The sequence below is a fragment of the Thamnophis elegans genome, chromosome 5 (assembly GCF_009769535.1).
Source record: "Thamnophis elegans isolate rThaEle1 chromosome 5, rThaEle1.pri, whole genome shotgun sequence".
Classification (NCBI taxonomy): domain Eukaryota; kingdom Metazoa; phylum Chordata; class Lepidosauria; order Squamata; family Colubridae; genus Thamnophis; species Thamnophis elegans.
In genome coordinates this window covers 63,750,989-63,823,077 of record NC_045545.1, presented here as the reverse complement: position 1 = coordinate 63,823,077, position 72,089 = coordinate 63,750,989, and the positions used below count along the sequence as shown (strand labels likewise).

The 72,089-nt window shown below is 38.6% G+C and overlaps 1 protein-coding gene across 1 annotated transcript; it reads right to left on the bottom strand.

Annotated features, from left to right (window-relative positions):
* Window positions 1-14,580: 14,580 nt before the first annotated feature.
* Window positions 14,581-70,256, bottom strand: LOC116508587 (receptor-type tyrosine-protein phosphatase V-like). The gene is made up of 37 exons (XM_032217197.1): window positions 69,884-70,256; window positions 65,745-65,808; window positions 62,046-62,312; window positions 60,461-60,727; window positions 59,224-59,493; window positions 57,025-57,297; window positions 55,972-56,238; window positions 54,248-54,517; window positions 52,974-53,243; window positions 48,712-48,981; window positions 47,542-47,811; window positions 47,016-47,288; window positions 45,500-45,772; window positions 43,590-43,862; window positions 41,716-41,988; window positions 40,856-41,137; window positions 40,626-40,760; window positions 40,319-40,529; window positions 39,950-40,017; window positions 38,615-38,741; window positions 38,186-38,233; window positions 37,483-37,576; window positions 36,198-36,288; window positions 34,557-34,633; window positions 29,068-29,202; window positions 28,202-28,324; window positions 27,704-27,864; window positions 27,160-27,295; window positions 26,162-26,235; window positions 25,539-25,626; window positions 24,319-24,412; window positions 23,172-23,248; window positions 21,266-21,400; window positions 19,564-19,686; window positions 18,541-18,698; window positions 17,620-17,758; window positions 14,581-16,412 (listed from the first exon to the last, which is right to left on the bottom strand). Exons 1-37 carry the CDS (start codon window positions 70,058-70,060, stop codon window positions 16,353-16,355), a joined length of 6,393 nt encoding a protein of 2,130 aa, XP_032073088.1. The 5' UTR covers window positions 70,061-70,256; the 3' UTR covers window positions 14,581-16,352.
* Window positions 70,257-72,089: the final 1,833 nt, after the last annotated feature.

The window sequence follows — 72,089 nt, the reverse complement described above, 5'->3', positions numbered from 1 at the left end:
TAACATCTGATCCACTGCATATCTACTACCACGAGCTCCTACTAGTTGATTCCTGAAGGATGCAGATTATGAAGATTATACCATCAAGTCAGTTAGCAACCACATAGACTGTTTTTTTTTCCAGAATAAATGAATTTGACTAGAAATTATTTTGGTATCGGACCTGGGTACTTGAGAGACCGCTTTCTGCCAATTACCTCCCTACGACCAATTAGATCCCACAGATTAGGCCTCCTCCGGATTCCATCAACTAGTCAGTGTTGACTGTCGACCCCCCGGGGGAGGGCCTTCTCTGTGGCTGCTCCAGCCCTCTGGAACGATCTCCCCGTGGAGATTCGGACCCTCACCACCCTTCAGGCTTTCTGCAAAGCCGTTAAAACCTGGCTGTTCCGGCAGGCCTGGGGCTGATGAGTTCCCAGCCCCACTCGAATTGTTGCAGCTGTTGATGAGTTTTTAAATTGTTTTCTGTATTTGTTTTGTCTTTTTTGTTTTTTGTATTCCCCCTTTTCCCTATTTGGTTTGTTAGCCACCCTGAGTCCCCTCGGGGAATAGGGCGGCATACAAGTTTAATAAAATAAAATCAAAATCAAATCAAATATCTGAACTTTTGGACAAATTATCCAAAGCAGATTCCAACAGAATCAAACTTATTTATTTAGCCAGCTATTATTTAAATACAATTCTCACAGAATAGACATAGAATCAGTTAAATTGGTTTTATCTTTATGAGCTTAAAGATAATGGCAGCAGACAAAACAGAAGAAAGAAAGCCTAGGGCCATGATGGTGAACCTATGGCATGCGTCCTACAGGTGGCACACAGAGCAGTTGCCCCAGTTGAACTCCATCATGCATGTGCGTGTGCTTCCTGCAGCCAGGTGATTTTTGGGACTCTGCAGTGTATGTTGTTTGATAAAAATGCAGTTAAAACATATACAAGCCATTGAGAATATAACTATAAACATCCAACAGGAACAGGATGTGCTTCCCAGGAGCAGATAGAGGTAAATCCTAGAGAGGCAGGAAATGCATCACTGAACACTGGAGATGAATGTTAGAGAGGAATAAAGCTGCATACAAGGCAGACATAACACTTGTAACAGGGTACGCATGCACGGAGGAGTGCAGGGAGCGCAGGTGGTGCTCCCCGCTCCCCTCTTTTGGGTCCCAAGAGGCCTGCTAGGCCCAAAATAGGGCAGGGGGGTTGCACATGCATACACGGGGGATGGGGGAGCACACGGGGGTCATGTGTGCATGCACAGGAGTCAGAGCGAGCGTGGGGGGTCACATGCGCATGCACGGGGGGTCAGGGCACAGGGGGGTATCACACAAAAACATTGTATTATAGATTTGGGCATGCGCATGCATTTTTGGCTTTCGGACAAAAAGTTTAGCCATCATTGGCCTAGGATGTCATTTATTTGTTGGATTTACTTATTCATTTATTCTACTTGTAGTGGGTCAAATCCTATAGATCTTAGACCCTGATTTTTAACCTGACAATCAAAGTAAAATGTATCCAGTAAAATAAAAATAGCATTAATAAAATTAAAATCCTGATAAAACAAAATTATGATAAAATCAATTGCTGTAACACAAGCTGAGTGAAAAACTTATTTCTACCAATTAGAAACTGAGAGTTAGTACATTAATGCATCTGAAGAGAAAATAACAAGGTTACCATTTGACAGTAGTAGTTTTTAGCTGTTTTTTTAGCTGTTTTTAGCTCTTTAACCTTCGGGCCCGATGCATCACGTGCTGGTCAACCCCATGCCTGGTTTAGCGAAAGGGGAAAAAGTCCCGATACATCATGTAATGCCATAGTGATGACACAAGTTTAACACCCCTGCTCTAGAACAATCTCCCTCAGCCTTGCAACCTTCAGGTAGCCTGGAGATGCCATGTTGGAGAAAGCTGCATTAGTAGAATCCCTCTGTTCATTTGAGTTAGGTCTGGCTCCTGGTTGAGCTGTGTTGCCATAGTCAAGCATATTTAGTAGCCTTTATAAAATTTCTGCTACTAGGATTTTCATGACTATATCAAGATACCATAGCTCATTGTTCCTTGAGATGTGTAAAGGCTGATATGCATATAGTGTGATTGGCGATATATGGGGAACCATAATAAAAAAAATGTGGAAGATCTATCTATAACTGGATTCAACCCTTGTGCTAAGGCATAATGTGGCCTTTGGGAGGAACCATTGCATTAATGAATACTTTATAGGTTAACATGAATTTGAACCCTGACAATTGTGATTGATAGAATAAACCATTATTAAGTAGGTCTTGAGTTGCAATATATCAGTCTATATGTTTCTTGGTATTTTCTGGACTGCACAGTCCAAGGAATTTGTTTCAGATGGTGGTAGACATTGTCCATAATACATTATATCAGTTTGACACCACAACAATTATCCTAACTTCCCACAAATTTTATAACTGAAGAAAAAAGGATAAAGTATAGAAAATGTGCCCTACATTGTTGGACAATCATTAAAAATTATATTTTTTTCAACTTTGGAAGACTGGCTAATCATAGTCTGTAGAAGAATTAGCCATTCATACAATGTACCTAGGCTACCTTTGTTTCCAGCCAATATGTTTCTCATAATAGCTTTCAAAAAGAATATATCAAATCACAATAGGCAATAAAGCATGCACAGACATGGATGAATGCTAAAACAAACAGAACTAGGAAGTAGCATTTCAAATCTCCTTTAAGTTTGCCATAGATATAATTATTGAAAGCAAGTAATATTCCTTACTTTACATTACAAAATATGGAATGGGCTAAATCCTTTCTTAATTTAATGGGATGGAAAAAGAAAATCAAAGTACCATGAAAACTTTAGAAATGCACTGATTAACTTTGCATGGGCTCAAAGTAGGAAAATTTGCAACCGGCTTAAATAAAGGAAATCAGATGGAGAAGTTAAAAAAGCTATTTGGGAAGGAAGCATTCATTGGGCAATTAAGATTACAGTGAATATGGCTGAAAGTGGACTATTGGAATACAAATGGTGACTATATCAGGCTTGACAGAAAAATATTTAAAAACTATACATTGAAAACTGTCCCATTCTTTATAAAAATGAAGACTATAGGATTTCATGTGCCTGCTGTGAAAATGGCAAGAAATGCTGTATATCACAGGTATCAAACTCACAGCATCACATTGCCATCAAGTGACATTTCGAGCCGAGGTGGCGCAGTGGTTAAATGCAGCACTGCAGGCTACTGCTAGATCAGCAGTTCAGCGGTTCAAATCTCACCGGCTCAGGGTTGACTCAGCCTTCCATCCTTCCGAGGTGGGTAAAATGAGGACCCAGATTGTTGGGGGCAATATGCTGACTCTCTGTAAACCACTTAGAGAGGGCTGAAAGCCCTATGAAGCGGTATATAAGTCTACTGCTATTGCTATTTTCCCCATTTGTAGAACTGGGGTGGGCGTGGCATGCACGTGACCCATCCAGCCCTCCAGTTTGACCTCCCCCCCCCCCGCGTCTATATTCTTGGGCTAAGCAGTTTAATCATTACATTTTGAATAATGCTTTCCAAGTGGCCTTTAATGGCAACTACATATAGAATGTTGTAGGACACAGGTGTCAAATTCATGGCGTCACATTGCCATCACATGACGTATCACAACGTTTTGCCCCTTCATGGAGCTGGGATGGGCATGGCCTGTGTGTGACACATCCGGCCAGTGGGCTTCTACCATGTTTCCCCGAAAATAAGACAGGGTGTTATTTTCTTTTGACCCCTGAAATAAGCGCTTGACATTATTTTCGGGGAGGTCTTATTATTTTTGAGTTGCAGGAGGCGGCGAGTATGGTCACCTCATGGCTGCTGCTGTGTTGCAATAGTTTGGGGGAAGGTTTATTTTTTTGGGAGGGCTTATTTTAGCGCATGCGCTCAAAAGCCCAATTGGGCTTATTATCCAGGAGGTCTTATTTTGGGGGAAACAGAGTAGTTTGACACCTCTGTGGTAGAGTGTCACCTCAGTGCTTATACCTGTGCACTGCTCAAAGGGCTATAACTTGCTTATAAAATTCAGTTGGTGTTTTGAACCACAAAAGTACATTGATCAAGCTGCATCTAATAGCACCCCTAGACTGTGAACCCAATTCACAAGAGAGGGCACATGTGGGCAACTTGCAACTCTCGAACTGACGGCAGAGAAATTTTAATGCTGCATACAATAAAAAGCTCTCAGTCCTTCTTCCAGTTTAAGAAAGGAAGAGGGTGTCAGAAAGACAAGAGAAAGGGGAATAGACATCTCCCACCCACTTGGGCTCCATCTGGTGCTTACTTCAGACCTGCAGCATTCAGTTCTCAACCGATTCTCTCCTCAGTGGGGAGGGAAAATCCCCTCCCATCTTCCTCGTCTCAACTCACTAACTATGTATTCATGGTGAGATACTCGCTATAGCCTGCTGCAGTTAATTGACTATGTTCTGACCTTTTATTGATTTCAAAGGATTAAACTCTTTGCTGCTGAAACATTTAATCTTCTTCCTGGGCCCTCCATGACCTTTTCTCCCGAGACTTCAGTTAACTAGCCAGTACACAGTGAGGTTTTTATAAGCATAACTTCTTGTTTTCCCTTGTCCAACTTAGAGCACTTGGGACCATTGGGTCTTCCCTTCACACCATTGATTTGATTCCATGCTGGAATAAAGAAAGGTTGTCAGCCTCCTATTAGGAGTATAGTCAAATAAGTCAAGATGTTCCATCTTTTTTTCATGCACAACTCTCTCAGGTGAAAATAAATGCCTTGATAGATTGTACAAATACTTGCCAATATGTTTGATTCGTGACCCCACTCAGGATTTTGAGTATTGGTAATGTTCTTTTTGAGACCTGCTATCCTCAGCTACCTTCTTTCATTATGCTGAAGTCATGAACAATTTGGATGTTCCTCCTAAGCATAAGCTATGCTGTCTCCTTCTCCTCCTCTAGATATTTCTGACTCCTCCTTTTCTTCTGTGGGCACTTGTCATAAATACTTTGGCATTCTTGTGGCTTGGCTGGATGCTGTGAGTTATCTATGTTTCAGACACCACAAGGAGAAAGCACTACTGTCTTTTCCTTCTTGTTTTATGAATCCTGCCCTCAGGTTCCATGGCAAATCTTAGATAGGCAGGAGAGAGAAGTGGGGGGAGAGGGAGAGAGGGAGGAAGGGAGGATGGGAACCAAAGGTTTTGATCTTTGTGTGATTGCACTGTTGGTGGCTTGGAGGAAACCACCAGGGAGTCATTTGCAAGACCAAAGGGGGATGGAAAACATCCCTGACCCATTGCTCCCAGTGGGGCCATCCAGGGTTTGAAATGCCACAGGCAATCTGTTTCTTGGAGATGTTCCAAGATATAAACACAAGCCCATGTCAATGTGAGAAGACAACAGGCACATACACAGTCCAAGATGGTTTGAAAGCTCATGGGTGAGTGGTGGCCTAGACCACACATTTTCCTCTCCCACCGTCAGTTGTATTAAAGTTAAAGAAATGTTTCATAAATGCCTCTTCATAAAGTAGAAGAAGTGCAACAAACTCAGTATATGTATTTTTCTATGGAAAAAGGCTAAAAGAGAGATAACGGGGAACAGGAGAGGAGGGAATGAATCTTTAGTTATAGCTGCTGATAAGTAGAGCAGATAAAAAAAGCTGTGCAAGAAATCATGTATCTCAACAAATCTAGAATGCTAGGCAGCAGAATATGCTTATTCCAGATTTATTGAATAAATCACAGTTGGCTGGATTCATGAATATATATTCAAAATTTACTAACCACAATGGCTGGGTTGACAGGACATATGAATAAAAATCACATTATGGTTTAACATACTATGTGAATCCTTCCATACTTTTTCTGATAATGATATCCATGTAAAGATTTGTGTCTTACTTATTTAGAGAAACAGGGAGTTTTAATGACTGGAGTGGAATTTGGTACTAGGCTTCCAAATCTTTAATCAGTTCCCTCTGATTCTCATATCTAGTCATTATAAGTAAAGGTAAAGGTAAAGATTCTCCTCACACTTATGTGCTCATCATTCCTGACTCTAGGGGGCGGTGTTCATTTCCGTTTCAAAGTCAAAGAGCCAGAGCTGTCTGAAGACGTTTCTGTGGTCATGTGGCTGGCATAAGTAAGTGCCAAAGGCACAGGGAACACTGTTACCTTCCCACCAAGGGTGGCTCCTATTTTTCTACTTGCATTTTTACATGCTTTTGAACTGCTAGGTTGACAGAAGCTGGGACAAGTAACAGGAGCTCACTCCATTACGCAGCGTTAGGGATTTGAACTGCCAAACTGCCAAACTTTCTGATTGACAAACTCAGCATCTTAGCCACTGAGCTACCTCATCATTTGATGAGTCATTACTGCTCATCAAATAACATGTATATAAATTGTGTGTGTGTTTACTTCACATGCTGCTCAGTAGAAATTGACTTGATGGTAACAGAAGCCCTAGTGAACCTGTCTTCCCTCATAGAAGATGATGCAGTGAGGTAATTAGTCAATATATGTTTAATTACCATATTTTTCAGAGTATAAGATGCACCCTTTTCCCTCAAAAAAGAGGCTGAAAAACTGGGTGTATCTTGTACACTGAATACAGCATTTTTTGCCTCCCGAAACTCTGCCCCTTCACAAAAATGGCCATGCAGACATATAGAAGGCTTTCAGAGAGCTCCTGGAGGCTGGGGAGGGCAGAAATGAGCGAAAAACAGAGCATTTTTTGCTCAATTTTGCCCCCCCCCCCCCATACCCCAGGAGTACTCTATAAGCCTCCTAAAGGCTATGCGTGCAATTTTTTTTGACAAAAAATGGGCCTGTTTTTGTGAAAAACGGGCCTTTTGGGCTCATTTTTTGGGGGAGGAGCACTCTCCAGGAGCACTCCGCAAGCCCTTTAAAGGTTATTCATGCCTTTTTTGGGGGGGGAAACGAGCCCATTTTTGTGAAAAACAGGCCATTTTTGAAAGGTTTGCAGAGTGCAAAAACTTTTTTAAAAAATTTACCTCTTCAAAACCTTGGTGTGTTTTATACTCTGAAAAATACGGTAACCAACAGCTTAATGTGTAAGCTTTGTAAGATGATAGTATTATGTCTGTACAATGAAGCCATTTCATTTGCTGATTTCTTCAAAATGCTTTCAAAGGTACATTTTTACCTCATAAATGATGGTATTCCCCCCCCCTGACATTTTGAACCGATGGGCATTTTGAGAACATTGAGACGTAGTCTTCAACTTACAACAGTTCATTTGAAATTTGAAGTTACAATAGCACTGCAAAAAGTGACTTAGGACCCTTTTTTCACACTTACGGAGGTTGCAGCATTCCCGGGATCATGTGATGAAAATTCAGGTGCTTGGCAACTGACTCATATTTATAATGGCTTTAATGTTCTGGGGCCTTTTGTGACCTTGTGACAATCAAAGTCAACGGGGAAGCCAGATTCACTTAACAATCATGTTACTAGTTTAGCAACTGCAGCGACTCATTTAACAACTGGGGCAAGGAAGGTCGTAAAATGGAGTAAAACTCACTTGACAAACGTTTCTCCTGGCAACCGAAATTTTGGCTCAGTTGTGGTCATAAGTCAAGGACTACCTGTATTGAGGATGTTTTCATATAGGTTGCAAATAGTTAAAAGACTACCAGACACTCTTCTGCTTCTGCACCTTGCAGGCTGTTTTCTACCAGGCCTTTCTTATAACCTACTTTGAGGGAGGAAAGCAATTCCACATCATTTTTATGTTCTGAGAATGTTTACGGGAGTCCATGGGAACCTAAAGGTACTATCAGAAATGAAGATATTTACTCAAGAGAGTTTTTACTATTTATGAGATTACATATCCAGTATAAACTGCAGCCTCTGGACCTTCATGGCAATCTATTATCCTTCTCTCATTCTCTTTAGCAATAGCAATAGCAGTTAGACTTATATACCGCTTCATAGGGCTTTCAGCCCTCTCTAAGCGGTTTACAGAGTCAGCATATCGTCTCCACAGTCCGGGTCCTCATTTCACCCACCTCAGAAGGATGGAGGGCTGAGTCAACCCTGAGCCGGTGAGATTTGAACAGCCGAACTCAGAACTGCAGTCAGCTGAAATAGCCTGCAGTGCTGCATTTAACCACTGCACCACCTGACTCTTTCATTTATATGCTGCCAGAATCCAAGGACTCCTGGCAGTTTGCAACCATAAAAACATAAAGCAGTAGAAATGAGAGCAAAATAAAAATATAATATAAAATCAATTCAATTTATTACAAGGTTTGACCCCATTTAGCTTTCCAAGGTCAGCCTACTTCAATTATGCTAGATTAGAAGAAGAAATAATGTCCCAGAAGAAGCAACATTCCAGAAGACAATGATAACCCACTTCCATGCTATTGCCGAAGGGGGGAAAACCCAACCCTACATGGACATGAAATCACCTAGAGTCACGACTTTGGGACAGATAACAAGAATTGCCAAGTTATTTCCAGGCATAATAGCAGCTTTCAGTGCTTTATTGGAGACCTAGTCGCATAAAGCCCATGCATTATTACTGTATAACTGCTTTCAGTACTAATTTGTGTATTCTTAAGAGGAAATTCTAACTATTAATTTAGGCATTAGCTGGTCCTGTGATCTAACTCTAGATTACACTCAATAACCCATTGCTCCTGTACTTTGTTTGTTTTCAAATGTGGCAGCAATCTATAATTAGTCTGGCTTTGTCCTCTTCTCTATCTTTTTCGGCCAACTGAAAATGGCGACCTTATGATACAATCATAAATCATCCTATTTATGCATGTGCATGTGTGTGCAACTATATGCATGGTGCAAATATATAAAAACATATTAGAATGAGAGACTGCATGGTTTTAAAGTTTGTAGGTAAGAAAAAAAAAAGTATGTGATGGGGCCATGCATTTTGCTAAATTAATACTTCGCTATGCTAAAGTTGCACAATATGCTAACCCCTAAACCATAGTTTAAAACCACTTTTGCCATGTTAACTCAGGATAGTAAGATATCATGAGACTGGTTTTGGCTTAGCACCTTCCATAAGCAAGTAAAGATACCTTTGTCCATTTCTTTGCCCAATTCCAACTCTTCATTTTCAGATTAAAATTCATTTCTTTACTCTAGCGTTTCTGAATTTCTCTCATTTCAGTTGATGGATATTTTAAATGTATACACTGCTATATGAATATTAAATTTTAAATTATTTTAAATAAAAATACATTTCGAAAGGTACTAAGGCTAGTAGCAAGATCTTGTGCCATTGGGTAGTTTAGATTCAATGGGATGTACTGGTACAAGTGTTGAATTAAAATTGGGATGACCCAAATCCACTGGCAGACATGTATGTATGTATGTATGTATGTATGTATATTAGTGTGTGTATGTATGTGTATGTATGTATATGTATGTATGTATGTATATGTATATGTATATGTGTGTGTATGTATGTATGTATGTATGTATGTATGTATGTATGTAGGTACTAAGGCTAGTAGCAAGATCTTGTGCCATTGGGTAGTTTAGATTCAATGGGATGTACTGGTACAAGTGTTGAATTAAAATTGGGATGACCCAAATCCACTGGCAGACATGTATGTATGTATGTATGTATGTATGTATGTATGTATATTAGTGTGTGTATGTATGTGTGTGTGTATGTATGTATATGTATGTATGTATGTATGTATATTAGTGTGTGTATGTATGTGTGTGTGTATGTATGTATATGTATGTATGTATGTATATGTATATGTGTATGTATGTATGTATGTATGTATGTATGTGTATGTGTATATATATATATATATATATATATATATATATATATATATATGAATTCCCTATTTCATTAATTGTTCTCAATGGAATAGCTTGTTTTCTGTGGTTGTGGGTGCTTCATCACTGGAGGTTTTCAAAAATAGACTGGACAATCATTTGACTGGGTTAAGTTTAGAAGACCTTCAAGTCCCTTTCAGTCCTGTGATTCTATAATTTGCCTTGATTTCCTCAAGAACACCATAGGTTAAAATTATATAAATTTGTTGTACCATATGAGATGGATGTGGTGGCTCAATGACTAAGACGCTGAGCTTGTCGATCAGAAAGGTCGGTAGTTCGGTGGTTCGAATCCCTAGTGCCACATAACAGAGTGAGCTCCCGTTACTTATCCCAGCTTCTGCCAACCTAGCAGTTCAAAAGTATATAAAAATGCAAGCAGAAAAAGGGGAACCACCTTTGGTGGGAAGGTAACAGCATTCCGTGCACCTTCAGTGTTTAGTCATGCTGGCCACATGACCACAGAAATGCTTTGGACAGCGCTGGCTCTTCAACTTTGAAAAAGAGATGAGCACCGCCCCCCTGAGTCGGGAACGACTAGCACATATGTGCGAGGGGAACATTTATCTTTACCTTATGATTTTTTTTAAAAAAAAATTGTTGCTGTCATGGAAGGGGTATGGACGGGGTCTGGTTGTGGATTTTTTAAGGTGTAACCACCTCTGTGTGAGTTGGGCAGCCATATAAATTTGTCTCATCAATAAATATAGCTAGCAAATAATACATTTTCTTTACTCTAGTGTAAGAACGATGGATTTGGGAAGGGTCACAAAATGTCTATATCCGATCTGACAACTTCCCTTTATAATGAAAAGCAATGGGGGAAACATGAGGCAGTGTATTCACTAGATTGGCAATAGTGGTTGGCAAATTTATTACAAATCATTTACCTGCGTGTCTGTGGCTTGCCTTAAGAAACACGCAGGTCAGGGCTTCCTTATTTTTTTTAGCTCCATCGCTATGCCAGACTCAAACTCAAACTCCTGGCAAAAAGCACAACAGCCAAGCCATTGAAAAGGCTAGCAACATTCCCAGTTGCCATGCAAAGCCAGGACGGGAGCTGCAAATATAGGCTGAAGAGAGAGGGAAAGGCTGAACATTGCCCAACTCCTTTAAGAGCAATTCTATCTCCCATTTCCTGGCAACCCCCCACCCCCCACCCCAGCTCAGGTTGCTTGTGCCTTTCCCATTGTAGACTTCAATTGCTTCTTGTCTTTTCTTCCCTTCTCTTTAATTGTGATGCTCCTGGGAGCCAGACACTATCTGGGGCCTTTGTTTCTTGCTTAGAGCAAACTCCCTAGCTTTGATCTCCATTTCAGGGCCTCCTTTTCTTAAGGCCATTCTCCAGGAATGAAACCCAGCAAAGCCAGAAATCTAAGACTCACTCCGAGCAGCGAGTCTTCCGCCCACCTGCTCTGTCTGCAAACCTTCCCCAGAAGCTAAGGTGTGTATCTGGTGGTGGTAGCAGGGAAGCATGGCGCATATTCTTGATAGATGTGCCCCCATGGTACATTCTTGATCATAGATTGCAAGGTGTCTTCTCCAAAACGAGTTTTGTGGCCTGAAGGTGTCACTAAGACAAATTGCGCTTTTCATTAGGAACTTTCCAAGGAGTTGGTTGACTGAGTTCTCACGCTGCATAAAAGCCTTAATATAGTTTGCTTGTTTGGATTTAATTGTGATAATTGGGCTTAATTGTGATTTAATTAACATAAACAAATTGTAAATCTTAAAAAAATCATGGCATAGCTCAATATATACACCCCACTATTTTCTCATAGTCAAATGGAGCACTAAGATTTGAGATATGGGAAGTTGGACAATAAAAGAATTGCTGTATATAAAATAATGTTTAAAAATAAAGAAAGTAAACCACGTACATGCTAGATCATTAATTTTTTCCCATCAGCTGGCTCATCTGTCTTGCATTTCAATTGTTCAGGTTTTTCAATATTTTCATTCCGATGACTACATTGTACCACATTTTGAAAATATGCTAGCCATACAATATATTAAAAATGTGGGGCGTAATCAGGTAGCAGACTGATTTAGAAGATGCATAAGAAATTTACCATTTAAAGAAATTTACAGAAAATTTTCTATTTTCAGTTTCATTTCCAAAATCAATTTACATGACTAGATTAGGATGTTTAGAATGTCTCAGAATTTTATCAGAGAGTCAATCTTTAAATCTTTTACGTTTTATACTTTTTCTACTTCCCATCTGATTCTACCATTTGCCTACTCTTAAACCTCTTATGCTTTTGAGAATGCTAATGTGACCTTGCTCCAAATCTCTCTCAAAATTTTTTCCAGGCAGTCAACAGCAATTTCCTCTCTAGTCAAAATACCACCTTGTATTCTTCTGTAATGTGTTCCCTCAATATTTGCCGATTATGATCCTATCAGGAGGAGAAAAAAAATACTTTTTTTTTTTACTCAGGCTTAACTTCCATGCTGTTTTCTTAACAACAGTAAGTAGTTGCTGTTCCTTTTATCCAAGATATTTTCTTAATTTCACATTAACTGAAGTGATATACAGATATAACTCAGTTTACCTTTTGAGCGCAGCAGGATTAGTTACATGTTTCCACTTCTTGAGACAATAAATTATAATCTAATTTATCTTGAATGTTCATTCTGGAGGTTTATCTATGCAGTTGTTAACAATCAACATTGACTTGATGGCACATGATCAGTCAATCAGTTAATCAATATCTCAAATGCAATAGATTTGGAAAGACTACTTACAATAGTTGACTTATAACAGTAACGAAACCTGCCTATTATAGTTGCAAGTTATGACATAAAAAACAAAGTTAGAAGGCACCTTGGAGGTCTTCTAGTCCAACCCTTGCTCAGGCAGAAAACCCTGTACCATTTCAGACAAAGAGTTGTCCAATCTCTTCTTAAAAACTTCCAGTATTGGAGTGTTCACAAGTTCTGGAGGCAAGTTGTTCCACTGATTATTTGCTCTGTCAGGAAAATTCTTAGTTCTAGGTTGGTTCTCTCCTTGATGAGTTTACCATCCATTGCTTCTCGTCCTGCATTCAGGTGCTTTGGAGAATAGGTTCTCTCCTCTTCTTTGTGGCAACCCCTTATATAGCATGTCATCCCTAGTCATCCTTTTCATTAAACTAGACCAGTGATGGTTAACCTTTTCTGGTTGGAGTGCCCAAAGTGTGTGAGTGTGCGCACAAGCATGTGCCAGAACCCCCAAAATGCAATGCACCCCCCTTGTGCATGTGTGCTGCCCATTTATGCATACATGACCCCCTGAACACCCCACCCCCATGCATACATGCCCCCACACGCGCACTGCCCCTCCACTTGCCCGCATGACACCCCCTGAATTCGCCCCACCCCCATGCATGTATGGCAGAGACCCAAAGACCAGCTGGCCAGCGGGTGGCATGTGCACATGCACGAGAGAGCTGACAGCTCATGTGCCATCAGAGAGGGTGCTGCGTGCCACCTCTGGCACATGTGCCATAGGTTCGCCATCATGGAACTAGACATATCCAATTCAACAACTGTTCAAGTTTTAGCCTCCAATTCCCTAATCTTCCTTGTTGCTCTTCTCTGCACTCTTTCTAAAGGACGGGTGTTTAACTCGCTGTGTCACCTTGCCATCACGTGATGTTTCGCAATGTTTTTTCCTTTTGTGGAGCTGGGGTGGGCATGACCTGCACGACACATCTGGCCTATGGGATGCCAGTTTGACACCTCTGTTCTAGAGTCTCAACATCTTTTTTTAATATTGGTGCAAACAAAATGGATGCAATGTTTCAAGTGTAGTCTTACCAAAGCATTGTAAGGTGGTACTAATACTTCAAGTGCTTTTTTGGCAGCTGCAGCACACTGGTGGCTCATTTTTAAGTGCTTATCCACCAGAACTCAGAGACCCCTCTCACAGGTACTACTATTGAGCCAGGTACCACCTATTCTATACATGTGCATTATTTTTTCTTGCCTAAATACAGGTCACCATGTCTAGCCAATTTTACCATCTCTTTTTGCAGTGGTTGTTAAGCAAACCAATTGTTTACTATAGGCAGTTTTGCTAAAAACCAGAAGTGAATGTTGTTTTGGGGGAGAAAACTGCCATAAAATGCTGTCATGTGACCATAGAGATGGGGGTTTGTTGTCAAAACTTTGGAACTGGGTTCATTGGAAGATCCACGATTTCAAATGGTCACTGAGTCATAAGTCAAAAACTAAGTACATTTGATCTAAGCTGAATTACATATAGCTGAAAGAATACTGCTGTTCAAAGCTACCTCCTCCTCCTCCCTCTCTCCTATTGTTTTACTATGTCTATTTTTAAGATTGTAAACTTCAGGCATCCTTTTCCAAATTGACAGTCCCAGAAGATCTGAAATGAGTACTCAAAATCCACAGCTTGAACTGGAAAAAGTTGCTGTAGAAAGTATGGTCCACCAAAGCTATGATCTACAAATACACTGTCAATTTAGCTGCTGAACCATTCAAGGCACATACATAGTGATTACTGGTTTGTGCTAGCCTACATTTCTTAGATTTATGAATTCATTGTTTCTAAAGCTCACTGACTATCTTTTCTTTGCCCTTTGGAACAAGACTACTAATTAAATTAAACTTGACCATGACTTTGTCTTTTAGTGAAACATCATGCACATGGCAAAGTATAATTTCTTTTTCTTAGCATAAATGTCAGTGAAAAAAGACAAAACTGAATGCAAAATATTTCATTTTTCATAGAATAATTTATTATTATAAAACAATTTTCCCCAGGAAATTGGGGTAACTCATACCTATCTGTAAAAAATGCACTTCTCCCAATGGATAGTCAATCCCATTTCAAAATTAAAGTTACAACTTTAAGAAATGAAATTAGGGGCAAGTCAAAGAAAAGCAAAACTGGATTTCATGAAACTCAAAATAAATTTCTCAAGCAATGCTTTAGGATAAGAAAAGCCTGTCATGGAATCCTGTGAATATTCATTTTAATAATTAAATTAAGTTTAGTACAATGAGTTACTTTCATGTAAATAATAGGATCACAGATCAGAACTTATGAGAGGAAAAACCCAACTTTCAAGCTGTGTCTCCAAAACTTACTACTGCAGTTGTTTTCACCTTTTCTTTGCTACACACTTCGAAGTGGAACCAAGTGAGATTCAGGAATCCAGAGTTAAGAGTGGAACTCAAGAGAAACAGAGGAAGCTATAAATTTGCAATATGAGTTGTTTTTTCTAGCTGGTTCTGTGTATGGATTAAGGGGTTTAGGAAAACTTGCTTTATCTGCAACAATAGCTAGGCATAAGTTTTGGGAAAATTCAAAATAAGGCAAGATGGTGTTTGTGTAGTTGGTATCATCTTTTCCAGACCATTCTGTAATTTTAACCTTTCAAGGAACCTATTCTGCATTAAATAAAAACTTATGCAACTGAAACAAATCTCTTTCATACCAAATTAGGAAAGTTATTCATATTCTCTATAAGATAACCTTTTTGAGAACGTCTTTACCAAAATTCATCTGGTAAACTTTTAATCCATTTTTATTTACCTCCAGTGTTACATTACACAACACATATCTTTAGAATACTTTTACCTCTTTCTCTTTGTAAGAGAAGCAGACTTAGGCTGTTTTTTAAAAAATATGAATAATTTTATATATGCAAAACAATCTTTCTGCATAATTCGGTTGTGGAATATGGAAAAAAGATAAATCACTGATTTGGGATTATCCTACTGTTAATAAGCCAGTTAACAATAAGGTATTTTACTAGCCTATTTGTATTGGAAAATGTCAAAATAAGGGGGGGGGGGAAGCTGGTATCCAGACAATGGCATTCCATATGATGGACTTAACTGCTGTAACTGGGTATGTTGGGGATCCAACATGCAACATCAGAAATGAGAGAGAGAGGGGGGGAGGGAGGGAGGGAGGGAGGGAGGGAGGGAGGGAGGGAGAGAGAGAGAGAATATGAATGAATATCACTGGATCTTTACTCCATTACCCATTCTTGCAACTTCTCCAGCTTTGTTTTTGTCACAAAGCTGTTATCTGAAATGTACTTATTGTAAATTTGTACAATGACATCATGAGACATCTTGAACCTATCAACTCTATCCATATCCAAAAACATGTTTCATTGTATTTTTAAGAACTGAACAAAACTTGGGAAGGCTCAGGAGGTGATTTTTCTATTCCCCCCCCCAACTCAGCAAACGGTGTATCCAGAATGAAGAATGAGTTGTTATGGCATGCACAACCCTGCCTTGAGGAACAGAAGTCTGCTGTCAGCAGAAATTATCTTTCTCCAACTGGAAGAGTGGAACATCACAGCCAGCATTTTTACAGACTCATTATTTCACCTTCTGCACAGATCAAGGTCAGAGCCCTGGGGTAGCTGCTCATCACAGCACAGGGAAGCACCAATTCAGTCTATGTCCATAATTCTGCTGCACACTGAAGTTCTATCCATCATCTAACCAGGAGCAGAAACCAGAGCCTAAACTTGTTTCTGGGTGATGACATCATGAATGCATTCATATAGATAAATATATTTATCCTAGAGGAATGAGGGGGTGGGGAGAGAGAAAGAGACACATAATACATGAGATAATGCAGATAAGCAAGATTTTTTTTAAAAAAAAATGTATTGATACTAGGGTGGGAGGGAGGGAGAAGCATATTCCTGAAGGCCATCACACCACACTAGGAAATACAGGTTCAGGCTAGAAGTGGTAATGTAGCATGAAGAGCTTCATATATTATCAGCATCTGCTACTGTTTTATGGTTGCAGGGGGAAAAAACCAAACCAACCACAGACTGACCACTTTGCTACATATGTGAACGTTTCCAAGGCTAAACTAATGGTCATTTCTACCCTTATCTCCTCCTTGTTGTATTCTACAAGGCAGAGCCAGGGAGTTCTTTGATTAAATAAACTTGCATAAGTGTCACAGAGCTAAGTATAAAATCTATGCAGTACGTATTTTACATCCATATTTTAAGTTTCAGTCTGGGAACAGGTTGCATGCAACACCCTCTGGTGGCACAATATTGTCTTTCAACTCCCTGAAAGATTTACTCTTGTAGAAGCTCAAGGTAGTGCATAAATATAATGAAGTGGCATTTGAAAATACATGACTGAAAGTGTATACAACATATCATTCAATACAATAAATAGGCATTTGTCTTGTCTGCACAATAAAAAGCCTGTGTTTTATTCACAGTAAGGTCCATATATTTTCCTAGTTCTGACTGCAACATTTTGATTTGAGAAGCTGCAATTCTTCTCCAGATTGCGTATTTCTTTCTGCATTGCATGTGGAAGGGATATGAACCACCAATGGCTGTAGTGTAGCCCAATATACCTGGAAGGCATCAATTGGATAAGGCTAACCTAAAACAATGACTTGTTCTTGCCATGGTGGTGAACAAGCCAAAAATGCATCTCAAATGTTCCTGATAAGAATGTTCTGGAGCACATCTGATACATTTTGGTTTCTTTTAGCTTTATTTAAAAACAAGCATATTTGGTCATCAGAAAAGATATCCGCACAGTTAAGGGGACAATGGCCTGTGCAGGGATAGGCTTTAAGGGCATAGCAATCATGATGAGTCTAGAGCAGTGTGTCTCAACCTTGGCGACTTTAAGTCCTGTGGACTTCAACTCCCAGAATCCCCCAGCCAGCACAGTCGCCAAGGTTGAGAAACACTGGTCTAGAGGTTGGAATCTTCTTTTGCTGATCCAGCTGTCTGTTTTACTTACCAATGATGGTGTCATGAGACAACAGCTCCTCACCAGCCGCAAAACAACACCGTACACATCCACATTTTTCTCTCCTTTCATCTGCTGCAGCAGAGTATCTAAGGCAATGAGTATGCCCATCTGGCCTATACCTCCCGAACTGGGAAAGAAGTAAGAATTAGTAGGGGTTGACATATAACTATTATATAAGGTAAAGGTTCCCCCAGCACATATGTGCTAGTCGTTCCCGACTCTAGGGAGCAGTACTCATCTCCGTTTCAAAGCCAAAGAGCCTGCGCTGTCCAAAGACGTCTCCGTGGTCATGTGGCCAGCATGACTAAATACCGACGGCGCATGGAACGCTGTTACCTTCCCACCAAAGGTGGTTCCTATTTTTTTACTTGCATTTTTTACATGCTTTCGAACTGCTAGGTTGGCAGAAGCTGGGACAGGTAATGGGATTTTATTGGCACTAGGGATTTGACTCACTGAAATGCCGACCTTTCTGATAGACAAGCTCAGCGTCTTAGCCATTGAGCCACCACATCCCTAATTGTTGTATACTGACGTCCAATCTAGACAACAGGGAGTATTTAGTATTTACTGAGTATTTAGTATTTAAATGAGTATTTAGTATTTAGTATTTAAGAGCCAAGGTGGCGCAGTGGTTAAATGCAGCACTGCAGGCTACTGCTAGATCAGCAGTTCAGCGGTTCAAATCTCACCGGCTCAAGGTTGACTCAGCCTTCCATCCTTCCGAGGTGGGTAAAATGAGGACCCAGATTGTTGGGGGCAATATGCTGACTCTGTAAACCGCTTAGAGAGGGCTGAAAGCCCTAGGAAGCGGTATATAAGTCTACTGCTATTGCTATTGCTATTACCAATCCAAGACTGACACCCAAGAAAGATACCCTTGACCCAGGATGGGATTTGGGCTCTTACCTGCAATGCAGAACTAAAGGGCTGGTCCTCTTCCGGTATGGCACTAGCTGTCTGACAACTGTGAGAAAACCCACCAGAACCTCAGGATCTGGCAACTCTTCTCCTTCCCCCAAAGGAAATCGGAACTGTTGCAACACTCTTTCCTTTGCCTTTTTCTCCTGACAAAGCAATGAGGCATCAGTGTAAGCACAGTACACGAATTAAAAATTCAGTGTAACTCAGAAGCTTAGCTACAATTGAGGAGGAGTAAGCTATAAGCACACCGCGAGTTCAAAAGCAAAGAAATCAAGACAGTGCGTGTTCATCCTCTACCATAAGGAGAATCAGGAACAGCAAACAGGAGTTTAACTAACTCTACAGGATTCCATTTACTTTCACTTCACATGGAAACAACGGGGCTTCTACTTCCTTATCTCCAACCAGCATTAAACATAACCAGAACTTATAGTTCTGTCTAGTGTGTGTGTGTGTACACATACATACATACATACACACACACACATATATTTGTGTATGTGTGCGTGCGTATGCATATATATTCACAAGATAAATAAATAAAAGTCACATACAATAAAACAAAATTTCAAGAATATGAGCATGTAAAACCAATAAAAAGAATCCCAAATCAAGAAAGGATCTTGGCGAAGTGGTGTTCTTCACTTAAAACATGGTAATTAGTTTCTAAGCATGGAACAGATACATTTAATTTATCCAAGAAAGCAACAACAACACTTGAGTTCCTCCAAAGAAAATAAAACATCTCCCACATTATCTTCCTAGTTTTGCATCGACTGGCAATTCCAGATACATTAAAGTACTATCTGAAGAATAAAAAAGGTCCATCTACCACCATGAGCCACAAACTGAAAAAGAGGGAAGTTAACATCTTCAGCCTCTGAAATTTACTTAGTTCACAAGCATCTCTAGTCAAGCTCATTTAAACATCCACGTGCTGTGCCAGCAAGCTATCTCTGTGCATTAGTGTTCATGTTTCCATGACAGTCCACTGACCAACTCACGTACATATTTTAGTCTGAGCTGAACACAAGGCCATCCTGAAATGATCTTTTCAGGCCCTTGCTGTATGGTGAGCATCTCTGTGCAGACAGGTTCACCCTCCGATGGCCAGCATGATTTATCTGGAGCCTATGGGGAAAAAGGAGCACGACAGTAACAAATCTGTGTTTCCAGTAGGACCAATAGCATAGTTATTACTGGTTATTCAAAATCTCTGAGTCAAGAAAAGATACATACAATCAAATTCCTATTCCCCTCATAAAATTCATAACACTAGAATACACAGCCAAATGATTGTCATTTGTTGTTACTGAAGTAATGCTTCTCACATGAATATTTTGGCAGAGCTCATTCAAAACCCATCCTCATTTCTTTAAAACAAGCAGGTGTCCTTTTGTTATCACTGTGATGCTAATAAACAAGGCAGTCTTCACCCTACTAGAGATTCTACAGACGGACTCCTAAACATGGTAGCAGGGATAGTTATTTAATGGCATAATTTGCCTGTTGCCAATTTGAGGCAGCTAATATTTTAAAAAAAAGGAAAAAAAAACCTTGTCTTTGTCCTTAAAGAAAAATAAACAAACCCTCTCATAAAATAAATACAACATCAGCATAATACAAAAAAGAGGAAATATTCAAAGTCATGGACTTGCCCAGTTCAAGTCTTGAATCACAGTTTGGAACAGTCAGGCCTTAAGTGCTCTCCTGGAACCCACAAGGGATGGAACAGACTAGATCTCTGTAGAGAAGGGATTCCAGTGTGGGAGTACAATGGAAAATGCCTATTTCTGAGGTAATATCTGATGGTATAGAAAGGACTTATAGAAGGAGTTGGCACTATTCAATTGGCTCATAAAAGGTAAAGGTAAAGGTTCCCTTGCACATGCATGCTAGTTATTCCCGACTCTAGGGGGCGGTGTTCATCTCCATTTCAAAGCCGAAGAGCCAGCGCTGTCCGAAGATGTCTCTGTGGTCATGTGGCTGGCATGACTAAATGCCAAAGATGCACGGAGCGCTGTTACCTTCTCACTGAAGGTGATTCCTATTTTTCTACTTGCATTTTTACGTGCTTTTGTACTGCTAGGTTGGCAGAAGCTGGGACAGGTAATGGCAGCTCACTCTGTTACATGGCGCTAGAGATTCGAACTGCCGACCTTTCTGATCGACAAGCTCAGCATCTTAGCCACTGAGCCACAGGTCCCCAATTGGCTCATATGGGCAGATAAATAATCGAAATGCTTCCACAAATAACCAAAATCATATATGGCCTTGAAGGTGACAACTGAATTGCATCCAAAGTTGTCTGACAGCCACTGCAGTTCCCAGAGCAGTGAGATATACAATCATAATCCAGGCCGCTGCATTCTGAAACAGCTGTAGCAGCTTCCAAGTGCTTTTAAACGGCAGCTTTTGTGTTATTTAGGCAGGAGGTGACTAAGTCATGAGTGACTGTGAGCAGGAATTTTTCTCATGAGTCATAACTAAGAAGGATGGTATGTCACAAGCCTTTGGCCCTCTTCATGAGGTAACATCACACTTCCCACTTTCATGGAAGGATGACTCTTATGTAGTTATCTTAGTAGCATTTCCATCAATCTTAAGTATAAACCCCTCATATTATTCTGCATTGCTGAATCATTTAATACCATTATCCCAGAATAGCCCCTCTTTAGTATTCTGTGAACTTATGTGTTGACTATCTTACCGGACTATTCATCTGCCTGGGTAGCAAAGTGATGATAGTGTGGACACCACGTTCCCAGATTAATCCCCAGAACTCCTCCAGGGCCAGTTTGTCAGGTCCGTCTATAGCAATATAGTCCTTGGCTGAATTGCAGCCCTATCATATTAAAAAGACATAAACTAATTAACAACACAAGAGTTTTGTTTATATAAATTGCTTGTAAAAAACAAGTGCAAAAATTATGGAAGCAAATGACACTAGGCAGGTTTGGTCTAATATTGGGATAACAAGGTAAACCTCATCTAAGTCTGATCTAAGTTTTAACATGCTATTATAAAACTACAAGTGAGTTACACAATTGAGTTGTAAATGCCAGGAGTTGCTGAAACTAGTACTAGAACCAAAATATTCTGCCTCCAATATAAGTAGCCTTATGGTTGGGCAGGATGTGTCAGCAACTGGGAATACAGAAGGATAAGGCTCTATGTATGCGGCAGTCAGTTTTCCCCACTTAATCCATCAGTTATTGTACAGTAGTACTCTGCAGACAAATGAAAGACATTATGTCAGTGATGACATAAGATTTGGTTTCCACACTGAAATATAAATTGTAAGGGCATCATTTTATCCTTTGTCAATGATAGCAAAAAAGTATCATGGAAAACAAGAATTTTTTTTTAGCTTTTTCCACAGCAAGCATAATTTTATAAACTTTTATCATATCCTCTTTGCTTACTTTTACCTAAAGTATGCATAGTAACTGTCCTCACAGAGAAGTTGATTCAATTATGGATTCTTTTGGTAGCCTTTGTGGAATGCTGAACGTTCTTTTGCTTTGAGTAAATTTCTACCAATGCAACTAAAGTGGCATTTAACAATTTGGCAAAAAATAGTATCTCGTGGGATATGTTGGATATCTTTACCTCCTACAGTTTATACATTAATACATTTTTATACCTGTTTTGGCTCAAGTCACTAGATCCAATCTGACAGCTTTACTCTAGATTATCAAGACACTTTGGATTTCTAAATATGCCCTCAAAAGCATTTGCAAATGATTCCTGAATTATGTCATTATTATGTTAATTTGCATGCTTTGATATTGAATTTTCTTCATCAATATTTTTGTTATTAATAGACATATTGAGCTAAGATTTTCTGCATAATCCATTATCTGTTCCCACCTTGACAAGAATTATTGTGTAATAATAATAATTGCAAAAGACAACTTTACTTGGAACACCTTACATCCTGTGACAATACCTTTATACAGTGTGTGCGTGTGTGTGTGTGTACATGCAGACAGACAATAAGGCCAAAGTGGTCCTAGTGGTGGTAAGAGTACTCATGGCTGTGACTCCTAAGCTGGAAGAGTGGCTCCTATGGAGCTCACGTACAACACCAGAGCTCTCTGTCCAGAAGAGGAACAAGTAAGATACTGCACAGAACCTTCAAATGTCTGGTCCCAGGTAGAGGACCCAATATTGGGGAAGACCAGAGGTGAGTCACTTCCAGTTTGGCCTGGATCTGGTGAACCAGAAGTGGCAGTGGCAGAAGACTCTGCCCACCTGCCTGAACACTTCTGAGCATGTGAAGAAGCATCATGAGTGAACAAGCAAACTGGTAGTAAAATAAATAGGAACCCCACCACTGGGGAAGATACACACACACACTACATAGGGGCAAGAATGGGACTTTTACTTGTAAGCCGCCCTGAGTCTCTTTGAGAGTGGGCGGCATACAAATTAATTAAATAATAATAATTAAATAATAATTTTAAACTATATATTAATATATGTCTTTTAGATTAATAGAAAAATTAATATGCATGTGAATTATTCCTTTTATAAATAAAACAAGCAGCAAAGAAATATTTTTGCAATAACAGAAAGCAGAAAGAAGAGAATATAAAGTATAGTGGACTCACAGGGATGAACCAGACATGTGCAAGATCTGAGAATGGATCTCGATCCAGTGGTAAAAACTTCACTTTAGAGCGATCATCTGCAAAAGAGACTTAGCGTGAAGGACAATGGTTGGAAGATATTAGGTATCATGTTCAGTTGAGTGCATACAGCACTAAGCTTATCACCACATCTCTTTTATCTCAGCCGAGTTAATTTAGCTCTTTTGTTATAGTTCTTGCTATGGACTCTACAAGTCTCAGAGCAATTAGCTTTTTTATGTCAAGGATTTTGCTTAGGCTGTAACTTTTTTTTCTGAGGAAGCCTAACCTCTGGGAGAGCCACAACTAAAGCAATGACTTCCTACAAATTGCTGGACTATCATACTGACCATGATATCCTTCTGAGATACACCTTTAATATTTACAGGATAATTGACCAAGGTTATCAATAGGTTTGGGATTTGATATTACCAGTATGCTGATGATACTCAATTATATTTTTTGATCTTGGAATGGCTAAGAGTTCCATTACCTGAAGACTGGGCAAGAGAAACTGTCTCTGACTCAATCCTACCAAGACTGAATAGCTTGGGTATTTGAGCTCTCCTGATCTGGGGATATTTCAGAGGAATACTTTAATTTGACACAGGGATCAGTACATTGATTCCTCAAACTTTCCAATCTGCCTTATCAAATAACCAATCACAGCTGCATAAATCCAGACAATGTATATACTTTAATTAAGAAAGACAAAGTGTTTCTCACCATTTAACAATTGCTAGGTTGATATGGGCAAAAGTTCTTTGAGGAACAAATAATAGAACAAAAATAGTGATTGGAAAGTCCAGACCTTATAAGCACCCCATCATACATGCTTATGAAATTAATGGCAAATTTCAATCAGAGAAAACTTTATATTACTGCCCTTATAGCATCATATGGAAAGGTCATAGGGCAGCAGCTCAGCATGATCCCAATTCGGATGCATATGAAAGTCATGATGTGGGGACAGCACGATTTATGCTGATACGATTTACTTCTCTATGATTACCTTGGACTCTGACTCCATAGGAAATCACAGCTGAGTGGCTATGTGGATGAGTCCTTTGTTCTCCTTAAGCAAACATCTAAGACATGTTTTTATTGGCTACAAAACTCTATCACTCACATGGTATCTTGCTGGAGCTAAGGTTGATTTGCTGATTGACAGAGGGTGGTATGGCAGAATTTATTTCCTCTTTTGCAACTTCCAAGAGCATCTGCTGAAGACAAATGCAGTAGAAAAGGAAAACTTAAGACTAGAAAATTGCTAGGTAAAGGTAAAGATTCCCCTCGCACAAATGTGCTAGTCGTTTCCAGCTCTAGGGGCGGTGCTCATCTCTGTTTCAAAGCTGAAGAGCCAGGGCTGTCCGAAGATGCCTCTGTGGTCATGTGGTTGGCATGACTAAATGCTGAAGGTGCATGGAACGCTATTACTTTACCACCAAAGGTGGTTCCTATTTTTTATACTTGCATTTTTACATGCTTTTGAACTGCTAGGTTGGCAGAAGCTGGGACAAGTAACAGGAGCTCACTCTGTTACATGGTGGTAGGGATTCGAACCGCCAAACTGCCGACCTTTCTGATTAACAAGCTCAGCCCTGGCTTAACTGACATTATTTTTATTCACAAAGAGCATGGCAAAATCCTGTCCCTGTGGGTATGAGAAGGATCAATACAGTAACTATGCTCCTCAGTATTTCCAAACATTCAGCCAAATGTCTGCAAGTCACTGGGAGTTGGGCAGCCTATAATTTATAACAAACAACAACAATAAAGGTCATATAGATTGGAATGCGCAGCTTATGTGCATTCAACACCTTATGTTTTAAACAAAAACTGTTGAGGGAGAAAAACTTTACTTGAATAAATACATGGAACAACATACCGTGTTTTCCCGAAAATAAGACAGGGTCTTGTTTTCTTTTGACTCCCAAAATAAGTGCTTGGTCTTATTTTCAGGGAGGTCTTATTATTTTGGAGATGTAGGAGGCGGCAAGTGTGGTCACCTCATGGCTGCTGCTGTGTTGCAATATTTTCAGGGAGGGCTTATTTTGGGGGAAAGGCTTATTTGAGCGCATGCACTCAAAGCCCAATTGGGCTTATTATCCGGGGAGGTCTTATTTTCAGGGAAACAGGGTAGGAAAGTAAATATAGAAAACTGAATTATATACTGAGGCTTCATTTAACCCAGTACTTTAGACACCGATTAACTGGACTTCTAAGGATTTCAGAAAGGATACTTATCAGCCCTGTCTAGTCATGTTGTTACTGCACTTGGGCCTCTGCTATGGATTTATACACAGCAAGAATTTTCCTAAACTCAACATCCTAATGCCAAAATCTTACCTCATATTCCTTTAGGAAGCCAGCATTGGACTGAGAACAGTTTTTTGCATGGTGCTGAACAAAACTTTTGAGAGAGACTGGATGGGAGCTTGAAAAGACAATAAATAAGTCTACTTATCTGCTGATTGCAGTAATTTAACATCATAGCTGACAATTTTACACAGAAAAATCAGCACCTATAAATATCCTGTACTGTTGCTTGATATTACTGTAGACATCATATTGTACTGTATGTACTGTAGACATAGAGCAGACATAAGTATGCTGGGCAAAGTACTAATGAAGATTAAGAATAAAAGTGGATAATTCTATAATTGTTCTGAAAGGAAGCTGATGTTATTGTAATGCAGGGCAGGACAAAAATATTTCATATTAGTACATTGCATGGATATCTTATTTCCAAAGGTCCTTCTCAATGTGAAATAAGTCTTAAGATTTGTTCCCCTTAGCCTTATACATGTACAAACTCTGATCAGGTACAATATAGTGCTGATCTGCTTGAAGATAAGACATAAGAAACTTTCCATGGTTGATAATTTTTGTAGGGTAAGCACTATTAGGCTAAGAATGATAGATATGATGGGAGACCTAACAAGGGATTGTATGTGTGGAAAGAAACTTACATCTCTGACAGGCCAATGAGTGGATCTTCAGAGATCTTCTCTAGGATGCAGCTATGCAGGAAAATGTATTGCCCCTGGGAAGCAGAACATATGTTTTATCTACACAGCACATTTTGAAATAGAAATGCTACATCTAATGCTACTGAGGTGCAAAACTGAGAGGTTTTTTTTCCATCCCTGTGTGGGTTATCAAAATTACAGAAAAGTTTAACCCTGGGGATTTAAGTAGGAGACAAAGATAAGCAGGACAAGTTTGAAAGACTGTAATCCAGTTGGTGATATTGTGAATGATCTCTAGATTTGATAGGATCTCGCACACCATATCTTTTCACATTTTCTATGTAGCACAATTTCCTACTGCGCCCTCATTTTGAAATACCTGCTTCTTCTAACATCTGGAACATGTCTCTGATCTCTTACAATATTTCAATTAGTTTCCTGCTGAAAATTGGCAGGACAGAGTTTTGCAACTGATCTTTAGCACCATCTCAGGGGCTGCAAACAGCCACACAAAAAGGGCAGAAAACTGTATATGGGTCATAGTCCACTCATTCCAGTGTAATACTCATCTATTTCATGTATTCATCTATTGGTGATCATCAGTTCTCATTACTGAGGTTTTAAGCTCCTCCTCATAATGAAGGATTCCAGAGATGATATTCAGCAGGCTCTGACCAGTTCTGGAGAACCGGTAGCGGAAATTTTGAATAGTTTGGAGACCCAGTAAATACCGCCTCTGACTTGTCCGCCCCCATCTATTCTCTGCCTCCCAGGTTCCAGCTGATTGGGAGGGTATCCTTCCCCTACCACGCCCACCAAGCCATGCACACAGAAATGGTAGTAAAAAATTTTTGAATCCCACCACTGAAGGATTCCTTTCCACTATAATTTCACCATCTCCACTGGTGACAAATATTTCATGGGAAGGAAAAAACTTTCTCGTATCCTTAAATAATTGGATAGTTGCAGAGCTAAGAGAGAGGTTCAGGTTTTCTCACCAGTGTCTCTATCATACAATGCCGATTCATTCGAAGACTGTAAACAGTATTGAAGATATCAACCAGCTTCTCGTGCTTTAATTGCTGTAGGAGCCGATCAAGGGCAACGAAGGTGCCGGTGCGACCCACTCCTGCACTGCAATAGAAGGAAAACCAGGGATTCTCTCAGTGAAAAGTTTCACGTTTTGGTTCATTTTACCCATCCTCACCACCATTCTTTCAAAATCCAACATACAAGCGAATTGGGCAAGAAGTAACTCTTGTTCCTTCAGAAGATGAGGAAGATGTAATACAGTTCTTGTAATTGAGACTTTCTTGTCGCCATGGTTAAAAAGCATTCCTTTGGTTTTTTTTTTTTAGCATGGGCAGTATTTTCATAGCCAAGAGTTCTACTTAACATTTCTAGGGGCTGAGGATCAATAAGTAAAGAGACACATCTCTTTATTGAACAAGGTGACTTTGAAGGAGATTTTGGAAATTTAACTGAAATATTCTAAAAAGAAAAAAAGGGAGAGAGTATTCATGGCGGTTGACTGCAACTTACCTACCATGCACCAGGATAGGTCCACATTCATTTACACTCTGCATATGTGCTCGTACCAACTCTATGAAAGCAATCATGGAGGTGGTAGACTCAGGAATACCATGATTAGGCCATGCTGTGTAGTGTAAGTGACTTAATCTTCGTTCCATATTTAGTCCTTTCTGTAATAGGAAAGGACTATGTTAATGTCTATGACAAGAGATCAGGTAATGGTCTAGGCCAACAAAGAGAATTAACAGTCTGGCAGAATCAAATGACTATGTTATCACATGTTATATCACAGACTAGGTCCTACTGTTAAAATTGCAGGTGAATACTAGCCTTGCCCTGGTATTATGTGAGATAATTTTGTTGGATTTCAACTATTGCAATGAAGAAAGCTGATCTGGGAAGGGGCCCTACTACTAAGTATCAACATCACAGCACAATGATTAACAGAACTTATTTGCTGTTTTGATTTGGGAAGATTTGGGAGTACTGTGTAGGGCTTCCACTTACATGCTGCAGTTTAAATTCACGTGTTGTCCACTCATCAGCAAAATTCTGAGCAAGCAGATGGATGCTAATTTCTCCAGAAGAGACAGGAGAGATGTCTGTTGGCCAGTAGTATTCACATAATACCTATAAAAAATAGGACAGCACATTTTCAAAAGTTTAGAAGAAAGAGTAGTTTAAACAATGTTAGTAAAAAATAGCCATGCCAACACTAAAGCATATTGTTGGTGGCTATCCTTGCTCAAGATGTTTTGTGTAATGTATATACCACATAGTAGGGATAGGCTGATTATTCCACCAATTAAAAACAGATGGAAAACAGGGTATGAGAGATCAGAGTCAGCTACCTGTTGCACCTTATGAAGAACAGTGCAATTAACATAAATCTACATCTGAAACATTAATAGATCAATGACATTCATATTTTACTGGTCAGAATTACAGAGACTGAAAATGAAACAATAATATAAGATCACAAGTAAATAACTGGGCAATGAAAACTCTTGCTCATCTACCACATATTGCCCAGAAATATACTTGTAAATCCCAACATACTATGTGACTGGCTGCAGTATGTAACATCAATATACAGTAATTCAACAACAAATGTCTGTTGAAATAACTTGCTCACCCAACTAACTCAATATCATAATTTCACAAAGCTACAATCCAATAGAAATTTTAGGAATATGTTAAGTATCTGCATACAAGGTCTAATCTAACCTTCCATTAATTAGATCTAGAAAAACAGGATTCTGACAATATTCATGAAAATAAGTCTCTCTCTCCCTCATATTTATTCAGGTCCACTCATTATTCAGAAGCATTGATGTGTCAGTGAGAAATAATAATTTCCTCTGTAGACCTACCCGTCCATTCTCCATGCCCACTGTCAACATCACAATAGTACAGATGTTCTGCTCCCATACCAGTCTCCAAAAATCATCCAGAGTTTTTTTCAAAGGCCCCTGGGTAGCAATGAACTCCTGTGGGGAGCTATAACCCTGCAACAACAGAAAGAGATTTAAATAATAAAACTGAGTATTTTTATTAGAGACAGAAACATTAGAAAACAATCCTCTGTCTTCTCCACTTAAAGAAGACTCTCTTTATTTCCCGTTGTAACTTTAAAACTTAATATAAATATGAATATGAACTAGTGAATGTTTGATATATTTCACTATTAATTTTTTGTGTGCACTTTGTGTAGGAAGTCTTTTAAATTCTTAAGTTGATGTAGTCAGCCCCCTTCAATTGATCTTCTATGTGGTTTTATAATCGACTTCCTAATTCTATAAAATCCTAGTGCTAATTTATCAACTTTCTAAATACTGATTATTCTTTTAAAATGTTTAACAACCAAACAGCAATATAGCTAAAAAGCTCCAAATCCCTTATTCCTTCATATGCCATGTTCTATAGAAATGATTTAATGTACAATATGGCAAGTAGACAGATACTTAAGAAAGAGGAAATGACCTTTCTAATAATAGTTTCCATGACAAAACAATGATAGATTGGCAAGATTAAATGAATGGAACTAATCCAATGTTATTTGGAGAAAAGGATGCTCCATATTTATTTTTTAATCAATTTCTTTGTTACTTCTATCACTGGAGTTTCCCAGAACTACATGATGCTTTAGTGGAAGGAACTTTGAAAATTCCAGAACATATCAAACTAAAATTCTGCTAAAGTATTTTTTTTTCCTGTCCAAACTAGACAGAAATCTACATGCGTCCCTAGTTATGTATGCATAAGTGCATGGAGCTGGGTTATCCTAAGGCAGGAGGCAGACTTGGATTAGAGTTCATATTGCTTCCTGCAAGAGGAGACGGCACAGTCCTTCCTCCACAACATGTCAGCTTCACAACAGACTCTTAATTTAGACATTTCCCCCTTTCCCTTCTTATTTTGCTGTTATTTCCCTGAAGATCAAGCACAAGATGCCAACAGTTTCATGGGTTGTTCACGGGAATCATACTGGAGGATCTCTCAAATGGCTTGAGTTGATGAGCCCAGGATTCTTCACCCAAAGCCATAGCTTATTTATTAAACATTGTCTTCCCCCATTCTATACTTCTCTTTCATCCAGAGACGTTTTGAGCTCAAACCATCAGAATAAAGAAGAAACACTTGGTGACTACAGTTACTTTCCTCTAGGACATTGGATGAGGAAGAAGGGAGTTGTCCCTGAGTGGAAAGGAGACCAATAGCCTTCCGCTAAATCCATCAGTTTCTTTCAAAAAGCAAACCATTTCTACTATTTTGAAAACTATGCAATACCCTCCATCCCAACCTGAGGGATTTCCTCATGGAACTGCCAGAGATAAAGCTGAAAATTTCAACTCTCCAAATATTACAGTATACAGGAATTTGTGTAACTAACTTATGATAGAAAGCTCACAAACTTCATAAGTTTATATATGAATGAAGCAGTGGTGGGTTTCAAAAATTTTTGGAACCTCTTCTGTAGGTGCGGCCTGCTTTCCGTGTCCACTGGTAGAACCTCTTCTAACTGGTTTGGTAGATTTGACGAACCGGTTCTAACAAATAGGTGCGAACTGGTAGGAACCCACCTCTGGTATGAAGCCATATATGACAGTACACAGGAATCAACCCAAATATTCCTGACTATGGTTTAAGTTTAAATTCGCCCTTTTGCCATCTCTTGCTGGCTTTGAGAGGGTTGATCTTGACTAAAGGTTCTACCTAACATTAAAACTGTGAATTCCTGCTTTGGCAGTTTCATTTCTTCCTCTGGGAGAGTTATTCTCAGTAGCTAACATGACAGGTTTTCTATTTCACACGATCTTTAATAAAATCATTAAGAACAATAGAGGCTCTAGGATGGCATTCTCCACAGGCACTCTAGACCTTCTCAAGATCCCTCCAGTAATTTCTATGACAGCTCTGGTTTTGGAATAGACAGTAAAGATATGGAGCACATCTCCAAACCCATGGGGAACAGTTCAAGGGATTTTATTTTATTGACAATGCACAAGACTTTGGCCTCAGCCATAAGAGCCTGCTTGTTGCATCCATCTTTGCTAGGTGCCAAACAGCTGTGTCAACTCATCCCCCAGAGCAAAGATAGGTCAGGCAGGGTCAAATAATCTAGCCAAACCTTTATTTTTATGCTAGTTGCTAATCTGAATAATGTCCCATTCTCACCCAGAGTGATTACTATATGATTAACAGGTCTACTAAGAGACATTGATAAAGTTCAAAGATCCCAGAAATGCTGGTAGATAGCGATGAAAAGCTGTCAAGTGGTGCTTCAAGCTCTAGAAGTGATGAAATACATTGGCATGAAGTTATGGACACCTATGTCACTTAGAAGGTATCAGAGGGCAGAAACTTCATGCCCACATGGCTGGAAAATTCTTCAGAAAATAGTCTCCAGCAAGTAGATATATAGTTACTCTCTAGATGTAGGATCCCACCTGTAGGGATACTTAATATATCCTATTAGAATACTTTGCCACTACTGTATATTGTAGACAATGAAAGTTCATTTTCTGTAGCAAAGACTGGGCATTCAGATCAGCCATTTCAGCTTACTGTTTATAGTTTTAATTTATCTTTCATATTCCTTACCTTCCAAAAGGGTAGGAGATCAAACCAAACCCTCCCACAGGATGAGCATCGGATTTAATCTTAGTCCTGCCTTAGTTCGAAATAAGAGCAGTGGTAGCGTAGTGGTTAGAATGTAGTACTGTAGGCTAACTCATTGCTCACTGCCAGGAGTTTGATTCTTACTGGCTCAAAGTTGATGCAGCCTTCCATCCTTCTGAGATCAGTCAAATGAAGACCCAGATTGTTGGGGGCAATATGCTGACTCCGTAAACCACTTAAAGAGGGTTGTAAAGCACTATGATGAAATATATACATCTAAGTGCTATTGATATTACTATTGCTACACCCATTAAGCGATGCTCTGTGTCCACTGTAGAAAATGGTTAAGTCAATGTATTCTTCCTTTCTCACTTTCAACCAAACTTCCCTGTTGTCCCATGGCTGTTTTAAGGAACGAAAAACCATCATGCCATTAATTCATCCCTCTGCAGTCCCAGGTCTCATTATTCTATCTGCTTTGTACCTTACATTAAAACTAAGATAATTCAACCATTCGTTCAAATAGAAATACAATTGCATAATCTGATTTGTTAGTCTTCCATTCCTCTCCATCTCATCTCATCTCTAGTTAACGCTGGATAATTTTTTGTTTAATTTTAACAACTTTAAGATGTATGGACTTCAACTCCCAGAATTCCCCAGAAGGAATTGAAGTCCATATATTTTAAAGTTGCTGAGGTTAAGAAATGCTGGTCTAAAGTCCAGTGGCCAGGAATGTAAAGTTGCATGGATAATAATATGGGGTGGGGAGTTATTATTTCTACCATGCCTCCCACTGCCTAGAATAGTGAAGCATAGGAATTGTTTAGGTGGGTAGGGAAGACCAAAGATCTGTAGGAGATGACAGGATCATTTCCATCTTGTAGCTTCATTCCAGCAGTGGCTAGCTGATTGCTTTAAGCCAATGCAGAATGTAAAGGAGATATAGCTTTATTTCTGCTAAGGAAAATTGATCCTATATGAGAAAGGTAATGTGCAAGTTAAGCACAGTTATTCTAACACAGGCATGCAAACATGACTGCTGTGCAAATACATACACTGTCCATGTATAACTAGACAGGCATGTGCATGCAAATATAAATTACTACATGCACACACACAAATGTGGGGGGCGGGGGACGGTAGCCTTTACCTGGATAGATCACCAGAGAGGCATGAGGATACATCCAATCTTTTTAACATACAGCTGCAATTATCAAGAAAAAGAGAAGAGAGAAGTAACATGTTTAGAGCAACAGGGCTGCTCCAGGAGAGCCCTTGCTGCATTAAATCCAAACACACCTATCCTTCTCCGGGATTAATCTCTGGTGGAAAAATCCAATTTCCACATGTTTAAGAATATACTGATTTTACATGATTCTTATTGCCTGGGTGCTGTGATGTCACCCCATCCCCGTCCCTCTTATAACAGAAGCTTTACACTTTTAAATAAAAAATATACATATAAGAAAAATGTAAGCCTTCATTTGCTACTTGAAAGCTCAAACATGAGCATCTTTTTTTATTACAAAACCAATAGATGACATATTTGACATTGTATTTAATGTTCAAACTTTTTTTTAACTTAAGGACAAATTAAGGAGAAAAAACTATCCAGGAAAGAATGTTTATATGTGGAGCTGCCTTCTCAGCAAATTATGAACAAAATATCTGGCACACAAAACTTTATCTTTCTTTTCTAGCCTCCCTTTCTTTTATTTTGCCTTGTTCGGCTTGGTATAATCTTTCTACTTATCTTACTGAAGACAAATATTGAATCTTCTATAACTATATAAAGGATAAAAGATATTCAACAAAAAGGATGTGATTAGAATTAGACTAAAACTAACTAGTTTTGAACTATCATATTTTTCAGACTATAAGATGCACATTAGCTTTAGAGGAGGAAAAAAAGGGGAAAAAATCTGCCTCCGCCTCCAGCATCCATCTGGTATTCATCTGGCTAGCATCCTTGCAACAAACAGTGAAGCCTGGTTCGCTTCAGCACGTTATCGCAGCCCCAGCACATGGCTCATGAGAGCTCCGCTCCATTGCACCCACCACTGGTCAACTGAGCCGAGCTGCTACTGCCGCTGGGGAACACTACAGCTTTCACTGCCAAGCAGCTGATTGGCGGTTGGATCGGTCTCCTGGAATATTGCCAATCACTTGTTCTAGGTGGTGGGGATCGCCGCGGCTCATTTTCTGCCGGCAAATGGGTGGTAGCGATCCCCGCAGCTTAGAACAGCTGATTGGCGCCACACGAACCTCCCTCCGCTGCAATATTCGCTCTATAAGACACAGACATTTCCACCCACTTTAAGGGGAGGAGTGCATCTTATAATCTGAAAAATAGGGTATGTGATGAATATGCCCTCTAATTTTAGTTAAATCCCTTCTTTTAGTTAAATTTTAGTTAAATCCCTTCTTTTATGCTTTGCTTATTGCCATTATTATATACAACCACATTATATGGACATGGGCACCACAGTTGTCACAATTGTCTGTATATGATTTTGCTTCCCAATTTTCTATTGTCCTACTGCTTGTCAGCCAAGAAAATCTACTCAGTTTTAATGCAATTACCCATTATATATCCTACTCGCTTTCTATCAGATAGCCAAATCTAATAAATGGCTAAATTCATTTATAAAATTTCACATGAAGTTCTTATTACAGGGAGACTAACATAATGTTCCTAATATAAAATGTGGGGCCAAGATAATGCACTTGAACTCACTGGCACAAAGTTGGCATTGATATAATCAGAATGGGGCTGTTCATCCAACAGGCTCAGCTTGACTCGAGAATAGTCATCTATAATAAAAAAAACAGAGTTAAGAGTTGTTTTAGAAGATCTACACAATATACAACATAGATAGTTGCAGAAATATAGCCCTTTTCAAGTTTATGTGCACAATTGTAAATATATGAGAACCAGCATTATTAAAGCAATGAAACCCAAGTTCAAAACCTGGAAATGCCGTATATAGGTATGTATTCTTTCCCCTAGAATCCTAAAGTAATATACAAAGCCTTCTCTTCCCAAACTTCCATAGCAACAACCCTTTGAAGAGGGTTGGCTAAGAGACACTGACTGACAGTGAGCCTCCCATCCAGGGGGAATCTATGGTTGAAGATAGCCTTAACCTGGATGTATACAATCCTAGTCCAATACTATAAAGCATTAACTAATCTATTTTCTACTGTATGAGCTTGTGCCTCTTTTTTTAAAAAATCAGATTTTTACTGAAGAGCAGAATCAAAATGCTGAGTAGTAGTCCTCAACTTATAGTCACAATTGAGCCCAATATTACTATTGTTAAGTGAAACATTTGTTAAGTGAGTTTTTCCCCTTTTTATGACTTTTCTTGCCATAGTTGTTAAATGAATTTTTGAAATTGTTAAATTAGCAATACAGTCGCTAAGTGAATCTGGCAAACTCATTGAGTTTGCTTTAAAGAAAATTTGAAAGCATGGGTGACAGATTTTCTTTTTAGCAATGTAAAACATTTCAGGGTTACTATGAATTACTGTCTTCCTTTTGGAATAATATAATCTATATCTATCTCTATATCTCTATATCTCTATATCTCTATATCTCTATATCTCTATATCTCTATATCTCTATATCTCTATATCTCTATATATCTATATATCTATATATCTTTCCCTACCTACCTACCTACCTACCTACCTCACCAGCAGTTTAAACATTAACGGCTGTGTGTTGCGTTATTTTGAGGGGACAGCACATTTACAATGTTATACAAGCCGTATACTCACTACTTTACATTGCAGCCAAGTGTCATTTCTTCAGTGTTGTCACATGAAAAGATATACTAATATTTACAAAATGTGTGGGGTGTGTGTGTGTGTGTGTGTGTAAATTCATGGGGAAAGGATGTTAATGCTATCTTAAATAATGTTTAAAAATATAGAATGTGCTTTTGAGAAATGTTGGAGAACGACTAAGCAAATAATTTGTAGAAAATGGAAATGCATTATTATTACAGGCATTAAGGATTTGATTCAAGACATGTGTAATTTATTCATTCTCAAAAAAGTGGTTTTTTTCCCCTGCAAAAATGGATGTAATATATTGCTTTGGCGCAGATTTCATGGTAGTATACCATCAAGTTTTTTCTGTTTTGATTTGAAATTTTCTTATATTATTTAATATTTACTATGTAGGTGATATGCTCAGATATTTCATTATCTTGATTTCTATTTTCCTTGTTCTCTGTGTTACGTTTGTTTGTTCCCCTTATTTAGAGTTTGTTTATAGTTATCTGGCTTTCTGTTTTTTGTACCTATAATTTTAAAAATTTGAAACAAAAGAAAAGCAAATGCTAAAAATATGTTTCTGTTGTGATCTTACATGGTAGAACATGGGGATATCGATTTTTGATGGCATTGGCTGGAACTTCAGCTTCTGTTTTTGGCTGTTCCTTTCCAACTTCTTTCAGCTCCTGTACAATGCAAAAAGGGGGGAAATCCTTTGTAGTATAGTTCTCATATTCTCAATATTTTTCCCCATTTGTTTTGAGCCAAGCTTCAATCTGAAAAAAGCATCATTTCGATATCTTCAATTACACTTCCTATAAGCTAGCACGGCCAATATCCATGCTTCTAGGAATGATGGGAATTGCATTCCAAGGGATCTAAAAATGTAGAATGAATTTGGAAAGGCAGTTGTTAAGATATATTTGAAAGAAATATTTTTCATGGTACTGAAGCTGACCAACTGTAAAACAAAAAGGATCAAATGCAAGAAATAGATGCATTCACCCTTTTCCACAACCTCTGCTAAATGTTTAAAAATGTATGTTCTAGAGCTGAAAAATGAGTTTAAATTTAACGACTCTCTGCTATTTGATACTGTATCATAGAACATTTTCCTCACAATTATTACCACCTACAGAGAAGTAATTTACAGTACTCATTTAGGACAAAACTTGTTTGTGAAGGAATATTCTTGGTGAGCTGGTTTATAAAAAGCAAAGACTCCATCAGAGACGAACCACAATCCACCCTCCATAGCTCATATCTTGTAAACCTCAAATTGCTGATATTCTTAAATAGTTACTCTTCTGGAATCAACTGTATTGCAATCTTCATCCCTGTATACTGTTTATAACAGAGAATATATTGATAGTTATAGGCTCCATGAAATACAGCGTTCTTTGGGGTGCAATTAATATTGTGGCAGAATTAGTGATTATTAAAGAAAGGACATTCCTTACAGATTAAATTACCAGCTATGAGAAGCAAGAAGAAAGGAGATAGTGTACATAGATTAGGACATGCAGTAGCTTGTATTAATTATCTGGCTTGCCTGTAATTGACCAGCCTTCTCCAATCTACTATTTTTTAGACATGTTAGAACTTCAATTTCTAGAATTCCTTGCTTGTGAGGCCAACTGCCCCATGGCCTGATATAATAAGCATATCTAAATGGACTTTTAAAAAGCCAACAGGGAAGGGTTATTTTGGGGGGGGGGGGAATAGTCCAGAGAGCATCAAATTGAAGAAGATGCAGTGGATAGATGCAGTTTGGTTAGCTCTTTCTTCCATTCTAGCATTACATAAGCTAGAAAGAATAAAGCTGTTGTTTAATTATGGCCATAGTTAAGTTTGGATAGAATTTTACCTAGAATCATTACCTCAAAATCCTGAAAGAACCCATTATTTGAGTTTGCTGTCCTTGTCTCATAATATTGTCTAAAACTTTGCAGAGGGATTGGCCGATGGGTATTCCTGCAAGGAATTAAAAAATGCTCAGAGAGCAATGAAACAGGACACGTGCTATGCAGACATCTTAGATGTCACATGGCTGACATAACCAACATATACAATAAGCTAGATAGAATTCATGTTTCTTTTAGTTAATTCCTAAGCTATCATATACACTACTTGTTTTGCAATAGAATCAAAATTAATTGGATTTTATTGCAATGCCAGAGAGTTTAGTTCCCTAGATGTTCACAAGTTGTTTTTACTTGGAATTTACTATAGCTGTGGACTTCAATATTCAGTTATACTTTTTATGATAGTAAAAGTAGTAATATCTGTTATCTCAAAGCTTTGGCTATGCTAGAAAATAATGGTTAGGTATTGATTGCTTAGCCCTGTTTTAAGGATATAGTTTAAGAATCCTCTTGTGGGACAAGATATCGAAAGAAAATCAAATGCTGTTTCTAACTTCCTAAAGTTGACCTGGAGATAATTTTTCATAGCAAATCAAACCTATGAGCAGAGCTCTGAGAATGTCACAATTGTTTCTTTCATAAAAACATTGGCGTATCTATTCTACAACATCTAATATCTGTCTTAAGTGAATAGAAAGATGAGCATTGCTTCACCTACCTGAGACTGTAGATAGACATTTCTTGAGGTATATTACCCTTTTCTATTCTGAAATCAAAACACGGAAATTGCTATTATTTTGGTAAAGAGGTATGTCTTTCCAAATGTACTTCAACTCACTCACTCACTCACTCACTCACTCTCCCTCCCTCCTACCCTTCTCTCTCTCTCTCTCTCTCTCTCTCCCTGTCTTCCTTTCTGCAACAGTTCATAACTGCATTTTGATAGACTCTTGTTGAGCCATTTTTCTTACCTTGTGGTGCCATTCAACTATCTCTTATATCATGGAATAGAACATGCACATTTAGCTAAATCAGCTATCTAAAAAAATCTAAGCTAGGACCATTTTTATACTAATTCCACTCACTTCTCATGCCCAGCTCAAAAGTAGATAATCCTATATTTTATTGTTTTATTTTGTTTTATTACCTTCTTTTTCTTAAATGTTTCCAATAAACCCATACAGAAATGGCTGTGACTGTCACAAGGAATCCCATAATGATTCCAGCCACAACTGGGGCAGGCAGAGTTGCAGAATCTGCTGAAGCAGCTGCTGCTAGATATCAAAACAAGGAAAAATTACATTTGTATAAAGTGATTTTCTCTCAGGCCCAGAAAAAAATAATACTGTCAAAATAATTTGTAGTGTAATTTGATTAGAAAGCACTAATATAGCATTATCATTACAGTACTGTCCTAGAAGGAAAGACAAATGATTGGACATAAGAACAATTCCATATCCCATATAGTAGAATAGAATAACAGTAGTATTCAGATATCAAACAATCGATCAACCATTATTACGGTCAAAGACGAACAGTCTGATATAGTTTGATTGGGAAGACATGATGCTGGAAGATACTGTGTGAACTGAACAATGCATACTTGGTACAGGATGGGTACAGAGAAGAAGTGGGGGGTTGTACATGCACTTGCACAGATGTAATCTGGAAATGTCGCTGAGTGAACTGTGTGGCCCACAGAGCCAAAAGATTTTCCAGCAATATTGTTCCTACAAGGCCTGTTCAGAAGAGATACCTACAAGAACATTCAAGACAAGTAAGAGCCCCTTATTTAGGATTGTACCAGGGCTCCAAAACATAGTTATTTCTCTAGTCTTATCACACCCACAGCTAGCCACCTAGCAGCCCTCCAGCAAGAATAAATACATTATTCTATGCTGGAAGGATGATCCACACAATCATCTGGACAGCTGCTGTGAGGAATATTTTAGGCATCTGGCAGATAAAGTTACATGGATTCTCTTGGAATTGGACTTTGACTGGGCAGGTCCTGTTGAAGTGATGGAAGCAAGCTTTATTTGGTTAATGGCAACTCCAATGTACATCCCTTCTGTATGTAGGGGATGAGTAGGCTGAACCTGAAGGTGGAGTCAAATTTTGGACTTGTGCTCCCACAAGAGACCCAAGTCCAGCACCCATGAATTCTGTTCACCCTTGTCTAGCATTAATTTGGTTTGACCATTAGTAGATCAGATTTTTGTGAATAGGTAGCATATAATAAACTTTTAGTGTTTTGAACTCAATTCCTGTTCCTGATTACTTGCACCTGATACTATATATCCTACGTGGCAGTAATATGGAAACTTATTTCTGGATTGACATGCAAAAGATTGGACAATTGGTAATTTAATGAGATAATTTAACATATTTCTTTGAATATTTGGGAGGAGAAACCCTAATGAAATTAGATAGAAAGTAGACATCTATTTAATCCAAAATCTAACCAAAAAATACAACTTACCTGAGAATGCTGTGAAGGACACTTTTGGAGTCTGTTGGCTGTATTTAGTGAAAGCAGCAATGCTGAACCTATAGAAACATTGAAATAAAACTTCTGATGATTCTGTTTACTGACTTACACTTTCAGTAATTTGTTGCATTTATATCATCCCCAGCTCTCCAAAGAGTTCAACCATTGGACATGCTTCTCTCATATTTATACTTTTACTCTCACAAAAATCTAGGAGATGGATGGGACTAGTATGACTGTTAAATACTTTCAGTAAGGAAATAGGTTAGTTTCAAACTCCCTAAAGATTTCTAGGTGATGACCAATTAAAATGAAATGAACCTCTAGTATTTTACAGCATGATTTTTCTTACATGCCTACCTGTACTGTGTATTTGTTTTCAGCTTTCCATTGCAAGTTGCTCGGGAGTGGCTGCAATCTTCTCCACCCACAGACACTGGCCAAGCCTTGAGGTTGGTGCTCTCATTAAGATGAAATGGGTTTGGCAGCAGCATAGCCAAATATGAGTCTTCCTGCCCGTAATAGTGGTCATACCATGTGTGGGAAATGATTTCTTGAGTAGGCCTTAGCACTGGAAAGACAGAAACAAGTATTGCAGCATTAAGGTCATAGGTAAATTAGGAAACCTCTCATACCAAGCAAAGCACATTGAGAGGTAGATACTTACAAGACTCATTGGTTGTGACAATAATTCCATAATACTCTATGAGACCATTTTCTTCACTGAACATATCTGGAGAAATGACAATTCTGGAACTGGCATCAAATTGTGGGAGGTCCATTTTCACAGGAGGTGGAAGAACTGCAGCAGAAAATAAGAAATGTTGTTGGAACTGATAGATGCAGAACAAAGTCTGCAACCCTTGGTACAATCAATGGTGAGAATAGAATCAATACCTTCCACAGATGTGTTGCACACGATTGTCACAGATGGGCCCTTTATGTCATTTCTGCCAACAGCATTAATTTGGATTTGATAGGAGGTATTTGTAGTCAGCTCTACCAGAGTAATATTAGTTTGGGAAACAACCAAAGCTAGTATTGGTTGTTGGAGAATTCTCTTTGGAAATGGATTCACAGTCAGCTCATAAGATTTAATGTCACTCTCAATGATTGTCCAGTTTAGAAACATACTGGTGGTGTCAGGTAGACATTGCAGGTTCTTCACATGACTGGGTTCTAGAGAGACAGGACACAATCAACTGAGAAAGTTCAAACTTATCTGTCTCTATGACAGTTAATAAATATTTGCAATACAGGAAAAAATGGGATAGAACAAATTCTGCCTAATTCACACTATTTTGTTCACAATTTTAGTGGAAGCAAAAGGCCACTGAAATCACAGATGCTTTGTACCACAGATGTATGACAATCCCGATTCTGATCATTGGAATTTGGACCATATACAGGCTTGCTTCTTAAAACTCTTAACTGATCCATCTGAGCAAGGATGAGCTGTAAAAGATTCTACAATACTTGCACAATTTAATGGAAGCTTCTTATATCCATATAAATGCCAGAGAAATTTTCTTTATTCTATATCAAAGTGAAGAAAGTATCCCTTGAATTCTCATGGATTTGAATTGCATGACTTAGCATACTGTGCTTGACAATTTGGCCTAAGGTTCTCTTCTGCTTCTTGAGCCTCAACCAATTTTATGATGTTCTAGCAGTGATCAGGATACTCCAACTAAAAGGATAAGTCTGGGGATGAAGATGGAAATATGAATATCTCCGAAAGATGAACACATACTCACCTATTGGCATTACTATCATTTCAGAACTGTCCTTATATGGTCCAGCAACACAGGTGAGTGATATAGAATAATTTCTCCCTGGAACTAGTCCCTGAAAAATATGCCGGACTTGCCACTGAGTCAAGGTGTGAAGCTGTAACAAGGTGCTATTTCCTGGATGCCACAGCTGCAGCTGGCAACGCTCAGGTTTGCTGACAGGTTTTGCCCAAGTCACAGTCAATGCAGGATTTCCCTTCTCAACCTTTACAAAGAGCTTCCTGGGAACCAATGGGTCTGGTATGTAAAAAAAAAGGGGGGGAATACAGAGTGAACAAGCTGCAAAAATAATACTGCTGATGTGACATTCTACAATGAAGCCCTAAACAATCAATCATCTCCTACTTGTTTGTAACAGAAATTGGTGCACGGTGCGCAATCATTTTTCTATAACTACACACAAAACTCAGTTGAACTGCATCATCTCCAAACCTATAACGGAAACATTGCCCAAGAATAGTTTGTCCATGAAAGACTGTTCAGAAACTATTCAGTCCAATAGGTTAAAGGAAGAGCCATGGTGGTGCAGTGGTTAGAATGAGTACTGCAGACTAACTAATTTCTTACTATCAGGTGTTTGATTCTGACCGACTCTAGATTGACTCGACTTCCATCCTTCTGAGATCAGAAAAATGAGGACCCAGGTTGTTGGAGGGCAAGATGCTGACTCTATAAACCACTTAGAGAGATCCGTGAAGCACTATGAAGTGGTATATAAGTCTAAATGCTATTGTTATTGCTGTTGCTATTTTTAAAACAAACATGTTACAACTTTTAAGATATCAGGCTTTTTTAACAAAGATGTTCACATCGTCTTTAAAGACTTAAGTCAGTTCTTTTGACTTAATGATAATTTCATGAAAAACAATGGGACTTGGTGCTGTTTTACACAATATTACATTCAACCAAAACCTGTTTGATTAAATCCATTTTTACAAATCTAAATCTGTTCTTTAAAAAAGTTATTCAGTTTAAATCTTTCTTTGCAGAAATGATTAGGGGCTGTCTTTCAAAAAGTTCTCCATATTTTGTTCAGAAGCCAGAAAAAAAACAGACTCAGATACTCAGTGCCTGCACAATTTTTTCCAAATCATTTTGGATTCATTGACTGATATCAATGCTATAAATTACTAAAGCTGAATTTAACTTCAGCTGATAATCAACCATCATTACAGCATAGATGGAGAATCATTTTGGCTTTCAGGATCATAAAAGTTGGTATGTTCTGAGTTAGGGGCTCATACACTTCCATCATTCATATATTCCTGTGTATCTCTTTATCTTATTCCATCCTGATCTCTCAAGCAATTTCGAACAGAATTTTGAATTAAAATGGATAAATAAAGTAAAAAAAAACAATTCCTCCTTTCTCCTAATCACTCACTACTAAATATCAATTTTCTGTGGGGCAGCATGTGACTTTGTCAATAGGAAAACTAGACCAAATGTAGAACCAATGTAAATTGCCAAGAAGAGTTAAGACACTTTCATCATATTAGGCTTTCCATTCCTCATTCTTGAAAAGCACTTAAGGGCTGATTGTCTTCTTTCTTCCACCTTCAAAGTGGAGTACAGATAAAAGTGAGGGAGGAATTGCAGGGGACGAGGGTGAAAGAATCTGAGTTGCCTATAAATTTTAGAGATATATTGCTTGGGCAGGGGGGAGCCCTGCTTTGCTAAAGTTTGAAATATTCCACAGCAAAGCTGGTAATAAATTGACTGAACTTCAGATACAACTGACATTGGGAGATTCAGGAGCTCTGAAGTGGATTTTGAATGTGTTTAAAGTTCCTATCTGGAAATGTCCATATGTGGACAATGAAGAAACTCAGACTCACATGTCCAGTCACTGGTGTTCCCTGATGATATCCGATACGGCCCTGCTATGGAAGCAACTTCCAGCAAGTATTTACTTCCTGGGATGAGGCTTCCAAAGGTGAAATTAGTAATGTCCTTTTCTACAGATACCTTGGCTACCACAATGCCCAATGCAGCATTATAGAGTGTAAGTACATAGCCACTTTGATCTCCTGCGGGAGGTTCCCAGGTAGCACTCAGCTTGTCAGTATGTCCTTTATTTGACAGAAGCACCATGCGAGGAGGTAGAGGACCTGGGCAGAAGAGAAAGGGAAATGGAAGTTATGTGTATCAATAGGAGATACTAATTTAACAAACAAATCTGTATGAATTTATAGCTTTTTACATGATGGATGTTGCCAGCAAAGAATTACTGACACTGTTACTTAAGTGTTAGATCTTCCTTCTAGTATAACGTTAGCAGCAGCTCAGATCCCAGATGGAGAGTCAGACACAGTACTTTTTGGACATGTCAAATGTATTTGCCAGTGATTTAATGGATTCCAAACACCTGTTCTTAGATGCAGCAATTATTGATTGTATTGTAACATTCTATGATCTATTGATGATAGATTTAAATTTCATTGAGAAAGACTGAAGGCAAAAGAAGAGGATGAGATGGTTAGATAGTGTCATCAATATAATTAACATAATTTTGGGCAAACTCTGGGAGACAGTGGAGGACAGGGGGGCCTGGCACGCTATGCTCCATGAAGAGCAAGACATAACTTAGCAACTGAAGAAGAAGATTTAACTATTTCCTTTGTGTCTAGAAAAATGGATAATAGTTCAGCTATTATTTGAAGTGACTTTGTCTCCCTGAGGCCTTATTTCAGGATCATATCCCACATTGCCAAAAGAACAGAATCAGATGTTTGCTAGTTGAAACCAAGCAGAATTTTGAGGCTCCATTTCTAAATTGACCAATTTAATCAATTGACCATGGGAGCAGATGCTAATCTTCTGTATTAAAATTGCTACTGGGTTTATTAAATCTTGGGTATATTTGGCCTCCTTGATTCTAATATTTACTGATGCAAACAATTTCCTATGAAACTATGCAAGCTATGGAGATCAATATTATTCCTGATTTGACCTAAGTGAGGGAAGTGTCAGCCCTTTCAAATGAAATTCAGGACCAGTATTTCTCTTAGCTTCAGAATGACAGCATATGGCATTGCTTGGAATGAAACTGCAAATAAAACTTGTTTATTAAATTAAAAAAATCTTGCCCATATGTACACATTTTGGCCTATGTTTAAATCAGTTTCTGAATCCTGTGTTTGTTCTGGATCACAAGAGCAAGAGTAGTAAGGTGATTTATCATTTTCAAAATTACAAGAGCAATTGAAGAATCAGGGACTCACTTGCGCTGGGTTATTTTTATTCATAACAATTCTACTGTGTTTGGAATATATGGCAAAGGTGCTGTTTGAGGACTCTGATTTATTTCTTTTCTGATGAAGGATTTTTTTTACATTATTTATCTAGTAACTTCTTATGGTGGAGGAAGAAATGTGTTTTTGGGAGGGTGTTTACTGAGGTGGAAACTTACATGACCAGCCTTAGAAGAAAAAAAATGTAGTTGGGTATTTCTGAAGAGTATAGAGATTACCAAACACTCAAGAAGGGAAAATATTAGTATAACTTGTTTTTTCATTAGGATGAGGACAATGGTAATCCAAGATGTAGTTATTTGTCTTACAGACTTATCTATTTTATCTTGTAAATTCATTTTATTTTCATGTAAGAGTATAAATTGCTTTGGGGAAACCTTACTGTCTACAATTGAAGTTACACATATGAGAAGCCAATCATTATAACAAGGGGCTGTATTTTAGAATCATATATGTCAGTAATAGAGGGCAGGATGCTGTCATGATTTACTCACTTGTCCAAGCACTGAAATTCCCTGCTGAAGTCCTATGAGGTCCAGCCTTTGAGAGAATCTCAGATAAGTAATTGATTCCAGATGTCAGACCTGAGTAGGTAAAATTAGTAGCATCCCTTCCAAGATGTGCTTGTGTTACTAAAGTACTGGATCCTGTGTAGTACAGTTTCAGTTCATAGCCATCCAGTCTTCCAGAAGCTGGTGCCCAGGCCACATGCAGCCTGTTTGGGTGCCCTTCATTCCAGATTTGCACAGAGGAAGCTGGCAGAGGAGCTGTAAAGTAATTAAGAATTTGTCTGATTAAATGAGTAACAGTAATTGACATAAATGGCAGCACATAGCGGCTACAGGGCATGGGAAGGTGGTAACGATACAATAGATTCTATATGATGTGTAGTACTACTAATTATGTTTCTCTGTATATATACAAATAAAAATATTTATTAGATATGTAAGTTGTACTTCACACAAAACAGAACAGTTTACAAAACAAGACAAAAATACAAAAGATTTAAACCAGCAATCAAGAGCAATATCTTAAATCTACCAAATAGCAAACATAACTAACACTCTTATCCTGAGCAAATAGGAGAGTCTTGAACAATGGCAGAACTACAAAGTTGAGAAGGATAGGCATCAATCTTGCTTATATTTGATACTCAATTATCAATAAGACTGGTCAAAGTCATAATCAGAAAGTTGATCTATACTAAATCAAACCATTGAACCTTCCTACTCACTATTTTACTGTCAGCAGCTCTCTAGCTTTAACCTGAATCAGGTAGACTTAATCTTGAACACATACTTCTCATAGTTCATTTTCCTTTCTCCCAAAGGAAAATCACCCTGCTTTTCTCAAACTGGTATCTCTCAGTTATGTTAAACATCGACATTTATATTTACCAACCATGCTGGCTGAAGGTTATGGGAGTTGAAGTCCAATACAAGGCACCAAACTGAGACAGTGAAAGTGAAATTAACCTAACAACTGAAAATGGTAAGAACTTGCTGTAGATACCATTCTATGTGAATAAATCACCCTCTTATTTCCATCACAGTTGAAAGGATCTTGACCACATCAATATGCTAATATGTAAGCTTGCCTATCTTGTCTCCGACAGAATGCACATGAGGATTTAATGTATATCAATGTTGATAGGATTTTTGAATCTAACGGAGCAAACACATTTACAGATTAGTACTTTCTGTTATTAAGACCTAAATTTCCTTTCCTCTAATTACATACAGAAAAGGGACCAAATCAGTCAAGAAGAATAAAAACTTTGTCAACTTGGGGATATATCCAATTGTTTGATTTAGTAAACTTCAGGAAATGAAATGTGACCTAAAGATCAGTGGTCAACCATGTGGAAGAGTTGGATAAAGAAAATGGAAAATGGAAAAAAACACTGAGGAAGAGTTGGGTAAGGAAAATGATCTGGAGAATAGAGTTGATCAAATAATGTTATAGTCTCATATCTATGGGTAACAGTACAGCCTAGACTGTCAGACTCACATGTCCACTCAGCAGCAATAGTGGAGGAGGCCTCAGCATGTCCTTTCACTGAAATAACCTGCACAGCAAAATGGCTTCCTGATGGCAAATCTGTCCAAAGGAAATCCTGGACACTTGGGCCAATGACATGAATTCTCTTCATGCCTGGAGGATCCAGGCTATACAGGATCATCCTGTAGTGGTCCCGTCCTCCTGGAGGCTCAGTCCAAGATGTGTACAGCACAGATGAATTGCCCATATTGTTCAGAGTCAGGTTCACAGGAGCAGCAGGAGCTGCAATCAGAAAGAAGATTCAGTCAGAAGCTCTCTTCATGGTACAGTAATATACATGGTGGTGACACTATGAAATTTAATCATTATCTTCCAGTGTGAACAAGACTGAACTGAAGAGTAGGCAAGTCCATGCAATCTAGGATCCATCAGTATGAGAAACGTAGTCTAAAGAAATCTTTTTTTTTGCATCAGAATTCATTCACTGCGCCATATTGACAAATTCAGAGATCAATTATCAAGGTGTTGCACTTACCTGTGCAAGCTGAGCTGTTCCGGGAAGCAGAGCTGTAGGGTCCAGCCAGTGACCACACTGCGATCAGATAGCAGGTCCCAGGGGCCAGTCCCACAATTGTAACGTTGGTGCTGGCTTTCCCCACAAACATGTGGTTACTGGTATCTGTAGATCCTTCTTTCGATACAGAAACCATATAACCGTCTCTCTGCCCAGCTGGGGGCTTCCATTGCACAGATAACACTGAAGAACTGTGACTGATTACCTTCAGAGAAAGTGGCAACATGGGCACTAGAAGAAGCAGCAGAGGTGACATCAGAAAATGTTTGCTGGACAAAAATTATTAGACAAGTGCAAAGTCTCATTGGTTTTTTATTGTCCCATTAGAATAAATAAGATATAATTATAGGGCAAGAAAAAGGAAGTATTAGATAGTAATGAATACAATATGGAATGTAAATATTAACACTAGAAAAGGTAAACGTTTCATTTATTGACTTAGTGGAACTAAAGGCTAATTCCTCTTCCAGTATTGTCTTTTATGACGACTCTGGGTCATTGTAAACTACTCTGAGTGTTTAAATAATCAGGAAGAGAAGATGTAAATTTAACAATACTACAAACAGTAAATACAGGTAGTCCTCAACTTACGACCACATGATCATGGGAATGCTACAATGGTCATAAGTATGAAAAGTGGTCATAAGTCATTTTTTCAATGCTGTTGTAACTTTGAATGGTCACTAAATGAACTGTTGTAAGTCAGGGACTACCTGTAGCGGGTTGATCATGGTACAAAGAACAGAAATAATCCAAAGGATAATTATCAAAAAGTGATATTGGTTTAATCCACTTAATTTAAGATCTGTAAAGTAGAGAATAATTACTGAACATTCCCGACAGATGACTGTCTGATCTCCTCTAAAATAAGTCATTGTATGGGATAGGGATAGTACTGGTGCAAATTCAAAAGGCAAGGGAGAGAAAATATAGAACTAATGATTATCTAGCTCTGAATATCTCATTCATAATGCACCAAAATAAGGTACTGACAAGAAACAATAGCAGTTCTGCTCCTTCTGTCAAAACCAGCAATTGGAGAGGGGCCTCTTAAAAAAATATGTAGTGCCAACCTATTTCAGTCAGAATAAACAGAAAGGGAAAAAAGGCAGAAGGAACCCTACATTATACCTGTGTAGCCAATGGCTGTTTGAGAAGAAATGTAGTGAGGTCCAGCTCTGGAGACAATTTCAACACGATACCGAGTCCCTGGCACCAGATTATCTAAAGTAACCTGTGTGGTTCCATGTGGTACAGACACATTCTGTATAATGGACAGGGATTCCTCTGAATAGAGCTGTACCCAATATCCTCGTCCTCTTCCCGATTCAATCCAGCTCACAATCAGTTGCTGGGGATTTTGGCTGCCCTTCACGCTGACATTTGCCAGAGATAGAGGATCTATAGTGATAAAAAGGTTGGCACATCAGAGTCAGATTTTAGAAAAAGGCAGGCATGATGCATTAACCTCACAACAGCTGATTCACAGAACATATTCAACAGCTCTGTGACATCTTGGATTCATTCTTCTTTTCAAGGATTTGCAAAGTTGGATATATTTCAGCAGACTTTCATAATATGAATTAAATATTATCTTGATAATATAACATATGAACATGAAAAGATACTTGGCATAAGTTAATGGCAGGTAACTAAGACAGTAGAGCAGGGGTGAGTTACCTAGAGTCTCCTAGTGCAGTTTTTTGCAGTTCCGCTGACGTTATTGCAGGAAGCTGCAATTTTTTTGATGTATTTTATAAAATTCTCGGACATGGTACCAAGTGTCCCAGTCACAATGGGTATCACTGTTCCATGTTTCATTTTGATGACCAAGTCACAATATTTCACAACCTTTTTCCAGTTCTTTTTCTTTGACTCTGGTGTCTCCTGGTACAGTGATGTTAATAAATTTTTTGCTTCAGTTTTCGATAACTGTGATATCTGTGTTGTGTTGTGTTACAAATGACGGTCTGTCTGTCTGTCAGTTGTTGTTATTGTTGTTGTTATTTCTTTTATTCATTAAACATGAAACTAAGTTCAACTGAACATTTTAAAATGTATCACAAATAACATTGACTTGCGCTAATGGTTGATACGAGTTGCTGTCAGCATCCTAGGGATCAACTTATCATCATCATCATCATCATCATCATCATCATCATCATCATCATCATCACTACTACTATTCTATGGTCACCAGGAATTCTGCAAGGACATCTAAAAGGCCACAGGTTTCCTGGATCTATAGCACTTCAATCCAAAGTTTATGATATTGCCAAAATCAACCTAAAACATGTTTGTGAGCTGGTAGCAAATAAAAATATGGCCCTAATACAATTCCAGGAATAATACAGGATTAATGTTAGATTAGTTGTCTTCCATCTCCAGCAATCCGAATATTGACTGAGCCTGATAGAGGCTGTAGCTACAAACACTAGTATAGGAACTGAAGTCCAAAAGATCATAAGCATAATGATGGTCAGAATGACAGGATATAAATTCTGTATATAATTTTTAAAATTCTAAATATATATATATATATATATATATATATATATATATATATATATATATATGTATATGTATATGTATATGTATATGTATATGTATATGTATATGTATATGTATATGTATATGTATATGTATATGTATATGTATATGTATATGATGTATATGTATATGATGTATATGTATATGTGTGTGTGTTGTTTATGTGTGTGTTGTTTATATGTGTGTGTGTGTGTGTGTTTGTGTGTGTTGTATTTGTGCTGATAAATAAATAAAGGGAGACTAGTATAGATCTATTTAGCTCTCATCAACTAGCCATACCCTTACTGGGATTAGAACCTGTGCTGTATTACATTTTAGGCAGATGTGTTAACCACTGAGCCACAAGGTTCTCCTCCTTATCAGCATATATATATATATGCCTTAGATGAGGCCTTCATAGAGTTATTACAAAGGGGAAAAATTAAAATGAGCATCCAATCAATCACAGCAATTGATTGATTGTTATGTGCCATCAACTTGGTATCAACTGTTAGTGACCAGATAGATAGACCTTCTCCAATAAGATCTCTTGTCCAACCTGGCCACTCAGATCTCCCAAGATTGGACTCATCACCATCTTGCTGCTAGTCATCCTTTTCTTCTCTTTCTTTTCACATTCTCTACCATTATAAACTTTTGAAGTGAGTTAGATCTTCATTTGTGCCTTAAATGAGAATTCTGGATTGATTTCCTTTATGACCCATTATTTTTGGTTTTTGGCTATCCATGGTATTCGCAAAGGTCTTCTCCAAAATAAAACTTTAAAAGATCCAATACTCCTTTTTACCCTGTTTCTTCAAAGTCCATGTTTCACAAGGAACACCATCACCTGCACAATTCTAATCTTTTGTACTTACACATATATTTGCATATATTTTGTCTTCATTGCTGTCCTTCCAAGTACACATTGGCAAGAAACGTAAAAGGCATTCACTACTGCAAACACTGTCTTTATTGTTGAGAGAGAGAGACAGCGACAGAGACAGACACAGACACAGAGATATGCTGCAAAGATCACTGGTTGTTGCTATCTTGTTCAAATAAATTCTCTCATGCAGGGTCCTGTGCCTGACCTATTTTCACTCCTTTTTACCCCCTTGGAGGCTGGAGAAATTGCTTAAAGAAGCTAACTCTTTTTTCTGGGATGCTTTTCCAGGCAGCATACTACAAGTTAACAAGCTGAGCTGTGACCTTAAGTAGTTTATTACAAAGGGGAGGTGGGGGAATGCTGCCTGAAACTGATCAGATCACACTAAAGAATAGAATAGAATAGAATAGAATAACAGAGTTGAAAGGGACCTTGGAGGTCTTCTAGTCCTACCCCCCTGCCTAGACAGGAAAACCTGTACCATTTCAGACAAATAGTTATCCAACATCTTCTTAAAAACTTCTAGTGTTGGAGCATTCACAACTTCTGGAGGCAAGTTGCTCCATTGATTGATTGTTCTGTCAGGAAGCAATGAGTGGAAACTAATCAAGGGGAAAAGCAACTTAGAACTAAGGAAAAATACTTACGTAGACATATTTATTTTTGAAGCCTTCTAAATGGATAATTATCAAAGTGTTAATTGAACTTCACCTTCCAGTACTGGGAGTTCTTGTAAAAAGGGAATATTTTCTAACATACAACTTGGAAGTTGTCATCTCTACCATATAAAATTTCAATAGACTCCATCTTTATTTGATTTCTTTGACTCAGTTATTAACAGTCCATTTGTGACTTTCAGTATACTAACTCAAGGTTAGATAATAATCTTCGTATTAAAGGATTGTTCCCAAAGTCTAACTGTCATTATTAAATCATTGATTGTATTATACCTAAGTGATGCTCTTCCTATATCATTCTGATATGAACTTTTTCTTTGTATTCACATCTCAAGTAGTAAATATTATATTCTGACTGTCCAATTCCATTTCTATATACTGATGCCTAAGATGTCAATAACTAGCTGATTCCATTTATTTTTCATGGTGTTGAGTTTTCCTATATTCCCGCTTCCTATATTCCATGTTGTCACTGTAATTCTGTCTTATGCTTTTTTTTCTGCATAGCAGCATGATCTTAACATCCTAACATTTTTAATTTAGCCACATCATAAATACCATTAGTATTCAAAAGTTCATCAGCAATTTTTCAATAGCATGCTGAGTGCCATTTGAAATGAGAGGCCATCATCTCGTCATCATCTAATGCCAATACCTGATGGCATTAATTAACCAATTACCTATCTTGATAAAATGCAGGAGTAATTTGCAATTTCCTTCTTGCATACTGTATGAAATTATTCTTTTGTTATTGTCAGTGAGGTAAACTTTCAATACTTCTCTATACTGCTGCTGACCAGTATTAACTGTCTGCTTGCTTTAGCTGAGCAGCTAGGAAAATCTTCACATCTTGGGTGATCCTGCTGGGAATGTTCCTTCTTGATATGCACACCTGACATTCTTCATTCATTCTTCAAGGAGCATCTCATTACCATAATAAGACACCACAGAAGAACTTGGGGGATGACACTACAATAGCTATAACTTCAAATATATTTTTATTTAAATACTGTACATTCCTAAAGTTCATCTTATTGGAATGTTCTGTCCGCTAAGCACAAGATGATAATAAATGCTTCCCCTAGTAACAAGATAAATGCTAAATTCCTTTTGCAGGTTAATGGAAATGAAAGATTACTGTAATTTGTCAAGCAAGAGCAAGGATATTGCAACAGCTTATGCATGAGTAGCCTCGACATCACACATTACATTCTTAGCCTTACTGAGATCTTAGTCTACAATAAAAACTGTGTGTTCAGGAAAGTCTCATTATTTGCAGAAACACATTGAATACTCACATGTCCATGCAGAAACCACCTGAGATGAAGCTCGGTAAGGTCCTGCCATTGCTGTAACCTCCAGAAAGTACTGACTGCCAGGTTGAAGACCTTCAAATGTAAAATTTAACATGCTTGGCCCAATTGTGATGTTCCTCTGCAAAGAATGTTCCAGACTGTAGAATCGCAGGAAGAACTGGTCACTGTCACCCAGAGGCTGGTCCCAAGAAGCAAAAAGGCTGCCAGCCCACCTGCTACTAGTCAGCATCACTCCTGATGGCACCAAAGGATCTGAAAGTAAGAGGTTTATCTATTACTAAGCTGTACCATTCCAGGATGGAGAATTCAGGTGATTAAGAGATGTTGATCTGGAAGGAAAGATTTCTAAGTAAAAATGTGACATATCTTGGAACACTCAATAAAAGTAGTAAAGATCACATATACAAGGGTCATTTAATCAATATATTGTTTCTGGGCTATAAATATCCAGATAGATAACAGAAAAGAGATACAAAAACCCATCCAGATATAGGAACCCTAGATTTATTCTTCCCTTGTAAATGTCCATGGAGATTCTCAGTCATCCAGGTCATGGTTGTCCCAAAGGTGCTTTTTCAAGAGGCAAGTGGACTTTTCTGGAAGTTTTGCTTCTCATTCAAGAAGCTTCTTGAGATCTGACTGGATGATATAAATCCTTCCATTCCCCACCATCCAGAAAATCCAGTTTCCTCCCGAAAAAGCACCTTTGGGATTTGCCTCGTAAACTATTAATTGTAAACTACTGATATGAATTAAGATACAATTAGCCTATTAATATGAATTATGGTGATAAAATTACTTTTTTAACAAATTACAAAAACAAAACTCATATATGATATCTGAAATCTTGGGCAATCTGTTGAATTTGGATGAAATACTGTTACTTTCTAAATCAAATCAAGTTCCTACCTCAGCAAAAATCAGGCTGGATCCTTACAAAGTTCAAACTCACAAATATTCCCTCATTTCTACCTCTTTACTTTTCCTCTTCCTGTCTTTATTTACAATGAAATGATTATGTTTGCTAATACTTTTTCTACTTGTGGGTATAAAACTCACTGAAAGTCAAACAAGAAAAGGAGAAATCCTCTGCCACAACTTTTCATCAGTGCAATAATTTTATACGTTTGACTGCATCTCCCAGTATGGTTAATGGGGTGTTGGTGTGATGGGACTGTAACTGAGCATAGCTGAAAAGTGTCACAATGGAGACAGATGCTTGGTTCACATACCACTGAGAATGGCGGCATACTCACATGTCCAGTCACTAACTATTTGAACATGAGACTGAAATGGTCCAGCCACTCTTGCCAGCTTCAGAGTATACTGACGTCCTGGGATTAGCATTTCAAAGGTGATATTAGCCTCTGCCAGAGTCAAATTTTTAATCACTAATTGGGACTTGGTTTCCAGAAGAGCTCCTACATAGACGCCTCCGCTTTTGAAGGGATTCTGCCAAGAAGCATGGAGCGACCTCATTCTATGACCATCATTGCTGAGTTTCAGGTGCTCTGGAGGCAAAGGATCTGAAGGAAGGAGAAAGGAACCAACATCAGAGAGGTTATACATTATAAGCAAATTCTTACAATTGACCAAAGTCATTTCTTAGACAGTTGCCTAGAAATTTCCTAACCAGTTGCCTAGTAACATCTGTCCTAAAGGAAACAAGGAATCCTAAACTGAGACTAGTTGATTCTCAGGCAAGTCTTGATCACAAGGCTCTGAACAGACTATTATTGGAACAGACTGTGCATAAAAACAACCCGCTAATGCTTGCATGTTCTCCCTATAGATGCTTTATCTATCTAATCTAAAATTAGTAACAGAATAACTAAATAAAAGTTGGAAAGGACCTTGGATATCTTCTAGTACACACACACATGCACACCCAAAAGCAGGAGACCCTATGCCTTTCCAGACAAGTGGCTGTCCAGTCTCTTCTTAAAAGCCTCCAGTGATGAAGTAGTACCCACTTCTGAAATAATCCATGCTGAATGTCTACCAGGCATAATAATTACGGAATTATATGCATTTTCTTTACCCTCTATAAAATGAAGCCATGTACAGCAAGGAATGCCAACCCCCAAATCTTATGTGGGCTCCTATGCTCATTAGAATTTAAAAAAAAAATCAAATCAGCTTTTGTGTTGCAATATTAGAAAAGACCGTAATTGCTAGAACAAAAATGCACAATTCTCTCAGCAAAAGTGAACTCAAAGGGGCACATTTTACTCTGAGCTATTTAAAGGGACAAGGGAGAACTATCTGTAAGAGTTGAGACATCCTTTTTGCCTCACCCAAAATCCTTATTTTAACAAATGAAACACCGAACATTTTGACCTCTCCCACTTGGGGGGTGGGGGAGAAGAAAGCTTCCTCATGTTTTGTAAAATGGTATCTTGGTCTTAAATAGAGAGGCTTCCTTTTCAAAGGCAAAGGCACAGGAGAAGCTTCTCTTACTCAGCAGGGCAGTTGTGCATGAGCTATGCCAAGTACCTTTGGTGAGTCCTATTGCTCTCCTTTAGAATTTCCACCCTTTCTCATTAAGATTGTTATGGTTGCAAGCTCTTGCATAAGAGTTAAGGTTGAGAAGTTGTGTTGATTTTAACTTTCCTATTCAAGCCAAGAGGATGGGTTACATCATTTATTGTGTAGATACATATACACAGATACAATGTCTATACTTATTTTTCTGATGTTGTTTGGAAGAAACACTGTAAAGCTAAGTGAAATGAAATGAAATGTATTCATTTCATTACCTAGCTAGGTAACATCAGTGCTGCTACTTAGCTTGGATAAAGAAATGATGGCAAGCAAACAACCAAGTTTAGAATGCACAAAACTTTGCAATAAAAAGGGATACTGGAAAACTGCAGTTTTTGTGTCCCTGATGTATTCCCCATCTCCCATTTTTGCACTTTCTGTGCCCCTTCTTGGTACCTTCTGCACAACCGAACTATGATGCTCTCCTGACACTCACATGTCCAGTTGCTGAGACGGAAGGGCAGAGAAATGTGGGAGCCTGCAGCCGTGCAGATCTCCAAGGCATATTGAGTGCCTGGTCTTAACCCTTCATAAAGTTGGCTGGAGGACTGCTTAGGCAATGAACTGTTTTGCAACATTACAAGGGGCTTCATGCTATATAACGTTATCACATAACCAGTCCCAGCTGCCTCTTGCCAATGAGCCTGAAGCATGTAGGCACTGCCTTGATTCAATAAATTCCCACTAGATGGAGCCATGGGATCTGAAAGGGAAGGGGAAAAAACCCAGAATGTTGTATGCAGACTTCCTTATAAAAGATCTGGAACAATCCAAGATGGGAAACTATGATCTGAGAAATGGCAGAGTACAAAAAAAAAAAAAAAAGGCCTCCTGACAAACCCAATAATGGTTGTCTGTTCTGGCATCCTGCTATTCAAATCACACGTTCATTCTCCTTCTCCTTACTGGAATCCAGGGGAGATTATTTGGTACCATACCAAATTGTAATTTCAAACTAGGCAGTGGTTACCAGGCCCATTGTGTCCACCATCATCATAGGAACTGATTGGAATCTAATCTAGCAGGGGGTGGATCACCTTTGGTTGCAATCTCTTGCGCTTTCTTCTCCTGTAACTGCCAAAAATCAAGATCATATATTTTCCATTTTGATTTTGAAAACACAACAAAACTGTAGAATATTCTTTACAATAAGCAAACATCATTTTTTAAAAAAAATTCAAGATTTTTTTTAAAAATCTGTTTATGTATCTTGGGCAAACCCACTTTATTTCACAGCTTTTGCAGGCTCTTGACACCCATTCCACAATGTCCTAAGTGCTGCCCCCAGGAACCAAATGCAAATATATATCCACCCACCTCCCACAATCCTGGAGGACAATCTCTGGGAGGAAGATAATGCATCTTTACTTCTCTCAACCAGTATACCCCTCAAATCAAACATTTGCAGGCAGCTATTTTAGAGGTTACTTGGCAAACCTCCCCCTCCCCCTTTTTCCCCTTTAGGATCTGAAATTCAGCTCTTACTTACAAGTCCAGGCAGAGTTGCTTTTTGCTGTTGCTTTATGAGGCCCAGCAATAGCTGTAACCCAAGCAGTGTAGTGGTTTCCAGGGGCCAGGTCAGTAAAGATGATGAATGTGCTGTTCCCTCCCACGGATACATTTCTGACTGTAATGCTGCTGTCTCCTTTCTGCAGAATCACCAAATAGGATTCTCTTTCACCAGCTGCTGAGTTCCATGAAGCTTTCAAAGTGCTATCTCTGTCATAGTTGACCAAGTTTACATTGTCTGGTTTCAGGGGGTCTATAAAATGATGAAAGGAAGAATCAACAATCATAATAAATAAATAATTTAGAAATTATTTCTGATTAGTCATGTCCAGCTAGATACCCTCAAGACGTGTTGGGTAATAACTTACATAATTCCAGTCAAATGATCAATGGTTGGTACTGATAAAAGATATGCTGCACTTTAATACAAGTCATCTGTTAGACCCCTTGCAGTTTGCCTACTGAGCCAATAGATCGGCAGATGATGCTGTCATTATATCATTACACCACATTCGGCAACATATTGAATTTATGCACTGGTCCTTTTCAGGGACTTCAGCTCAGTGTTCAATACCATCATTCCAGAAATTATCTACTCTAAATTGATCCAGCTCATTGTACCTACTCATACTTGTAGGTGGCTAATCAGTTTTATGACAGATAGAATCATTATTTTTCTTACTCCCCATTATTAGTATTATGATGATGATGATTCTGCTTGCTTTGCATGTTCACCAAGAGCTTCTTCACAAGATACAATGTCCTCATGTGTATAATCACACTTGGTTAGATAACATATTCAATTCAATAGATCTGGAGACCATTAAATAAACTCTTGAGTAAAATGCATCTCCTTTATTTCACACAATTGTTCTCCCTTATTTCATACGAACAAACTACTTTTAATAAGCCTTATAAAGATTTATTACTCAATCAATCATAACTCTTCAAATTCTCAATTGCTCATATACTTCCTGGTTCTGTTTCATCCCTGAAAATATACTTAGATCTACTTAGCACAATAGATTCTATCATGGGAAATAGAAGTATCAAAACAGGCACATTTTTCCAGACCACATCCAACTGAACATTCAATCATCATGGATCTTTACTGCTCTGGATTGCTCAAATAGATAAGGATATATTTAAAACATGAATCCAATGTGCAGGAAAATGTGAAATAGTTTTAATTAAAAAATATAATGGCTGTAGGGGAAACATGGATTTCAAGGAAGGAACAGAACAGTCCATTTGAATATAGAGTGAAAGGGGGATAAAAGTCTCAATTTAAATCATGTTGATTTCCAGCAAGAACTGAATTCCAGAAAGTAAAACAATAATAACAACTGTCACAACAATAACAATAATAATTTCCCCTTGGACAAATTCTCTCTCTTCAGTGAGTCTGAGAGCTATACGGGCAATTATCTTGCTTTCATAAGCTTCAAAGTGCCAGATGTCAGCTGAGAAGGCAGACATCTCCAATGTCCATTAATAATAATGCAAAATTATGAAAAAATTCACAAAAAAATTCAGTAAAGTGAAAAAGTACAGACCAACTGAAAAAATACAGATACCTGAAACACAACGTTCCAGACACTAATTATTGAAAGGCGGGGGGGGGGGAGCATGGTTCATAGATGTACACGACTAGGAGATAGTCATACTGATGAAAAATAAATAGAAAAAGTAACAAAATATCAAAGTTTGCAAATTCTGAAAGAAAATATTAGTATTAGAATAGAGAGATAGCTTAATGCTAGGCAAAGGGATCTGAAGGGAGCGCCTGCTTTAAAAATTAAGCATCAGTTGCAGCAGGTAAATTGAGTGAAAGTACATCCAGTTAGCTTTTTGAAACTCTAAACTTGGGACTACATAAATAATATATATATATATTTTACTTATTCAAAAGGACAATTCTGGAGGAACTCCTACACTAGGGAAATGTAAGAAGAGAACAAACACCATAAGTCTCTCTTTATAACCAGCCTTAACAATTCCATCTATTCATACAGAATGTATTTGCTATCAGTAATAAAGCAATAATAAATAAAGCTTTTGGCCTTTGAGAACAAAAACTCTCTATTCTCACACAGGTAAACCTCTTCTGAAATTCATCTGATTCATAGGGTCTTCTCCCTTCCTTGTATTGTAAGCAAATAGATTGCTGCATGCTTACATGTATAAACAGTGATATTGGGACCCTTAACCAGGTAAGGCCCAGACAAAGCTTTAACCTCCAGGTGATAGGATGTTCCAGGGTCCAAGTGCTGGAAGGTGTAGTTAGTTAGGCCTCTCTTAAGTGACACTGTCCTGCTGTCAGCAGGGGTGTGCAGGTTCTGCAGAGTGAAATACAGCCATTCTGCTCCCTCTGAGTTAGTCCATGAGGCAGTCAAACTGGAGCTGGAATTGTTGTTCCGGAATGTAAGGGCCTTGGGAGGACTGGGAGCTGTTGGGACAAAAGAGAGCCAGAGAGACTCATCACTCCAAGGAGGAATCCATTTTTCTCACAAATTTATGGAAACAGGTAGCCTGCACTGATAGGAACATAGAACTGCAACTACCTTATAAATATGTTCATAAACTACCTGAATCTGAAAGTTTTTTTAAAAATTAAACCTACTGATATATACCTTTTCTAGGCCAAAACGGCCTTTGAGTGGTTTGTTTTGACTTGAACAGATATGAAAGTTGGCTTAATTATGTTGACATCTAACTGTTAAACTTAATGAAATGAAATATATTTCACCTATATTTCATTAGAAGAATTGTTTCTCTCTTGTACCATTTAATAGTACAATTTGAGAAAACTTTTGGAGGGGTTCTGCACTAAAATCTTTCAGATATACTTCAAACTGTGCTGATTTGCTTCAAAAGAAAAGAAATTTTGTCTTGATGATATAGCATCTTCTGTCCTAAAGATGATATAGTCATTTGTCTATCACAGGAGCTTCTTGTGGTTTTATCAAGTCTGGCTCAATAATGCTGACTTACTTTTCTACCCCACAAATTATTTATGAAGCAAACATGAAAAATCAGGTGACAGGGGCCTATTGGTACAGCTGGATAGATTCTGCTAATAGCAATAGCACTTAGACTTACAATATATACCACTTCATAGTGCTTTTACAGCCCTCTCTAAGCTGTTTACAGAGTCAGCATATTGCTCCCAACAATCTGGGTCCCCATTTTACTCATCTCCGAAGGATGGAAAGCTGAGTCAACCTTGAGCTAGTGAAATTTGAAGTGCCGAACTGCAGCTAGCAGTCAGCTGAAGCAGCCTGCAGTACTGCACTCTAACCACTGTGCCACCTCGGCTCAATAGTAATACTTTCACTTTCACACAATTGATTTTGTTCGCTAGCCTACTGGTTATCCATTTCCCTACCCATTACCCATTACCCATTTCCCAATACCTGTCCATCCTCGTGCATTGGTGCTTGCTTTGTAATATCCAGCCCATGTGGTGATACGGAGGGCGTATTCACTGCCCGGTAAAAGCTTCTCAAAGCGGAAAGTAGTGGTTCCTCTAGCAATGCTTGTATTCTTGACAAGAGCCTGTGAATCGATGTGGTAGAGAACCAACTGGTAGACATCTTTCCCACCTGGGGGTTCACTCCAGGAGGCCAATAATACTGAGGGACTTTCATGACTCAAGATAACATCCCGCACAGGTAATGGTACTTAAATAAAATATAAGTTGAAAAAAAGTTGTCAATGAGAGAAGGCATCCATACCAAGATGTTATACTTTCACTGATCATACCTGAAGCCCTCATGTTAACATCCTCCCAAATGTTACCACGGTGTTGATTTTGCATGTTTGGCAATAAACAAAAAAGGTGGACAATGAAAGTTCAAGCATAATTATTGTGAAAGGTGATTCTTTTGTTGCATTCAGGATTGGACAAGGAAATTCCCAACCTAATTCCCAACATGCAAGGAATTATATGCAAATAGGCATATATATCTGCAACTTGATAATGAAAGTTCTGAATTGCACTAAAATAGGATTTATCCCCCCCCCCCCAAAAAGCCCTCCACTAAGCAGGTTTCTGCTGATGGGCACATGCACCTTTTTAAGATTATCGTAAGCCTAAAAAGCCTTTCTATGCAAAAAAAAATGTTGTATATTATTGAACATAATCACCCACTTCAGATGGGCCAACAGAAAATTGTAAACTACCTCTGCAATGAGTGGCTTCTGAGTTTCCTATGTCTACAAAGACAATGTCAGAATGTTGCAGTGCTTATGGCACTGCCATAGTAAGAGCAGCCTGTTGCAAAATAATGCTGAGCTGACATTGCTGCCAACATACTGCAGATTCTGGCATTATCGTCGCACAATTACATCTGTCTTCTGTGCAAGTCACATGGATAGACTACATATCAGAGTGCCTTTGTTTATTTCCATATGCACTTGAAAATACAAATTACAGGCTAAAAAGAGAAAACAACTAGCATTTTGTTGTGTAAGATGCCACCCTATTCAGATTTGAAGGAATGCATTCATTATTACCTACATGAAAAATCATGTAACAGGCAGTAAAAAGAAACAAATGAATTTGAATGTGACATTTATTCCAATGTATATAACTGTATTGAAATACAGTATTTAAAAAAAACAGAATGAGGTCTACAGTGTTATAACCCAAAAACAACCTATCATTTTTCTCTTCCAAATTCAGTATTTTTTAATGAAACGTTAACAGCTGGATTATGGAATAATGACCTTTACACATACTGTATATCTTGAAGTTTTGAACTACTGCTCGCCATCTGCTAGAAAGTATATTGTTATCAGTTGACTTAGATACTACTATTCATGCAAGGATGTGCCCAGAACTTGTATGGTTTTATTTTGTGAGATTAGTTTTGGACATTGTGGCTTGAAGACATGACAAAACATTGAATGCATGAATCGAAGTGGAAGAGGACAATCACCATATATCAAAATTCAAATTTGCTGAAAATGATTCCAAGCTCTAAACTTATCTCTTACCTGTCTGCCCAGTGATTCTTCTACTCAAATTCTGTGTACATGCAAGCAATGCAGTGATTTCGATCATATATTGTGTCCCTGGAAGCAAACCTTGGAAGCTGAAGCTGGTGGTATTGAGTGTAGATGATCCATTCTGCAGTAGAGTATTTGTGTCCAAGTCATAAAGAGCTAATGAGAAACTCTGGGTACCTCCCAAGGGATATTCCCAGTTTAGAAAGAGAGCATTTGAATAACCCCAATTGTTGATGGTCACATTCAGTGGGTAACCTGCAGATGAGAGAACATACGGTGCTTAGCAAATGTATTGCTTTCTAGCATTTGGTGCTTTTAATTTTATTCCCAATGCTTCTTGTGAATCTGACGCATACCAGTGGCACTTAATCAGTTGAACTGAGAAATTTGAGAAATTTTACCAAAATATCATCAATATCTACTTCAGTATTAACATGAACCTAACTTACAGCACATACACTATATTGCCAAAAGTATTCACTCACCCATCCAAATAATCAGAAGCAGTTGTGAGCAAATACATTTGGCAATATAGTGTATAATTTGAAGTTATGATGGACCTTCTCAGAGCTACTTAGGACCGAGATTTAAAGCTTTGAAGCAACCCCTGGTCACATTTTGAGTGCTTGGTAACCAGCTTGCATTTATGGCTGTTTGCAGCATCTCACCATTTTAATGTTTTTGCTGGAAATTGGTGTTTACTTCTGATTTCCGGCAAAAAAAATGCCCATTGCAGACCATAAATTTGCTTAAAGATCACAATGTTCACTTAACAACCATCCTGTCCCCTTTATGATTGCCATGATCACTTAACAATCACTGTAAAAAAGATTATAAAAATAGGTCCAGTCATATGGTGACCTGTTTAATAACCATCATGGCTTATAACTGTAATTCCTGACTCAATTACGATGTATTACAGTTCAAGGTTTGAACTGTAATTCATATACTAGGTTCATGTACTTGACAGACAACATCTTATCCAAGAAATGGACTGATCACTACATCTATCTGAATATAGATGCAAAGCTCAGCCTATAATTAAAAGACTAAAAATGAATATCATAATTGAGCTACATTTATTCTGGCTCTACATGCTGCACATACATTTAAAATCACATTCTTAAATTAGGAAATGTAAAACAGGTTTCCACATTTCCAGGTGTGGCCACCTGCAGATTTTAAAAAGTGAAAAAAAATAACTTCCTGTCACCTACAGCTCTCAGATAAAACTTGTGCATTTGTAGATAGAATCACAAAAATTAAAATGTTCAACAAATCTGGATACCTGCCTTATACTCATGTCAGTTCACTTGCTGCAATATATTAGACCTTATAACAGGGGTGTCACTCAACTCAATTTCCTACCACTATTTTGATACTTAAATTTCCATGTTGTACATTGAGCACAAAAGCTTAAAGGGGATTGCATTTAATATCTGGCCACATCAGGGTTGTGTTTGACCTGAGGGGGCCAAGAGTGGGCGTGGCCAGGGTGGGCATGGCCAGCTCAATGTCACTTGTGTAGGGGGTACCTGTGATGGTCAGAGTGCTCTGCCAGCAAAAATGGGCTCCTGAGCTCCGTTTTTGCCTGTGATGGCCTCCTGCAACCCTGTGCCAGGAAAAACAGAGTTCGGAATGGGCCCTCTCAAGCTCCATTTTCGCTGGCAGAGGCACCATGGGCCTGTCTGGCACTGTTTCCAGGGTAGCCTCAAGAGCCAGATCTAAGTCATCCGTGGACCAGATCCGGCCCCCGGGCCTTGAGTTTGACATCGTTACCTTATAACATCACTCATACTGTTTACTTTTCACCATTTTCTACTTTTATATCTACATATATCTCCTAACTGAAATTAATATTTCACACTTCTGAATGACAGTTTATGCTATGCTAAATCTGCAGCAAGAAAGATATGGAGGCATCTTGGGTGATTAAAATCCAGTATATGGAGTGGCTTTATTAACAGTTCAAGGAAGAACTTTGTTACTAATCCATGGTAAGAAATATTTTGAAGAGTTCCTAACATTTAAAAAAAAGTACAAATCTGTTTGCTTACAAAACCTGTTTTATAGTCTATGCTAGTCTGATCCTTGACAATTCCCTTTGGTAATTGCTATGTATGTGGCATGTGCTGAACTGACCTATTTGAGATTCCTGCGTGCTACAATTAATGGTTGAGCAAGCATGTGGCCTGATTTAATTAACACCAACAAAAAAAAAAACCTCAAGAAACTGTCAGTTCTCTACAATCAGAATCTTGAATGAATTCAAGTTTTAAAATGTAGTGGCCTGCTATTGCTTCTCTCGAACATATATGCAACATGTCATCTTAGTGCTAGCAAAATGCGTTTTTGCTTCTTCAGAAATTGGCACCCAGGGTTTCCTCAGTGCAGTATCCACTGCAGCACAGAGTGCTTCTAGAAAAGCTGGACCTGAGGATTGGAAGATTCTCTGAAAACTGGTTACAGCCATTGATTGCCCTAAATGCTATTATGATACACTTCATTTCAGCTTAATGTAGTTTGAAAAAAACAGACACTGAGATCTGCAACCTGCCTGTACTTAATGACTCAATGACTCAATGTGTGCACAACATGAAGCCAATGAGCACAGCTCATGGACACTTTCTTTTGTGCCTCACCTAATATTATATTTAAAAAGCTTAATTAGTTCAAAGGAAAGCACAAATTTCTAAGCATAACCTGTATTTCCAAATAAGCCTTTGTCCCCCACCCCTCCATAAACCCCAGAGGCATTTCTAGAACATAATTGTGAGTGATTGAGGCCCAGTGCTTTATTTTGAAGCCTGCTCAGAAAAAAAAATAGTAACTTAAAATAATAGAGAACCTCAGCAAAGTCTATGGGACTAGCCTTCTCAACTGTAATTTTTTGACTGGACATACCCATAGTGGAAACCAATTTTATTATTATAGACATGTTCTCAAATTCTGAAGGATCCATTTAAAAAGGTTGGCATAATACTTTATATGAATCAAAGCAAAACAGAAAATTATTTTTGACATGAAGAACTAGAGGAAGTTCCATGTTTTGCTTTAGGCCAATAGGCATAAATATATTCCACAAGCACAAACTTGCGATTTGATATAATCTAATGCCAGGATCATTTTAACTATTACTGAATGACACAGTGCATTTAAAATTAGATAGCTATACCTTACCTTGATATGTTGTGTGAATCCAGCCTCTGTATTTATTTTAGGCTTCAGGTTGTTGTGTAAACTCAGGCAATTGGATTAATTCAGTAAACTATTAAACTATTAAATTAGTTCAATTAACCATAGTCTAGTGTATTTCGCAACCACAATGTTTGTGAACGTAAAAGGGTTTTTTTTTTAAATGTAAGTTTCCACAGATGCTGAACTGAGTGGAAGGAGAGGAAATCTTACATTCCCCAAGTCAAGCCCTTTCTCCGTACCTCCCTGGAGAATTAAGGCAAGAAAGACGAGAAAAACCTTGCCGACTCCCTTCTATCTCTACCCCATTCTTCCTTGGAGCTGTCTCCAGGGAAATTACTGTGGCTTTAAAAACATGTGGACACATTATAATTTTGATGGCCCAGGGTACAAAGTGATTATTCCTGAAATGTTCTATCTGGCAATTCCCAGTGACAATGGGTAAAAAGCTGCCCGAGTCACTTGACAGTGAAATGGGTAAAAAGGCCTTACCTTTCTCATTTGATACTCCTCCACCTAAAGATTTTTGCCATTCTGTTTGATTGCATCTGTCATCCTGTATGATTAGAACACATTCGATTATTTCCTTACTTTTTTACTTAATTTCATGATTTAGAGTGGCAAAAGTGAACAAAGTATAAACAATAAGAAATTATCAAATGCTTCTTGATTAAGGAAACCCTGCCTACACTATCAAAAGTAGTGAGAAATTTCTAACTTAATGAAATATTTTCCCCAACATCATTTTTTTCTGTATCTAATGTAAGATGTTGCCAATTCCTGGCTGGATATCTTATGGAGAACTCCATGGCACTTGCATTGCAGAAAATAAGAGGAGGAAGGTATGCTGGATATATTTGTTGCCTTAAACTAATAAAGAGGGGACATAAATAAATAATACTTTCAAATTGTGGTGTTGGAGAAGACTCTTGAGAGTCCCTTGGACTGAAAAGGGATCAAGAATCAGTCAATCGTAAAGGAAATCAACTCTTACTGCTCTTTGGGAGGACAGATACTAAAGTTGAAGCTCAAATGCTTTGGCTACCAAATGAGAAGAGAGGACTCATTGGAAAAGACCTTGAGAGGTTGAGAAATATTGAAGGCAAAAGGAGAAGGGGCTCAGCAGAGGATAAGATGATTAGATGGTGTCATCAAGGCAATGGACATGAATTTGGCAAACTCCTGGAGACAATGGAGGATGGAGAGCCTGGTGAGCTATGGTCCATGGGCTTACATAGAGTCAGACATGACTTAGTGACTAAACCAGGGGTAGTCAACCTTTTTATACCTACCGCCCACTTTTGTATTTCTGGTACTATTAAAATTTTCTAACTGACCACCAGTTCCACAGTAATGGTGATTTATAAAGTAGGGAAGTAACTTTACTTTATAAAATTTATAAAGCAGCAAACCCCTACTGCCCACCATGAAAGCTGGAACACCCACTAGTGGCGATAGGGACCAGGTTGACTACCACTGGACTAAACAATAACATAAATAAATACAAATGTAACAAAGAGGAAAAATGTGTGATACCAAACTGCACAAGTTTTATGCAAGAGAGGTACTCATTTTTCTTTTTTTTTTCTTTTTGGTTTGTACTTGCCTGTGAAATTCTGGTTTGGTGTTTCAAACCACATAGATTAATATAGTGCTTCTTGCAGTTATCAGAATTATGGCTGCCTCATATTCTAGGTTGAACAGAAACTTCTCATAGCCTAGTTTTACGGTTTGCTGATCAGAAAAAATTCTGTTGAGCATATACTTAATTACAGAACTATTTAAAGGACAGATACTGCTTCCTTCTTAGTAGAAAGCCATTATCATTGTTTTGACTCTAGTAAGCAGAGCACACAATGCCAAGGTCTCAGCACCTGCATCCAAGTTGTGCTTTCTGGAAACCAAACTCGTCACTAGATACTGTTTCTTGTTCAAAGGAACTGAATTTGCTTTATTCTGTGCTGGAGGTTTGTTCACTTGAACACTACAGCTGTAGGGATCCCCTTATATAAAACTTGTTTGGTGCCCAGGAGAGGGGTTTTGTCTGAGAAGAGGAGAACATAGGGTCAAGCCAGATATTAAATGCAATCCCCTTTAAGCTTTTGTGGTTGATGTACAATATAGGGATTTAAGTATCAAAATAGTGGTAGGAAGGCTTGTTACACTTGTTCTTTATTGACTGTTTCTATCATCTGGAGGGAAAGCTACCAATGGAAAGAAAAGAGACAAGACCATAATTCTAAATTAAAAAGGACAGCAAAGAAAGAATAAAGCCCTCATCCCATTCCCCAAAACAGTAATATCTTTAACCTTCTGTATTTGCTTTTATTTTTAAATTATGACAAGGAAGTCCAGATACTATATAGACATATATTTAGTTGTTGGCTCCAATAATATCCTACTGGCCAAAGTATGCCAACTATGCCCTAACCGTTATCAACAAGGAATACTGCATGATGCATAGGCAGACTAAAATAGGTGATCTAGTTTATGCTATCTTGCTAAAAATTATTATGGTAAAACTTAATTGACCAAAACACAATTGGGGTAGAAGTCAGTATCTATGCTATTGTTAGTACCACTGCATACAGGAGACTGCTCCTTAGAATGTAAGAGATATGTATGATAAAAAGGATGGGAAAGGAAAGGAAAGTTGTATGTTTCTGAAAGTAAGAGAAAGGGAAGGAGATCATGGAGCCTATTAAAGATGGCTTGATTGTATGAACTTGATATGACAAATACATGCAGGGAAGTTAAAGTATTTATGAATAAAAGGATAAAAATGTTATTAATAATACATTTATAAATAATAATAATACATTTATTAATAATACATTTATAAATAAATACATTCAATAAATATTAAAGAGGAATGAAGTACTTATGTGCATGCATAAGAAAATAGAAATCCATAGAAATATGTTGGCTAAAGATGTAAATGCAGATATTTTTCTGTACCCATAATGCTATGTTGTTGACTGAGAATCTAAATAATTTGCACAGAATGTTTAGATAAATTGAATGATGCACCAGGGATTATGGGTCTGAAAAATAATGCATCAAAGACTTACAGAAGTCATACTTCACAAGGAAAATGGAGTAAATGATTGCAAGTCATATATTAATTGTATAAAGTAGAGCAGGGGGGTTAAATTGGTGGCCCACAGTCCGGATACATCACATGCAGACCATGCCCACCCCAGTTGAAACATCATGTGACAGCAACCTGATGCTGCGAGTTTGACACCTGTGAACTAGAGCAAGCAGTGTACCTTGGTAGTACATTTAACATAGGAACATGAATGAGGGCATTTTAACATGCCCAAATAATGGTAGAAAGACAGTAGTGGTCTGTTATGAGAAATCTGTTGAAAATAGTACAAATTGTGTTTTAAAATGTGCTTCTGCCTATTTTGATATACAGAAATGAGAACTGGGTGTGTTAAAAGCTATATAGTTAAATGGAGCAGGTATGGGAGATTAGTGTGTGTGGTAAAACAAGAAGAATAGTACAAAGAAAGAATGCTAAATAAATATGGATTGAACATAGTGTGTTGAAGTGGTTTGGTCATATAGAGCGGGAATTATGACTGAATCACAAAACAAATATATGAAGATAAAGTAAGTAAATTGAGAGAAAGGAGAAAACAAAGGAAGTTGGATGAAATATTGAGATTATCAAAAAACAGGAAGGAGACAAGCTTAAAGATAAGCAGCATTATATAAAATATAACTATGTGGTAGAAACAAGGATAATTTCTAAAAATAGAAAAAAGTACCCAGGGAAAAAAAGTGTCAGCATAGTTTTTTATGCTTGCTTTTGTTTTCTAATCTCATTGGTATATTATCTTTGTCTTACTCTTTTCTTGGACTCTGCATAAGTTGTTTACCCCAAAAGAAAACAGCATGAAAAGTCTTCTCTGCAACAAAGTCACAGAGTTGTTCCTCTGTTGGATTACAGTTTATCAACTTCAGATAAAAACATTAAGGAAGCTACACAAGGTGGCCAGAAAATTATCAGATGAAGTGAGAAAGGCTAATATAGTACAACTCATGGTAGTATCTTCTTAAGATTCAGCAGGCAGCTCCCCATAGTTTTGATCAAAATATCCGAGCCCACACACTGCAGTGTGCTAAATTATAAACCATAGTTTTCAATCCAAACCATACCTAAGCAGCCTCGTGAATCTTTGACTAAGCAAAGCAAATTTTCTGAGGAAAATTGTGAGCAAGGGTAATGCAGAGAACTTTATTACCAGCTCCCTTCAACAACTTAAGAGGATGGTGGGGTGCAGTTTTGCAGTTCTCACTACCCCCCCCTTCAAACGGAACGTCCAGCAACTGGACCGGCTGGATTAATACCGCCATCCAGTCCTTTGGAGGGCACCACGTTGGGGAAGGCTTGTTCAGGAACTTGAGTACAGTCTGCCTCCCGTCTCTTTTTGCAGTCTTGCGTTAAGACCGAATGGTTGCATTTGCACACGCATTTAACCAGGTCAACACCGTCTTAGTCCTGCACGCATCCGTGGGTCTCGTTTGTTTTTGTCACAAATTAATTCCTGGCCGCTACTCACCTCGCCCCGCCCCACGCGGAGCAGCCCACCCACTCCCGCGATGAGGGATGTGCTTACCTCCCAGCCGTGGGCCAGTCCGGGGGCCCAAACGAAGGGCAGGGCCACCAGCAGCAGCAGCAGCATTGGGTGCCCGGACAAGCTCCCTAGAGGAAGAGGCACCGCGGGACCCCTCAGGTCCCTTTTCCCGGAGGCTCTCCAGCTGTAGCTGCCTCTGCGGCAACAGGCTTCCCGCATAGGAGGGTGACCTCAAAGCCTTGGCATGCAAGATGCCAGCGACGCCAGCACAGCCGCTGCCTGCGACCGGCCGGTTTAGGGCAAGGCTTCCTCGCGGGTGGAGAGTATCCGCGCCTGAGCCGACACGGAAACGCTTCTCCCTCTCCGGGTGGCGGTTGAGAGGAGGGGGAGAGGGTCGGCTGCTCCCTGGATCTATATATACGCTTCTCTGTGCGTGCGCGCCGGCGCGCTCCCGTCACGGAGGAAGAAAGGACGGCTGCGAGCCTGGCCAGCGGCGGCGTTCCTCGGTATGGGCGTGCCTGCGCCTTCTTTGGGTGTGAGTCTCTCTCAGAGAGGCTGCCTTCGGCTCCTGGTCGCTCGGAGCCGGTGTGAAAGAAGGAGGCGGTGAAAGCGGAGCAGGATTTCTGGGGTGGGAGGAGTGAATGGCGGGAGGCTCGGTTCTTCTTCGACGCCGAATGCCGGAGCGATCCGGAGGGAACGAGCGACGCCTTTTAACTTCCCGAGGGAGTTGACGGTGTGGCGCCCGAGTAAAATGTGCTCCTTCCTCGTCTTTTCTCTTTCTTTCTCTCTCTCGCGCCCTCCGCAGGGACGAAGCCTGATCCGCCACCAGGCGTTCTACTCTCCTCGACGCCGAAGTGGAAAGGAAAAAAGCACGTTTGAGCGGAGTTTCAAGAAGAGCCAAACCTTAGTTGGAACCTGTAATAGAAAAAGCTGGTGGTATCTCAAAATCTAAGTGGAAAGTAAATTGCAGTGCGTGTAGTTTCTTTTTCTTTTTCCCTTCACCCCGCCCAATGGAGAATTTTATAGGACGACTTGCAGCCACGGGCGATTTTCTGGACCTGAATTATTAGGTCGTGGAAGGCTTTCTAGCCTGATTTTAGTGTCAGGTTAACCTGCTGGCAAGCTTTGCCCTTCAAACGAGTTGTGCTTCTGTTTAGTTTGATAAGCTGAGGAAAAAAACCACAACATCTTAAAGATGAACAAATTATGGTAGATGCTTTGGGAAAGCGTTACTAAGACTTGAAATGTATGAACAACATTGCATCCACATAGTATAGAGCAGTGTTTCTCAACCTTGGCAACTTGAAGATGTCTGGACCTCAACTCCCAGAATTCCCTAACCAGCATTTGCTGGCTGGGGAATTCTGGGAGTTGAAGTCCAGACATCTTCAAGTTGCCAAGGTTGAGAAACACTGGTATAGAGTGTTCTAAGCTTTGAATCATGCACACTAATCATCAGCTTTCACAACTTGTTTGCTTGAGAGAATGCCTGAAAGCACCTGCATGTACACCACAAACTCTCACTCTGTATAAAAGGAGATTTTCCAGTTGACATATTCTGGGTTTCAACATCCCAGACAGCCAGCTGTAATATCCCATCTCTTCTCCCACTATGGTTATAAACCACTTGCATTAAATTGATAGAAGTTCAAACTGCCCTGTTAATCCCTGGAACGCAATTGGGGAACCCCCAAAACAAGCTGCTATTATAGGAAATTGTATCAACTATCTGATGAAACCTACCCACTCCACCTTGCCATTCCCCAGTAGAGGAAAGGTAACTGGACCAGTTAGAGCTTGAAGAAGCTAATCCACCTCACAAGGAAAGATCGCAGATAAAGGCTGCTCACCTCAAATAGATGTGCCATCTTGGCTGGCCAAATAAAAGGTCAGAACTAGAGAAACACACAAGTTGAGAGAGGAAGAAACAGAGCAGGAGAAGAGGCAACTATAGGTAATCCTTAGTTTGCAACAGTTCGCTAAGTGAACGGTACTGAAAAAAAGTGACATGACCATTTTTCACACTTATGACCATTTCAGCATCCCCACGGTCACATGATTTACATTCAGATGCTTGACAACTGACTTCCATTTAGGACGGTTGCAGTGACCCACAGTCCTGTAATTCCCTTTTACAACCTGACAAAGTCAGTGCGGAAGTCAGATTCACTTAACAACCGTGTTTCTAATTTAACAACTGCAGTGATTCACTTAACAAATGTGGCAAGAAAAGTCATAAAATGGGGCA

Excerpts from the sequence above, each read along its gene's own strand:
- LOC116508587 (XM_032217197.1), bottom strand. The coding sequence starts at position 70,060 with ATGCGGGAAGCCTGTTGCCGCAGAGGCAGCTACAGCTGGAGAGCCTCC. Across the intron at positions 47,812-48,711 it reads AACAGCCATTGGCTACACAG|TGCCCATGTTGCCACTTTCT; the intron begins GTATAATGTAGG and ends TGCTTCTTCTAG. Across the intron at positions 16,413-17,619 it reads GTCTCATGACACCATCATTG|GATAAATATATTTATCTATA; the intron begins GTAAGTAAAACA and ends TCATTCCTCTAG.